Source organism: Apteryx mantelli, chromosome 5, assembly GCF_036417845.1.
Source record: "Apteryx mantelli isolate bAptMan1 chromosome 5, bAptMan1.hap1, whole genome shotgun sequence".
Lineage (NCBI taxonomy): Eukaryota > Metazoa > Chordata > Aves > Apterygiformes > Apterygidae > Apteryx > Apteryx mantelli.
The window spans coordinates 60218412-60290500 of NC_089982.1; the positions used below are offsets into that span (position 1 = coordinate 60218412).

The window sequence follows — 72089 nt, forward strand, 5'->3', positions numbered from 1 at the left end:
ATTAGCATAGTCAGCAGGATTGCCATGGATAAACTGCTGCATGAGTGTAAGTGTGCACCATCCCAAGCAGGGAAAGAATGGGCCCAGAAATTTTGGAAAGATGAAAATAAAGTGGTAGAGCGAATAGAACAATTTAGGAGCCAGCAAAAGATCGGGAAGGGTAAAGGAAAAGGAATTGTTTGTGTGGTATTGGGGGCTTGCTTGTCTTGCACGCAGAAAGAATATAAAGAGTCCCCTCCCCCGAAAAGGTTGCAGTCGTCAAATATGCCGCTTTAAAATCAGCTAACAAGGTGATGGAAACCTCACTAGCCTTTGAAAAGGAGAGCGGAGAAAAGTTGGGGACACAAGTAAATGGTCTCACAGTTGAAAACCAGAACTTAAAGGCAGAAGTTAGGGAGCTGAAAATGCTGCTAGCCGCAGCAGAAAGGCGAGAGAAACAAATGCAGGCCAAATTAGACTTGCTACTAAACCAAATGCCACCCACAGTCTCAGCTCAGTAAATTCGTAAACCAGTACACTGTGCTGACCCTGAGACCTGGGATGGAGATATCTGGTATGACAACGATGATGATGATGATTCGCTGGAAAGCTCTGATTGCTATACTCCCCCCCCCCCCCCCCAGAACCTGCACCAGTACAACCACTGATTAAAACTGAGATGGCAGATGAGGGAGGAGATAACGTTCATACTACTATACGATCAATCCCTTGGTGTCTGGCAGAATTGGCCAAATTGCAAGAAAGTACTCTAGATGGCCAGAAGAATCTGAGACTGAATATGTATGGAGAGTCTCCCTCACCGGCGGAGATCGTATCTTGCTGAGTGAAGGAGAGGCAGAGGGCTACTGGGGCCCCAGAGTATTTCTAACCACCCCTCTGAGCAACCAGAACTATTCATTAACCACCCAAGCTGCCTATTGGGCCGGTGGCATAGACCCGCAGGAGCGAGGGGACTCCCTCGTTATTAAGGCTACAGGCTTCTCAGACCTTGCTGCATCTGTGCAGAAGGTGACCTGCATACAAGCAAGGTATGAGAGGGAGGCGTTAAGGAGATCCCCCATGCTAGCTCCAGTCGATCCGGCAAGGTTAACCCCCCTTATCTGTGGTCTCCCGGATAGCTTGAAAACTTATGTGGCCAATGCTCAGAAGCGAATTGGCTAATGCCACCACTCAAGGCAATAAGCATAAAGTGAGATGTGGACAGATTTTATGTTGTCAGGAACAGTGGAAGACAAAGGCTGACCCCAGATGAGCATTTAGTAGAACAGGGTGGAATATATCTCTATTAAACAGAAAGGATAAACTCTCTGAGGAAGAGAAGATGAAATAAGTGAATCTGTGATCAAATTCTAAAACTAAGTTATTGTTTAGCAGAGCATCCTAGACCATAATTTCAGTACAGTAAAGACAGATGGTAGGAAAGTTCCAAGACCAAAAAATAGGATTGGTGGCTAGGTCCCGAGGCTGTAAATCATATAATAAGTAGATATACCAAGTTGGCTGAAGGTAAGTGTAAAGTACGACATGATATATTTGGCAATATTGAGCATTAGATGCTCTGCAAGAAGTATAGGCTGCAATAGGAAAGACTTACTACCATCATAGACCAGATAAAGGAGTGGCTAATAAATGTGGAAAAATATTACAGGGTTTTTCAATCCATACTGCTCATGAAGTATGTGCTGGAAGACCAGATATGGTGGCTTAAAAAAAGAGGAAAGGATTTTATTGTTAACTTATCTTTGACATTTGATTGTGAAAGTGAGAAGAGACTGACAAATATATGATGATTAGATCCCAAACTGTAAAAGAACATGAGACATGAAGAAAGGAAAAGTAACACCAGTCGTCTGTGTGTACAGGAAACTCAGGTGGAGTATCACAAGAGGACTCCTTCAAATAGCAAAGAGCCCTGTTATGAAATTTTGGATCCCTCAGTCCTTTATTGGACATCTCAAAACCACTGAGTAATAGGACTACAGTCTAAACTTTTTGATCTATTTGTCTTTGTTAATCTTGCTTCAGTTATTTTTGCTCCTCCCCAGATCTCAACTGATGGATGAAATAATAATAATCTACTTACCTTTAAAAGTACAGTCCTATCATTTGATAATATCCTAGTAAATTTTACTTTGTGATTGCAGTGAAAGGTAAAATTTGACAGAAGTTACCATCAAGCTGTAATGAGAGGCAGCATGATTTTTATAACACTAAAAACAATGATTATAATATCTCAAATATATGAATAATGATGATGACAGTTTAGTATTTTTATGATTATATTTAATATAAAAACAAGAATGACAGTTACTACTGAGTCCTTTAATTATTCAGACTGAGCTATTGATCTTGTGTCCTCTCTATCTGGTTAGACATAAATATAACATTCCGCAGTTCTGGAGGCTTTTTGTTTTTGGAGCACAACATCTCTGTCCTACTGTTATGCTATTCTCACTTGGGATGAAGACAATTTATGCATAATTGAACTTTGAGGGTAAGACAGAGTCCAACCTTTCTTCAGAATGTTGGACTTTGGCCCAAGCCAGGGACAGTACCCCAAAGAGGAATAGCGATACAAAGGTAGTGCTGGGAATTAGAACGGAGAATACTCAAATTTAGTGATGCCTGGTAAGTGTGTCATGCTTGCTCATTTATAATTTAACTGACTTAAGGTCAGAAGGAAATTTCTCCTGCATCTGGCAGACAAGAGTGCATCCAGATTCAATATTATAAACCAAAACAGCAACTTTTAAGTGATAATTTTATGAATGTTCACATTTAAATGAGGACTTTTGATGATTTTCTATGGATCATTATTTGTCTATTGTGAGCAGATTGTGCATGATCATTAATAAAAATAACAACCATAGTCAACCCTTCTGTCTGGACATACAACCTTTCCCTCTTTTGAGAAGTTACAGGAGGTTTTTTTCTCCAGACCAAAATACAACTCTGTCAGCTACCAGAGAGCATTACCTTGCAGCATATTTCTTTTATATACTTTCAAATTTCATGTCAATAAAATACAATGACTTTTGTTATATGTAATGTCTAATCACCTTTTTTTTTTAAATAAACCTTTAGTTTCAATAAGGCTTTCCATTAGAGGAAAATAAATATGAGGCCTCAAAGAGAGCAACAAGGCAGGCAGTATATGTCTCACTGCAGCGTGGCTTTCCTTGAGTGGAGAACTTACTGGATTTCATGATTCTTTTAATTTATTCAAAAGCAATTTTCAAAGTACCACTGATAAGCCAGAAGAAGCTTAAACTGCAAGTTTTGTTCAGAGTCCTTTCCTTCTGATGCAATTATTTCCTGATTCATCACCCCTAAGTAAATTAATGCAAGAAGAAAAATGGGATTAAACAAAAAGATTTATTTCTAATAATTTTTACTTTTCAAATTTTTGTTAGATTACAATGCCCTTTACTATCAATTCTAAATTATTTAAAGTAAGCTGAGCAATCTAAATTCTTCTACTTCCTAAATTATTTAGGACATACATAAATGTTTCGTGTTGAATGCTTTTGTGGTCAAATTATGCATTTCAGGCTAAGTGAATAAAGTTAGCTTTAATGCAATAATACAAATGCAATAGCTAGAAAAAAATTCCTGAAGTGCCTAACATTATGTTTTTTCTCATGAAAAATTCAGTAACAAAATTCGTTTCCTTTTTGTTAATAAAACCCAAAACTCTCATGAATTTGTTGTTATTTTTTCACATGACAATGAAATCAAAAATAGTAAGTTTTCTTCCGATACACGTTTACTTACAGCAGAACTACTCATGTTTCAAGACCTTTTCATTCATAATAATGGGATTCTTTTCATTCATAATAATGGATAATTTTCATTCATAATAATTGATTCTGTGACTAGCTGCTGTCCTGCTGACAAGTCTCATGTGCTACCAGAGCAGATCTTGGCACCTGCACACTGCTAGAGGCCCCTGGGGCTGCGAGGACCCCCTTCCATGCCAAGAGCGAAGAGCAATGTCACATCAGCACCATGTCACATCCAATGTCAGGCCCATTTCACACGTAGCTCACACATGCTGCACACATGGAGCCCCCACCGCTCTGCACCATCACATCCACTGTGGCCATATGCACATCAGCAGTCTGGGAAACTGCATCTCCTTTTATCCCTGCCCCACCTGGAACATATTGCAGGCTGTGACCCCTCGGTCTCAGTTTAACATGAAGCCTCCATGCATCAAGGACAGCACAAATGTTCCCCGGGTGTGAGTGCACCCTCACTCATACCTGTGATTATGAGTTCCTGGGTGTGGCAAATGAATTTATGAACTGAGCAAACATCTTGGAGGGATTAAAAAAGCAATACATTTTATTTTTAAAAGGCATTTATAGTACACATTATATAGAGTTAATTGGGCAACTCCATATTTCAAAGTGCTTTGGTAGTAAAGGGAATACATGCTAGACCCAATTAAACAACCATTTAAATCACTAGAATGATTCTCATTGAGTTGAGGACTGTGTTTGGGAGCAGTAGATTTTAGAATTAGGAACTGGAGGTCAGTAAGCTTTACATCTGTTGTTAAAAGGCCAAACTTGTCTATGCAGGACTGCCTACAGAAACTCTCTTCATTCCAAATAAATATAAAATATTTTATTATTGTAGGCTGCTGACAGGTAGGACATTCTATCTGTTTTTATATATCTTCAGAAATAGTACACCAAGGAAATAACCAGAAACTGAATTGAAATCAACTCCCAGAGGCACTATTTCATATTAAAAAAATGGCTGGATTTCTCCTACAGCAAAAGAATGCCCATTGGTGTGTTAAAAAAGCAAACTATAGGTTTTTTTCAGATAGTGAAACCAAAAATGTTCATTAAGTAATATAATCAGAACTTGTGGAGGAAAACCTGCTACAGCAGCCTTGAAGCCAAACTTCAGGCCAGTAGGGAGAAAAGAAAGCTCAAAAGTCGTTCCTAATCATCTTCCAGTCACTGAAAATTTGTGTGTGTGACTTTGTAGAGTAAATGTTTATCTCAGATGGATCTGTTCTCACCTGAGTGAGCGTGTGTAGATGGTGAACGGGCAAAGGACTTCCACAGAGATATCATGCCAAGGATGAATTCAGTTGTTAGTTCTCACAGCATCAGCATTTGATTTTGATTTAGAAAATAGTCCTCATATACTTCTTTCTCTGCCTCACAGTGGGGCAGATGTTCCCTTTGTGGAAATTAGCCAGAAGAGGCTATCCGTACCATACAGAGTTCAGCATTTTCTGTTTTCTTTTGTTTTGTTTTCCCCTCTGTTCTAAATAACCTTTTTATTTCTCTTTTAGTTTTGTTAGTCAGGCAGAGTTAGTTCACAAGTTTTCTCCTTTCAAAAGTGTCAGGAAGTCAGCAAAGCATCTGTATACTGCATGTCAATTATATACTGCAGCATCATGTTTGTCTAGCCAGCTAGCTAGTGTGATATATACAAACTGTAGAGCAGTTGTCACAGGGCCTTTGTTGCTTATACCTGAAATTATAGCTTTATTTGCCAGTCAGTAGGGGTCTTTGCCACAAGGTGCCTGATTTTCGCCTTGAAGTTCCAAATTATATTAGTGCATTTGAGTGTACTACACCTCTAACGGTCCTGATGTGGAAGCCAAAGTTTGCTACAACGTTTTTCAGTTTCTATTTTTTCAGTTCTTCTTCATGAAAATAGCCAGTAGCCAGAGCTTATTAAAAAAAAAAGAAAAAGAAAAATAAATGAAAAAATAATTTCATAGAATACCAGAGAACAAGTGGCATAATGGCATGTCCTGGGACCTGAAACCTGGTAAAGCCAGGCCACCTGATGGCTATAGCATGTCAATATGGAGAATATGTAGCCCACTGGTATGCATGCTACTAGCTACAGGACTGAGAACTCCAAACCATTCTCTGTTTCAGAGTCAGAGAGATTACTTTGCAAAGCAGCCAGGATAAGGATTGCCTTGCTCTCTGTTACTCATCTCACATATGCTAATATGCTTCTAGGCTGGTGAGCTAAGGAGCCAGACTCAAAACTGTAGCAAGGATGGTATGCCATATAGTAAAAATAACCTTGTCTTGCACAAGCTATTATCTCCTTTTATTTTTAATGCAGGCTACCAGGAGAATATAGGTGGAGAGAAAAGGCTGGTAATTCACTTGATAGAAAAACAAGAACTTTTCCAGTATCGGAAATCTGTTGTAGGTTTCTTGCTCCTTTTGTGAGCATTACATGTTTTACTATTATCCTCTAGTCTTCTTAAAATAACCTCTGAAAAAAGTTATTATGCAAACCTGATCTTCTGGTTTTATCATTTCTTCTTCTAAAAAGAAAACTAGGGAGCTGTTGCCTCATCCACTTGTAGGAGTCAGGTGCCTCCATTATAAGGATAGTGCCTAGGTTAGGACCGTTCTCTAGGTTTTCTGCATGGTCACTAGGGATTATACAGGGAAGAAACTTTACTTAGGGTCTCTGTATCACTCTCAGGGGAGGACTGTTTCTCCTCATTGACCTTATAACAACCGTGCAAACGTAAAACTTCTTAGATTTATAAACTAATTGCTCAAAGTTAGCCCCTGTGAATATTGTTTAGCGAACAACCAACCGATGCACAACAGAAAAACAAGATCTTAGAAAGGGTTTTTCAAAAGGATGTTAGAGTGAGATGCGTGATGGGCACAGTTTGGCAGGAATGAGAGAGGAGAGAATAACTAGGCAGATTGCCTGGGGCGTGGGAAAACCAGCTTCAAATACTTGTTCCAAATCTATGAAGACTTTCAGTTTCTCTGAAAAAGTTTAACATATTTTGGGCAGTTATAATAATTTGGCCATATGGTGCTTCTCTGGAAGAATGGTGATAATGACCATCTCATCATGCAAAATGTCTTCTCAGGGATGAAGACTGTGGGATTGCAGTACCACAGATAAATTGGCATTTTCTTCAATAGTAATTACCCTCAAGGGTGAGTTTGTTTATGCAATGTTATATGCACCATTCACTACTGTGAATGTGCTCACCCCTGGATCCCTTGCTTGTTAACAACTCAAAAAAAGTAAGTTTTCATGCATTAAAGACACTTAGTTTCTAAACGTTCAGTATTTTCCTTTAGGCTACATTTCATTCCCTGTCGTACCAATCTGGATGTAAATACTGGCCAGTAATGGAGGCCACGTCTCCATGGTGGTATTAAATACAAGAAGGGAACTGTATTTTCTTTTCCCTGTTCAGTAAAATGTTAAGCACGTATGTAATTCACAGTATAATACCTGGGGTGCTGCTAAGGATTGTGGTTAGCCTCTGTAGAAAATGTACTCTCTCTTGTTATGCAAAAGGTCCAGGCACTCCCTGCGCGCTTCACAGCGCTGCAGGAGCTGTAGGAGCTTACAGCACGTTCAAGGCTGTTAAACCCCTCAGATAACTCATAGAATATGCATGAATCCTTTAGATTCAAATGTTCAAGAAGACAAGCTAGCCCAATTTCTCCAACCCTTCAGCACCAGCTAGCACTTCTGGATATAGCAAGTGGAGTGGATGTGGGGAAAACGCTGTTTTATTTTGCTTTGTATTGACTCAAGTGAGGGAAATAAGACATTAAGAGATGTAAATGGTATTAGAAAGGGCTTTTTTTTCCAGTCACACTTTGTGCGTCTGTAGATATCCTACTTTATACCACAGCTACGCTGTGCCCAAAACACTGCTGAGGAAAGCTGAGTTTTCCATTTCAGACAAATCAGGCAAGCTGGTATGAGGAAGAGGGAAGGGAAATGGGGTCCCCCACCAGAGTAAATATCCTCTAATACTGCAGACTGCCCTAACCCAACCCCCAAGAGCACAGCTTTATAGCTAGTTAAACAGGGGATGAGGCAAAGAACAAGAAGTGACATGGCTTAAGGTTTGCTAAACTAGTTTGAGCTGGATGAAAAGCCTACCATGGAAGCCTTTTCTAGCCAATACCAATTACAACACTGTGCTAGACCTCTGTATTGATTGTGCCAGTATACACAGACAGCAGGAACAAGATGAAGAGATGCAGTGCTAATGTAAGAAGAAGATGGCAAGTAGCACCCCATTAAAGCAGTACTCTGTGGAAGTGCATGCGCTTCCAAACTAGAATGTATCCCATGTGGAGAGCCCAAAGTCAGTGCATTCAGACTAACCACTGGCTAATCCTCTTGTGCTTTTGTTGGGGAAACCCACAAAACCTCCAATGATCAAACCAGCAGAAGTTTACTATAAAAGGATTTTTATTGACTGAATTGGATGAACAGATTAATTTTAAAAAATCATATTACAAATTGCTGCAGTACCATAAAATGAGGCTGCACATGTGGAGACGCCATTCTTAGCCTGCACAGCTCCTGCAGCGCTGTAAGCCATTCTCATTGCAAGCGGTACACTTGAGGGCCTTGAATGAGTCTGTAAAACAGTTCCGAAACACGGACATCTTGCTCCCATGGCACACTGAGCACGGAAGGAAACCAAAGCCCCCGCAAGAGAGGCACTCATGGGGATGCTGGACTCTCTGCTCAAAGAAGAAAGTGAGAAAGACAAATATGTCACTTCATCAACCACCATAAGCTCCGGGACAATGAGGGCTCCAGAAAAACTGAGAATACACATTCTGGTACCCATTTTGAGAAATATCCACCACCCCATCCCAAGGTCTAGCACCATGCAACACCAGTAAATTTGCCTTTTCAGACACACATGCAGTGATCAGACAAGCTCACTGCTGGTTCAATCATCTAGCACAATATATCTTAGTAGCCTGAGTTCATATTTTCCAAAATAACTAGCTAAGTAATATCCTGTGTACAATACTCTAATGTCATCTTAGGTCTAGATCAGCTCTGCTAGGTATTTTAACTGATCAGTTCTAAACTTCAGGCAGTTTCTGTTGACATTATGTTTTCTCTGGTATATGTTGAAATATAATGACTTTTATAGTTTGCATGCTCATACTTGAATTACATGTTATTCCTATTAGAGCCGATCAAAAGAGTGATTCATAGCTTCTGACAAGGAGTGCTTGAGGAAAAGAGTGGTGTATTCAAATTTATGGGTATAGAACAGTGAAGCTGAACTGTAAAAGAGAAAGATCATCAATATTCAACCGTTATTGGAGGAGAAAATTGCTGCAAGCAAGGTTTGGGCTTCCTTAATTGTCCTAATTCCTGAGTAAAACAATAATTTTACTTTATTTTGTATTGGATTAAAGATAATGGAGAATAAAGGAAGAGATTTCAAAGACATTTTAAGTTGCACTTGCTGAAAATGTTGCTAGTTTATTTAATGATTGCCTTAAAGTTCTGTGTCAGAGAAATTAAAGGTACAACACATTGGGTACTTACCACAGCACAGATATGTGGCTTTATTATTGAGTAAAGACTTTATAGATTTATTTACAAAGGAAGAAAAGTAATCCATATAATCTCTGCTAGTGTTACTCTGAGGAATTATGCATCATTAAAAAAATTAGTTATAAAGTATTACTACTAGATTATACTAAAACATGTACAGAAAACATAGCCCTTATTGTAGCTTCATCAAAAAACTGAAGAGAGTGCAGCAAAACTGTTAAAAACTGTTAAACTATTAACAACTCAGATCAACATGCAAGACTACTAAAAAAATACATGGCAGAATATGAGGAGGAGAAGATTCTTAGCTGAAGTAAGTCATTTTGGCTTCCTTGAGGTCCATATCAGTTTGATATAGTAGAAAATCTGTCTCATGGAGCCTTAATCTGCAAATAATGCATTTATTTTCAAAATGGGTGTGACATACAGTGCAATGCAGATTTCTCCAAAATATACAGTGTGCCCCAGCAGGGCTAGTGAGTTGTTGCAGTGTCCAGTGGGGGCAATCCAGGGCATTGTTTATGAGTGCTGATGAAGGGGAAGAGGAAGGCTGAAGCACTCTTTGTGTTGGGCGATACACGAGTCTTGTTGCTGCTGCCATGCTGGAGAATCCTTCTGCTCTGAATCTTTTCTGTCACGTAGAAGTATCTTCCTACTGTTTCACTTGTCTATACTACTCATACAACATTGTTTGGGCCGGTGCACAGCAGCAGTAGTGCAAATTTCTCTAAGATGGAAAATTTTAGTCTTAATAACTCTGCAAAACCCTTGCACAAGCTTTTCTGCCTAAAGGATCTGCAATATGTTTGATGGGTCCATTAGTTTATCCTTATGCTTGAGCAGAAGAGATAGCATGACTAATAGACTATTCAATATATACATCTGTCAAACAAAATCAAAGTCGTGGGAATTTTTTATGTGGGACAAGAAAGCTAGAAATGCAGTAGTATGTTAGTATCAGAAAATCCTTTTTCTCCTCCCCCATTTTTTTTTCGCCCTGTAGCTCATAAACCATTCCTCTTCACCTGGCAAACAACTCCTATTATTAACTTTTCCAGGGAAGGTGTTTACAAGAATTTAATGTAAAATTATTATTTTTTTAATCTCAGGAGTGCCCACATCTGTCACAATTTACTGTGGTAGTTTACTTCATTGGATACTGTAGTAATTAATCTCAAAATTTTAAGAGAATAATATTTTTAATCATTAAATTCATTATTGTTTGTTAGGTTTGTAAATAACTACCTTTACATGCAGTTAAGAGAGCTAACAAAAAACAAATACCAAGTTATTTTAACTTAGTTCCTTGAAAAATGACCATTTCCTTCTTGAACAAATGACAGTTTGTGTAAGCATGCTCTGTATCTTCAGTAACGAAGAAACATGACTGCCCCTCGTAGCCGTAGCAAAGCCATTTTTTAATAAAAAACAACAAACCATGGCATGTGTTTGAAGCAGTGGTGGTATTCAGTTAGCAGTTATTACAGTCTGCTGTAACCTGGCCTTGTTTGTCTTTTAGAAGTACTTTCTGTCCCAAGATTAGGACAGACATTGGGCTAGGTACTGATATTACAGGACTCCTCAAAGGTAGACTTTGGGGATAATTCATTCCAAACCAATGAAAAATGTTAAGGAGGTTTATTACCCATCCAGTCTGGTCTCAGTCAGGCAACAATAATGCTGCATGCATTAGTCATATTTATAAATTTGTTTAACTGTTTCTGGTTATGCATTAAATATAAGACCCAGCATGTTCTTCTATAATTTATACAGAAATATATACACTGAGTTATGAGGCAAGGGAGGCTTTGATGAGTTAAGGAACAGGCCAGACAAATGCAGAAGGTAGAACCTGCTCTGCAAAGGGACATATCTCCAAAAAGATGATACAGTCCACAGTTTACTGGGTGGTGTCAAACCTACCTCCTGAATAAGACAGAGGTGCATAACCCTTGGGCTCAGTCTGACTGGAACTTTAGGAGCACTCCAGGAAAGAGAATGGCTATAAAAAACCAGCATGCTTCACAGAAAGAGGTGTTCTCTGATGAATGTGACGTAAAATGCATGGTATACAAAGAGTTACTGAAAGCATATTAGGAAAGCATCTGCTGCAGGCTGGCTAAGTGCAGGGAAAGAGAAACCTTTTAGATTTAATCTTAGGGCTAAATCAACTAGATGTAGCTTTCTTTTATTCCTTCTTCAGTGTCTTTCACAAATATCATCTCCGTGTTATCTACTTTTAATGTTGAAGTTACATGCTTCTTAAGTTTGTATGCTATCTTAATTTGGTTAGGGGTGATTTCAAGATAGACAGATAATAGCACAACACTCCTTTTCTAAGGACACAGTTATCCATATAACACAGACATTATGACAAACATCCTCCCAAAATGTTCTTTGTTGCAGGGTATCCAAAGGAAAACACAAAATGCCTTGGGCAGCCAGTATCACAAGATCAGTGGAAAAGCGATGACCAGTAAAGATCCTAGCTTATAGCAAAGTAAAGGGTAGCAGGCCTGCACTTCAGGTATCCCCAGGGAGAGTGCATCAACTGTTCATAACAAAAGACAAACCTGCCTCAGAAAATTTGAAATGACAAGATGAACTATGAGCCAGAGAAAGGCATAATTTGCAACCTGTAATTTGAAATTTGTGTAATTTGACACTTGTAGCATTTGCCCATATTTTCTAGATGTCCAGCTTTAGGTCAAACCAGAATGCAGGAGATTAGCAAATTCCAGGCACATTCACTGCAGTACACAGAGAAGTGGTGGAGCATCCACACAGCAGGCCTGACTTTTCCAGGGCATGGTGAAGAATAAATCCTAAAGATGAAGTCAAAAGTTATGGGAAAGAGAAAACTACTTGCCTCTCCTGCTGTGGCAAAATCAAGAGAAAATAGAGATGCACATTTGGTTTTGATGTTATGGCCACCCACATCTTCTAAAATTTAATGGGCTGTGATACTACGTTATCAATCATTCAAAGAGCAAAAGCAAAAAGGCATTTCAGATCATCAGTTTATAACAGAGGGAAAGGAACTGGTTAAAATAAAGTTCTCAATTGCAAATATTCAATATATGTTCCTTATGTTTGCAGAAATACAGTTACCTCAATTTTGGTTAAGAGATCCTGCAGTTCCCCAGATTCATTCATTAGCAAAATTTTCTCAGCACCCTATTAGTAAGAAGAAGAAAAAGGTCAGCCAGCTTAGCATGAAAAAACAGAGATGATTAGAAGATCTGGTCTTGAAAATCTAAGCAGTCTGAGGACAAATTTGATTCAAATTAAGTATTTTATAATTAGGTCAACCTTAGAAAAGCTAGAAGGGAAGAAGAATCTAAACCTAGTTCTGACAGAACTGTCCAAGGTTAGTTATCAATAGTCATATTGCATTTCCTTTTTGTAACAGGTCACACAGCTTAGAAATTGTGATTGCATTCACTTTATTTTACAGGGTATGTTTTCTGACAGAATAAAAAATATATCTAGTTACCATGTCAAAAATTATTATTATACAAATATGCAACACATCAGAGAATGCAGCAAAATGAGAGGAGGAAATTGTATTTCAAATATTCTGGCAATTCAGCATTGAATTAAGACATAATATGCTTAATGTATAACAGAAAGAGAATAAGGGTAATGGAAATACTGTAACAACATTAAAGTCAGACACAACAGTGAATAATAATAATTTAGTCTGAGTACATTAGGCCTCTGAGGGGTTCTGTGATCTGAACCAAGGCAGTAATGAAGTAGTTTTTCTTTTTTCCTTCTGAAAGTAAATGTTCAGAGATTATTGCAGACAAAATGAAAGTGTCAAACATGATATAAAACTTTTTTCTTGTAATTATTGAGGGCCAGTCTTATGCTTCAGTTACATAACTGTATGTACTGAATACAAAATATTACAAGCACTTCTGATCAGTGGATCACAGGAAAGCTACAGCAGGCAAGGAGACTGAGGTGCACTCAGGGTGAGAGCACTGCTCTCTCCATTAATGTGAGGTGCAGGCTGCTGAGGAGCATGTGGATCACATACAGCTCAGCAACACTTCAGCTAGTGTTGGACTATTCATGGTGCCTTGCTGGCTGCAGGGTCCTTCCCAGCCTGCACCATTATCCTTCCAATCTTCCTTTTTAAGCTTGGAAAGCCACAGCCACAGTCCCACTGCTTTGCTGAGAAGGAAGTCAGGCCATAAGCAGGCAGAGATTCACTGCACGCACCACTGACTAGTTATCAGGAGGCTGCTGAGTGAGGTGCAAAGCAGGAGCAGGTGAGAGGCCAGTGGCCATACCAATACATGAGCACGGTGCACCCAAGAACCACTCCTGTGTCTAGCCTGAAAGCTGACAAAGGGCAGCAGAAGCATTGCAAAGGATTTCACGTGACACCCTAGCAAGGTTACTTTCCCTGCACAAAGTCTTTTTACTCTGGCTTTGTACAAAGAAAAGCACTTTGACTCAGTGTTCAATGATACACTAAACGGCTCCTTTGCTGACTTCTTTACCATGTTCATTGTCTCTTATTCAGAGGCAGTTTATACTTACAGTATTGCATGTCATTTAAAAAGCAAAATATTAATATTTTAGTGGATGTGAGTGGCACTTTTGCAGTGACTGCTACTCTATTATGCTACATTCAAAAGATTTAAAAAGAGAAGTATCTACAAAATAATTAGTAGTGGTTAATTAGTGGCTAATTAGTCGCAGAAGAAGATGGGAGACTCGGATCTGCTAGCCTTACTTGTGCTGAGTCTTCCTCCATTGAAAGCTATTATAAACGGCAGACGCAGAACATACCAGCTTCTACATATGCATTACAGCCCTCTGTGCCCCCAGCAGAGCAGCGTTTAGCAGTCTAGCAGCCTCTTCACACTTGCCCTCTAATCCCTCTTTGTTTCCACACAGAATGGACGATAGGAGTGATTGGCACAACAAAGCAAGGGTTGGCTAAGAAGGCCCACAGAGTATTAGCTCAGGGCTCCTACGCACTACGGTGGCGGAAGACAAAGCTTGCACTGGCCGTGCCATGCAGAGACGTTAAGGATTTGCAGCTTCATTGATGTAATTACAGCACTGCAAATTCCCTAATCTAGACAAGCCCTGATTTGCCCTCATTTAGGAAAGGTAACAGTTGGCAACAGTTGGCAAAAAAACCCAAAACATTCCTGTGACTTCTGCTCCATGTTACAATGATACTGTATTATAAAGCTGAATGGCTTTTACAGCAGTATAATTAAAAGTTTGACAGGTTTTCCATTATAGATTCAGATTTTGAGGGATTTATATTTCAAATGGCATTCAGTTAGCATTATGACATAGCTGTGTTATTTCCAAAATGGAAAGTCTCGTTACTACAGCTTTAAAATAAAAAACAAACTTCCAAATGGCTAGCAACATTTTTAAGTGTTTCGATATGTCTTTTACAATCAGTGTCTGCCTCAAGTGAAATTTTAATGAAAAGTATTTTACAGAGTTTAACCTACCCTTTGGATCTGTGAGTCTTAATACACAGTGGGTGTAATTCATAGTGCTATTACAGAAAGCAGCTGTTACTTAACTCTGATAGCTGCTTTCTGACCAGAAAGTGACGCCTTTCTTTTTATTCTTATTGTGTTCAGTCGAATGGGATGAAAAACACTTAAAGAGTCCATCCCTCCTAAGACTAATATAAGGAGCACTACTGGCAGTAGTACTGCCATAATGTTTGGAGAAGCAACAGAGATAGTGCCCCAGATGCATAGGTCCAGCAGTAAGTGGAGTGAGCTTTCAGTGGAGTGAGCTTTCAGCTTTCTATTAACCAGGCAAAGCTTCCAGACCCCAACTTTTAAGCACTTATCTTTTAACTTAAATAGTTCTCTACTGTTGTGGAGGAACCCAGGGGCTGTAATCAGGTCTTTGACCTTCTTTTTGACAAACAAAATCCGAGGTCCACTAAGTTCCCTACTGCCTCTGTCACAGCATTAAACCAGTTTGTTGATCACCCATCGTGTATGTCACCAGTTACCATTTTCTTGATATAATTCTTCATCAAGGAATATGCCTAGATATATGCCCTTGTGCTTGGCTGTATTAGAAAGCCTGTTGATTTCAGGAGACTGTCCCTCTTCCACATCCTTCCTTATATACAGACAAAAATGAGTACAAGACTGCAACCTTGAGTGAGGATGGGCAGTGAAGCAACTGTGACCACTGTGCGAGAGAAGTGGGTTTATGAAAGTAAGGAACACATGAACTCAAGTGGACACATTTGCTGTGCAGATGACTTCCCTTATCTCATTAAAAACAAACTTTTGCTAAATTAATGGGAGAGGCTCCAGCCTCTTTCTAAAGCAAAAGCATGCAACCGCATGCCTTACTGTTACTATACGTGCCATTTTTTTCACTGTGGTTTACCAAGGAAACAGACAGCATATAGGTTCTGTCCTTGCCCAGAGCTCATATACTCCTCAGCCTGCAACATTACACCTCTCACAATGATGTGACCCCTGGCAGCAGACAGGCATAGAATTTGATTAAATGACGGAAATCTTCCCATAAACTGAGAAAGCTGTGAATGCATTACAGTACAAGGGCCAGAAATGTTAGATTTGATATGCAAAGACCTAAAACACCAGATTTCTTTATAAGAGAACATACCATTAAACCTTGCTCTCCCAGAGATGCTAAAATGTAAAATGGAGAAAACAAGTGGAAAAACAGAAAGTGACTTGCATGCAATAATTACACAATCTTACTGTCCATAGAGCCATTCATATCCACCCCATTAAATGAAAGCCAGGAGAACATGCTCACTCTGACAAAATATGGAGGCATTTGAGGGCAACTAATCTTGTGTGGCCACTGGAAAGAAGCAACAGAAGAAACTTTTACTATTTCTATAACAGAACAATATGTTACAAGGGTATTTTCTAAAAATCAATTACAAAAATAGCCTCATCATTCTCAGGAAGTAATCATAACAAATAAGTCAAAATATTTTACTGCAAATCTCATGCCACTGTAGATTCATTAGAGCTGGGAAAATTAAGTAGGAAATTGTTTCTTTGGGAAAAAGAAATAAAAATTATTAAATCTATGTATTTGAATATGATTCAATTAGTTTTGTACATCAGATGAATACTGGAATTTAATCACATATTTAATGTGAAAAAATAGAGCAAATTAAATTATTTTTAAATTATTATTCAGTGAGCTATCATGAATACTAAGGATGACTCTATTTTGCCTTTTTATGTGCATCACTTTCGCCATCTCCCAGCAGACTGGGACTTTGCATAACATAAGTCTCTAATGAACATGAGTACCTTTGTAAAAGAGTAAATGAATGCTTCAGTTCTTTTCTGTATTGCTTTCTCTGGAAATCATTTTTTATTCTGCTTCAGTGTCCCAGCAGATGGCATAATTCCATTTCAAATGAGACAGCCTCAGGTGAAAAGGGGGGATTAGATCAGCTGGTAAAGAGCATGCAGCAGAAAGAACCTGGAATTTCCTAGCAGACTTTTCTAGACAGTGTATGTCAAGAAATACAATGATTCAATCCTGAAAAAAATAGATTAAAATACCTGCTATACTGCAGTATGCAGCATTTGACAGGGAGTAACTACGATTTTTCTGTTGCTTCTGCTCAAGTAGCCAGTTTGCTTCATTTCCCCTATGTAGGCAATGATAAATTCCATAGCATTGTGAAGATTTATCCACACAACTTACAGTATTCTAACAACCTTGCCAGTGCTTCTGAATGGCTCAGATAACATGTACTCTATCAGATGCACATACACTGTGTTCTGGTGCTTTATTGCTACATTTATCTCATTAAAAATAATCTTGTCCCCCTTCAAAACTGTTCATATTTTAATTGCTTTTTTTCTCCTCCCTAAGACTCATTGAAAGGTGCCTGGCTCGATATAGATTCTTCTTTGTATTGCTACATGCAACCTCCATAAGGGAGGGATTTGCTGGGAAATAAATATTTGAAACAAAAAGAAAAAGAGAAAGAACATTGTGTGGTTAATTTACTGACACGCCAGGCTTCTGGATTTCTGTGTTGCATTTGCATATCAGAAGACAGTCCTCTTAAAGGCTTTATAGAAATATCCACTGCTACGGAGATAGAATTCTGTAATTAGTACCCAAGGAAACACACCCTAATGAAACACAACCCCACATGGGACACAGACAACTTAATACATGTTGGGTCACTGATGCACTGTCTTTTTAAGGTGCCACATCCATGAGGCATTGAAATATCTGGAGAGGGATTAGTTCATTGCCACATCCTGGAAGGTTAGTTAGACATTTGTAACCTTCTTGACATGCAAAGTGCCCCCCCTCCCCAATTTGTTGCACTTCCATCCAACACTAGTCTCTCTTATGAAGTCATATTAAAGCAATAAAATAAAAACTGCAGTAAAATACCGCTTTTTGCCTCATTTACCAAATGGAGTCTGTGGACACGTGCCCCTTGCCAGTGCAATGCAGAGTTCATCATTGGCCTCTCCCTTCCCCATCCCTCTCGAGAGCCGCCGCGGGGCTCCCTGTGTTCGGCCCCGGTGGGCCCCCTTGGCTTACCTCTGCTCACATAAAACTCAGCTTTCCCATCCTGGTCCATGCCAACTAAAGCACATTACCGAGGGATCCTACGAGTAGCCATAGCAACAGATGCAAAGCAGCAGTGACCCCCAGTAGGGCGATAATTAGCAGAAAGCAACACAGAGCAGAGACCCTGCTGTGAGCACAGGTAAGGGGCACCCGCAGCCGCAGAGCAAAGGGGTGCCACTGTCCTCGCTGTCCATGATGGCCGCCGTGAGCAGAGCAGGCCTCTCCTGAAATGCTCCCTGCCCACAAAGCAGTTTCTCAACAAATAATACTGCTGGTATGTGGAATAATTTTAATCCCACCCTGGGGCCAAAGTTTCCCCCATTTAACCACATTGTGCTTCATCAATTTAATCAAAACAAATATCTTTTACCTCCCCACCTCCACCCCCAAGTCTGATATTGTCCTGCTTTTTACCAGACAAAAAGTTTTTTCTTGTGTTAAATAATGTGAATAGAGTTGCCATGCTGTAATAAATGTCTGTAAACCAGAATATTCCATCACAATACCAAATTCTTTCTTCATTTTCTTACCTACTGGTGTCAGCAGGTAGTTTGACAGCTGGATTTGTCTCTCCTACAGACAACTGGCTTCCTAATTCATCCCCTTTCTTTCGTTTCTATACCTATCCAAAATATCTCATACAATACTGAAATGGCTTTAATAAGACTTTATTGCTTGTTACACTATTGCTCCTCTGTCAAGAGAAAAGTTTCACATAGTCTTCTAAAACATGGAGAAGTAAGTGGTGAATTAATGGGCTATCCATCATACCAAAATGACTGTAATCAGGCTTCAACTAGGGCTGAGCAAATAATTTATTCAATACATTTCAGTACTTTAACTGATTTCTTCTGACAAATTCATCACACAAAGACTGAGATTTTCTTGAACTTGGTCGTAACTCACTTTTTTTTATTTTTACCATCACAATTAGGTGAGCAACTCTTAGTCTGAAACTTGCTGAATTTTAAGCTGCTTTCAAATGAAGTATATTTCTGCTCCTGACTGACTAGGTAATTCTGTGACTCAGGTTTTTGATAAAAACATTCTCTAGTATGAATCAAAATTTCACTATCTGCTAATATTGTAAACATAACTGCTCTTGCAGCTGTTGCTCCTCTGGTGAGCATACCTGCCAGGAAGCTCATTTGCTAGACTGCTCAGAGAAACCTGCTTCAAATAGAGCACAGCCAGATTTAAATGTGTGCTAGGAAGGGAAAAGGAAGGAAAGAGAGAAAGGGTCAGTGTTTGTGCAGGCCCAATATCAATTATGTGCTGTTTGTTGATTACATCCCATTTAATTGTTTATATCTGTAATAAAAATGGAATTGTTAAGCAACACAAACAAAATAGTCCTGCTGTGTTTAAATATAGTTTGCCTTCATAAATCACAGTCTCGCTGTTGGTGCTAATTACAAGTTCTTTACCAACTGACACATATAACAAATACCTTTTCTGAGCTCTCAAGTGATTTTGTTTGTGTCATTTTTCAGAATCTTTTTCTTTTAAACTCTGATTTTTCAGTCTCTGAGAAATAAGTTTCTACAGTGCAGGCTGGTCATAATGAAAAGATGGTCTCAAATATCGATTGGCTTTTAGCCCCAGAGTACCAGAATCCAAATGTGGATTACAATTTTCCACTTGGAGTTTATGTCTCGCAACAGAGCAGGGTTATGCTTTTTTTCTCTCTCTTTTAGGACTAATTTTTTCTAAAATTAAGTATTAACCACTTCTGTACCCAAAACAATGTTCAACTGATTACTTATGCCTGGTATAGACCACACCATATAAAATTCCATGCATGGTCAAAGTCTCAAGACCCAAGCTGTTCGACACTTTCATATTCAAATGCAGATACTATTAAATGACAGTTTTAACAATAACTGTATACATCTTCCTGAGTCAGTCATACATATAGGTTCTCATGAATGTGAAGAAAAAATCCATTTATCTAGATTTTCATGGCTTGAACTAAAAAGATAAACTATTTTTAAGAAACAGAGGATAGCTTAGCCTGTATTACTGCTTCTTATCCCCCTCCCAATAGCCTTCTTCCAGTCTGTCTGTTGCATTCACCTGTTGTGTCTTTGGATCAAGCATGTCAGTGTGGATGTGGGCAGCACCCACCAGAAAAGGAGTCTCTGTCTTTGATTGTTCTCATCATTCCATCATTGCCAACAATTTTCTTAAAAACTTGCCTCTCATTCGTACAGATTTTCATCTGATCTTACAGGGTATAGAATAAAATATATGCTTGTGCTTTACTTACCCCAAGATAATGGCCGTCAATAAACACTACAGGGAGGGAGGGAACTTCACATACCCTCCTGCATCTTTCATCTAGTTCTTTTCCATAATCGCTGTTCAGAGCAATGTTTTTTTCTTCAAATTTAACTCTGTGATTTTGAAAGATCTTTCTAACCAGTTCACATCTTTCAAAAGTGGTTCTCACCACACGAAGGCTGGTAGTATAAATTATTATGCGACCAAATTCTGGCACTGTTGATACCTGGAAAACAAAATCATTTTAGTTTCCATTGCAGCATATAAGGTGTTAACAGTTCATCTATTTTCATGGCTGCCTTAATAGCTTCCAAGTATTGAACAATTTCATTTAAAATTTTATTTAAGCAAGAAAATGCATCTTGAAAACACAATACAAAATTGTACTTTTCTCAAACATAAACGTGCAAGGGAAGGAGGTTCTTGTAACCACCAACTTACGGCAAATTAAACTGTTTATCTGAGTAAGGTGCACCTTCACATTTTTTGGAAAGCTTTGGAGACGGTCAGTCAAGCCCAACACTTTCAAGTAATGAATATTTTAGATCATTTTGGACTTTGGAATGTGGATAAGTCATCACCCTTTAGCTGAGCTATCGGAAGCATCTGTACACAGATTCACCCTGCCTTCCCCGAATTGTGAGATACAAAGCTTTGGCTTAATCCCCTTTCACTGACAAAAGCACAAACTTATAAACTGCAAAAGTGATTTGAACATAGGACTCTGATGACCCCACTGTTTTTAGAGTTGTCTGAATCTGTAATAGTAGTGATCTGTGTTTGTTTGTTTTTTCTCAACATAATAAAGAACTGATTCCTACATCTTGTGACATTTTGATTTCACATGACTTACCAGAACTGTAGTTAACTCTACCACTGTCCCTCATAAAAAAGGACTTGCTTTGAATAGGAAACAGGAGGCTGCAAGGGACCAAAGGACAGAGAGATGCTTTATCTAACATACAAGAATCTACATTTCTTGATGGACAAACAACACTTCCTAGAGAATCAGGGTAGTACAAAAATACCCAGACTAGGCTTAAACTTGCTAGCTCAGATGTTGTTAGCAGCATCCTTGAAGTGAGTTAAAACAGCCTATGTTAAGCTCCACTGTACCCATGAACCAACAGTAACTTAGAATATTTTAGGTCTCCCCATGCTGAATTAGATTCTGATTGCAGAGTGGACAGACATATCCCTAATCTTCAGCAGGGACCCAAGTCAAATTATTCTAACATCCAACCACACCTTTTAAAAGTACATTTTGTGTGTGTTAAGTACCTGATTCAAAGCCCATTGCAGTTACTGGAGGCAGTGCCATTGGCTGTAATAAGTTCTATACTGCAATTCAGGTTTGAATTTTTACCCCTCTTCTTCATAGGTAAAACTTTATACCTCATCTTTCCTCTCTGGGATGGAAACAATTAGGAAATGGCAAACTAACAGAGATTAGTTTTTCCAAGAGAGAGGGGTACATTTTAAAAAAGCCTGAGAATCATTGTTCTAACCAAAGATATTATGTTGAGATAAATAGCTAAAACCCTAGCTTTTTTTTAAGGGTAGTAAGACATTTCTAAGACTTTTGAATTATCCATTAGATTCAGCAAATGAAATTTCATGATCTCAGCAATATTTGAGAAATAAAACCATACGGTAGAAACGTAAGGTAGAAACATAAGAACTTTAGAACTTAGAAACATAAGGTAGAAAATAAGCAAAGATACCTATAACACAATGTAGCAATTTGTGGAAAGTGAATCTTGATGTATGAATAAATAATTTTTGAACTATGGCATGTAATAATTGTAAAGACAAAATTGTAAAATTAGATACACACCACTGCATATTTTTCTCAATAATGAAGTCACGATTTATCTAAGTAAATGCAACAAAAAAAGTCACTGCAGAAAACGTATTTTACTTAGAAAGGTTCTTAGAAGTGAAAGAAGAGTTCTCAGGAAAAACATTTGAGTTTTATAGATCACTGAAAGTGTAATTGCTAACATATGGAATTTATCAGTTTTCCACCTCACATGCTGGGAAGAAAGCATGTTGCAAGGGGTCAGTATTTATTTCTCTTTGAACAGATTTCAGGGCTTCTATTCTAGGAAAAATGTTATAAAAAGTAAGCTACTTCTCTCTGACCTTTTTTCTAGACTTAAAATCTGTTACACCTCTACTGCAGCAACTGACTCTACCCCAGCATACTATTCACACATTTCAAGTGAGAGGATTAGCTTGTCCTTTACTTAAAAGACAATTGTCCTTTACTTAAAAGACAAGTACTCTCCATAAATACTGTCAAATATTATAGTAACGATGCACAGATTGCTGAGAGGAAGGGAAATTGATCCTTTTCAGAAGAACCCAAAAGGAGTTCTTAAGAAAATATTCATTCAAAAATAATTTCACATATTCATTGTTTTCTCCTCTTTCGAGTGAAAATACATTTTGAAGTGAAAAACTATACAACAGGTTGGAAATTCTTGTTCCTTCATAGCTCTAATCTCTAGTGCTATTTGTTCCCAGACACCAGGGGCTGGCTGGATAGATACAGACAGTCATTATCTCAGGAAGCATCAGGACTGCAGTGTCTCTACAGCATACAAATAAGCAGTTGAAGACATGGAAAAATGGAAAGTTGTAAAGTGATCTGGAAAGATATCAAGTGATAGGCATGTACACAGAGTCCCTTTTATGTTTATTCCTTTATTTTTTCTTAATGTGGTAGTGAAAAAAAAATCCTTATTTGCGCTGCAAAGAAGTATCTAGGGCATTGGCTAAATAATTTTTTAGGGAAATTTTAGTAAACACCTATTTTTCTGTGCTACATATACGCACAACTTGTCTTTGGCAGGATTTTATCATACCAGGGAAAATCTGTCCTGTCATCTGTCCTGAACCACACTAGTAACTAAAAACAAAAGTGAACACAAGTAGAGAGGTTTACATGTTTTTTCTGGATGAGAATCTTTGCTAATTCCTATTTTGCTACCCAGTTTGGTGGCTTTTCATATTTAATGACTAGATTATACTCTTGAAGTAAATCAACAGAATTATGTTATAGCATATCTCACCATACTTTTCCTTCCTAGATTGGAACTGTAGCAAAATTATAATAAAATACAAGCAATGTAAACAAATGAATGGAAGGTATTTTAGAAAATGAACTTTAATGGTTTAGTGTAACAAACTTTAAATTTGAATCATCTTTATAGGACTCATAAATGCACATAAAATTTGAGCTGAGGTTAAACAGAAGGTAATTTGTGGGTCAATAGGCATGACAAAATTTTGCTAAGCTTTTGGAAGTTAGGCAGAACAACAAACCAAAAGATTTGGAGCAACTTATATTGACAGCTTTCTCAAATTTCCTATAAGTGTGCTTCTTGCTGAAACCTGAAGCTAATTGAAAATCATTTGGTTTGAGGTGGCAACTTTTGTGTCAGATTCAGTAAGTCCTACATACATAGCCCATAAGTATGTGTCAAGGAAGGGATTTATGATTTCAGAGAGAAATAAAGTTACTGTAGTAACAATCCTCTACATCATTTACAGTTCTTAGTTTAAAAGCACCATACCACCATCTGACAAAGAAGGGTCCAAAGGAAGTATCTGTTTTCCTGCCTAAACCTGAATAGCCTGCATTTTGCTTGGGAGCTTCAAGTGGGCAGCAACAGCAGCAGCATGCCTTGCCTGACTTCATGACACAAATGCCTGTCTCAGTGATTCAGGAACAGCAGCCCTATTTTTTTTTTTTTTTTTTTTTTTTGATCTGGAGAGAAAAAGTAATTGTTGCACCTGTTTGACCTTGTTCACTGCTGAGCATGAGAAAGCCAAAAGACCTTTCACGTTTAGCACCTGACTCCGTCTTTTCACTGACGTCCTTACCAGGTAGGCCAGGGCTTCTGTGAAGTCACGCTTTGGGAGCAGAGACACAGTTGGCAGAGGTAGGCCAGGGTGCTGGGGGGCAGCGGGGGAATCCTGTCCCTCTGCCATCCCACCTGCATCCATCTGACACGGTTGCAGCTAAATGCATCAACTGAGCAAGTTTTCTTCAAACAGCATCATCCTATGAGGTTGGATATGCGAGTTTAGCATCAAGAACAGAGGAAGTAATTGGTGATGAAAAAGAAACATAAGAAAGGCTTTCTTAAATGAAAATAAGCAGATGGGAGCAGAAAGGAGGGTTGCAGGGGGCTGAGAAAGGAGTGAACGGAGAGAAATAACTGAAAAGAGAGAATAAACTTAAAACAAATGTCAGTATACAGACAAAGAACAGTACAAATTAAATGTAATATTTAAAATGTGAAAAATATGACAGAAAAAGACAGACAGTGAAAAAAAGTCACTAAAATGTGACCTTCTGAACCTTTTTTTTTTACAAAAAGAAAGCCTAGTAGCCAGGCTAAATGTATAACATAAAATACATTATGAAATATATGAATCCCCATATCATTTCAGTATTTTGGAGTAAATTTTTTGAAAACAAGATGTACTGGTGGAGCTGCACAAATATCATGAAATATTTTGGAATCATACTGCTAAAACATGCATTTAAGAATTTATCTTTTCTGTATAACAGCTGCCATGACACTAATAACAAATTTCTGAATATCTTTGAAAATGATGTATAACATTCTCATATGCTCATGGAAAAATTCAGGTGTTTCCATGGTACTTCTAAAGGCCATTAAAGTATGTATGCCATAAAACTCCCATGGAAGTCTCTGGGTTCAGACTTTCTCTACTGTGTCTTGATCTCTGGCTTCTAGATCCAGTAGCAACTGAAGTAGCAATAAAAAGAGTCCATGTTTCTCTGCTAGTCAGATAGCTATCCCTGACCATTTCCTTCAGTTTGAGTGGATATCACTTAGACTCCTATCTGAGAGGGGAATTTATAAAATGAATTACTAAATAATAATACTGTATTACTTCTTCAGTATATTTGTCATGAATTGCTTTCCCAAGGTTATAGATTTTATTTAATAGCTTTTACAATATTTTTACGCCTGCCCTGCTGACATGAGTTTTCAGCCTAATTTTTATTTGGTTGCAAATGAAAACTATCACAGCAACACTACGAAAGCAGTCTAGGGATTTTTTTTTAATTCTTCCTCTGGAGAGCAGGTGTGGATATTCTTTGTTTTAACCTCACTGATATGAAAAGAATATCTATTTACATTTATACTCATGTATAATTTATATCATGGTGGTATCATCTGCAAATTTACACTTGGTTCTTTTAAAGTACTCATTTTCCTGTGTTTGTTTCCAATAGCAAATGCAACAAAAATCAGTTTTATACTTTGCATTACATGAGCAACTGTACTCTAGCAAAGGCAGGATATTTTTTCTGCTTATTTTAATGTGCTGGTATAATACTTTGGCAAAAGCTAAAATCTTAATGCCAGCCTTTAGCAAACACAAGATTTTTAGAGGTTTCTACTATGTGAAGGATGAACATTCAACTAATGCTGTCTATGTGGTAGTGAATTGCTTCTTTGACCTGAATCAATGGCTGATATGCCCTTCTCTGTTTCAGAATATCATCTTTCAACATCTCAGTGTTCTACTGAAATAAGCACCCCTTTGCTTTGTAATTAGATACTGTCAGACTGGCAGAAGTATCTGTTATCCATTGAATCAGCTGAGGAAGGAATTTACAGCACATTACAAATCCTGCACAAGAGATGCTTCAGAGAGTAAATACAGCATGCATGACCTAAAGAAAATGTTGAGCAAGAAAAAATGTGTACATAAATGTGTGTATATATGCACACACATATCTATTTATATAAATGTTTACAAACTTTGTATCGTGCTAATGGAGTTGTGAACTTGTCCCTTCTGTCTGTCATTGCTGATTGCCTATTTGAAATTAAAGATTTAATGGCATCTTTCAGAAAGAATAGATTTCCTGGCCAGGAGACCTCTTCCAACAAACAGGTATTATCTGCCAAGTTAAAATATTTTTCCTTGGCAGGTAGGATCTGTTTACTCATACAGAGTAGCAAAGAGTAGTTAGCCACAGTGTGTGCTCTCAGTACAAAATCACATTCTGTGCCATTTCACTATTTGTAGTCTAAACCCTTCATAGGCACTTTCTCACCAAGGCACACTGGGCACTTCATTTTAAATTTAAGCACTCTCTTAAGTGCCTTACTATGTTAAGGCTGTAGTCTGTACTGTCTTCAAGGATTTGATGCTATATCAACATTTTGGAAAATTCAGAACTAGAAGCTTATTAAATCCAGAAAGCTGTGTGCTCTAGCAAACCCCAGTAGAACAAAGACTAAATTTCCACAATAGTGCAAGTCATATATTCATGTCAAAGCGTGTGATGACCTTATCTGAAATACCTTACTTTGAAAACATAACACTTTTTCTTATCTTGTTTTGGTACTTACAGGGACCATAACTCTAGGACTTAGAGTCTGTGACCTCATATCATTAGTGACAATGCAATGATATCACCAGTTATCGTCCTCATAACCATCAGCAAACTAGGAAATTCTAACAGTTCCTTTTTGCAAATAGGAAATGTGGGCACCAAGAAGCCAAGACCTAAGTCCTGAAAGAGTTTCATGTAATTTCAGTGAAAGCTGCACACCTAAATTAGGTAGCCAGAGACTCTGGGACAGTCTGAAATATAGATCCTGGCTTTGCTGTCCCCAAGAAGTGGTCAGGTCACTGTTTTCCTCAGATTTTAAAATAGCACAAGTACTTGTCTTCCTTCTGTCTGTCTGCTTTCTGTCACTTTCCTCCCTCACAGATGGCAGCTCTGGAAATATATCCATTTCTAAAAGCAGTATAGGAGACCAGGCCCCTTTGCCTGATTGTGTGTTCCAGCACAGGAGATGAAACATCTCGGGTTTTTTCCTTTCAGTCTGATAGACCTAGATAACTCTGAGGAGCTGTTCACAGCTACAGAGAACAGCTGGGATGCAGCTGACATGAGTCCTGGGATCTCCAGCTCCTGGGCAACTGTCATCTCTCTTTTCTATACACCCACCACATACTGCTGCTTGTAATATAGCACAGTTTTACCTGCATAAGGTTGGCATCCTCAAAATTGTTCATCAGCTGCAGTGCAAAATAGGTATAGGACTTCACTCTACCTAAGACACAAGTATATTTTATTTATGTATGTCTGTAATTTATTTTTACTTCTAAGGCTATTTATCAATTTTGGGGGTGTCAGATGAAAATAGGAAAGGTAATAATAGTATTACATGTGATATTTATATTGTTTCTTTCATCCTAAAGAATCCCAAGTGCTTTTATGCAAAAAATATATTTTGATAACATTATTATCATTGGTGTTCAAGTCATTTGACTGAATACACAGAAGACAAGAGGTGGCTTTTCAAACCTCTAACCCCATGTAAATGTGTATTGCAACCCCTTCTGTTCCTCAGATAACACAATATAACATCATGCCTTTCTTCTGCCAGTGTAGATTTTCCCACATACCTTCTAGCACAGACTGCTGTTCAGGACATGTCAAAGAGTTTTTTTTTCAAACCAGAAAAGATAATTACAATACCATGGCAGTAGAGGATGGGGCATGACCCTGCTTCTCCCTGCTTTTTATAACACTTCAGTTATCAGCAGGTTCAAAAAGTACAAAGACTACAACTGAGCTCACCTCCTAATATCCTTATTACCATTCATCGTGTATACATTCATATAGCCAAGCTGCAGTCTGTTCTCAGGTGGCCTGAGTTCAGATCAGAGCATAGGTTATATCTCCCTAGGGTTCATGGTCTCTGCTAGACTTTATAAGATCAAACTACCTACCATCAGTGTCACACTGACACTGGGGAAAAAAAAGCAGTTCCTGTTTAACAAAGCACAGCAATGCTTATGGGTATCTAAAATGTCAAACACTACATCCAATTGAAAGGGGGAGAATGTACTAAGGCAGGTAGAATGTATATACCCAGGCTGGAAATTAGCAAGGGCATAATTTATTACGATGATCAAATTATTAGAAAAAGATCAGTATCTGTCCATGCCTAGTTAGATTTTATTTATCAAGCTTTGGAAGGACTATCAGTATTTTCTTACTAGTGTATTATTTCTTTTCTGCATATGATAGGAACAAATGAAACCTTTGAAAATCAAAAGCAAAAGATATTCACATGTCTAGTTCTTATCTAGTCTGTAATTTTCCCAGGAAGAAACAACAAGGTGACATAATGCTTGTTTCTCCCTTTGGCTTGCTTGTTCATTATTTCTTCTTCTTCATACACACCTATTCAACAACTCCAAAAAATTATTACCAGAGAGAAGGAGAGAAGGTTTCTGGGAAGACTCTCGAAAATGTTAAATGGGTTTGTAACAAAAAAAGTAACATTTGTTTGTTGCACACCAGCACCTCCCACAAAGACAGGAGTTGAAGAACCAAGAACAATTGAAAATAATTCTGTCCTCAGCGATTTATAGGAGGCACTAGAAGCTGTTTGAAAAAAGTAGTTCTTTGCTAACAGTATACAACAATCTCATCTAATATGATGCAGTGCTTTGAACTATTCCTGTATTCAGCAAAAGAGATCTGAAGCTAGACAAGCTGTACCTAGACTGGTCTGTAACATGGCTGAGGCTACATTTAGCTAGTCTACCATATGAGATACAGGTTAAGACAGGTAATATCTGAGCTGTTTACTAACTGAGTGTTGCTATCTTCCGTATCTTATAGTCCTCATCTAACTAGTAAATCTCATCTTTCTTTCCAAAGGAAAGATAATGACTTAAAAGAAATGGTAGGGTATTTTTTATCTCTGAAGGATCTTATGTTGGATCCTCAGCACAGTAATGTATTTTATAGCTGATAAAATGTAAGCATTTAGAGGGTCAAACCAAATTGCAGCAAAGTATTACCTGTCATATGCATTTTTTGGATCTGCCAATTGCAACTTTTCCTGGAGACTAGTAGAAGAAATTATTACAGGAAAGTGTAATAATGGCCAAAGTATTGCCCTGGAAACAACAGATGTTGGGAAATTGCCAAAATGCAGTTGCCCTTTTTTCAATTTCAGTGCAAGGTTCTCAAACACAATCCAGGTAAGTTGTGAAAAACCTTCAAATAATACATCAAATACTGTTTATGTATCTATTAATGTAATGTTGTTACTTTTTCCTTAAAATGCAATCAAAATCTTTCTCAGCTAATCCAGTGATGGTCACAGGAACCAAATCCTGGATATTTCTTACTTAATTGACTTTACTCCATTCCTTTTCACTATTTAAAAACCTTTCACTATGGTAGTGATCTCTGTGATTCAGTTTGCTGGCATCTTTTTCCCTGATCATCACTCTTACAAAGACATGAAGAAAAAATCAGTGTTAGGATGTACAAGGCAAATAACAATAAAATACTAGAGCCAGACAAATGGTCCCACAAGTAATCTCTATACAGATGGCCTGTATAGACTTTGGACTGCTTGTAGCTTTGAAACTCTCACTGCCGGTACACAGAAAACCTTTATGACTGCATCTATATTGGAAAAATCTGACACATAAGTCAGGGCAGTGCAGTTCCATTAGCAGTGGTACAAAGAGAATTTGGTTTCAGAAAATTTTCATCAACCAGTGCTATCACCATACAATAATAATGTGCTTTTATTTTAGCACAGCCCAGATTCAGTTCTTCACTATTTACAGCAGGGAACTCCCAGTGCAATTTTAAGGCAGCAGTCAGGAATATCCAAACCAAATTTCAGTGAGGCACAGGAATAATCTCCCCTTCATTTGCAAAATGTGCCATGGGATTTTGTACCAAAATAGGTAGTTGAGACATGACAAGCTATCTTTCAGCCTTATTATGGTCCCATCTAAAAAATATGTCTCTGGAGTGAAATGTTTCCTGGATTAAGTAGCAGTTAAAATGAGGATTTGGGTGTTGTCCCATTGCTTTAGTTTCTTTGAGTATATAGGTCATTATAAGCCATGGAAAGCATTATTCTAGGATGCTTATTTTATATTAATTAGTTTGACTAATGATATAGATACATTTGGGGTATTTTAGCTGGTCCAAGTCAATAAACAGGATTCATCCCTGTATGACTTAACTGGATGGACAGAATCCTCTGCTTTCATAATCCTGTTTCAGAGAGAATGAAACTGCAGTATTTCCTAGAATACATTGTGCAAAGGAACAACATTTGTCACTAAGAAGGCTGATTAAAAGCAAAGTTAATAGAATGATTTTCTAGCTCTTAGGCCATCATTTTCTTGAGCACACATCAGTGAAGATTCACTTGGGTTAAATCCATGAGAGTTTCTCAGTGTGTTTATTTTAACAAATACAGTATTTGCTTGTTGGGTGAGCAAAGTGGCCTCAGACCACAAGGGAGGTACATGTGCTTTTTCTGATAATGATCTTCATCTTCACTTAGAGCTTGATTGCTTCTCAGTCTTTGATGGCAGGGCTAGAGCATAATCCAGTCTTGTTTTTTATCTGTTAGTTGATAATTGTAATGTCATCTCTGAAATGAATTGATCAGGGAAGAGGAGGGTAAAGGAAGTTAAAAATTGCTCTGATACTGCTCATCAAATTGTCTGTTCATCTGTTTTAAACTTCCCTTACTCTTCCCTTGCCTGATCAATTAATTTCAGAGCAACAAAACTTCTGCCTTCCTGTACAGGAGGAACGGTGCTGGGATTCTTTTGTTTATGCACACAGTATTATGAAAAATGTCTCTTCTGAGTCAAAGAGCAGCATTAAACTATAAGAGTTTTTCTTTCCAGCAAAACAAATAGGAAACAATAGTTTTTAATGGGGGAAAATTCTGTTTTATTCTGATACATAAATTTTACTATCCATAACAGTTTTATAGTGTATTTAATACTAATATGCATAATACCTGCCTTATCCTGTACAGAGTACTTCATGCAAACCTGAGCATCTGTCTTAACAATGACTTCCTTGGCACTGAGGAATTCAATATTTCCTCTGTATATCTATTCCATGTTGAAAGTCTCACTGTAGTATGCTGTAACCCTAGCATACAACCAGGAAAACCATTGTTTTCTATAGATGCAGTGACAGTAGGAGAGTTATAAGCTAATTTTACTATCATTTGATTATCTGCTATGTTTGATAAATGGCTCTGAGTTGAACAATCTGAGTGACGTTATAAACAAGTTCTTTTTTTTGATGTAATCGCTGAATCAGGAAATTGAAACCTATCCTTCTGCAAAATTGTGTTATAGAGTTATAGGAGGTATAAGCTCTCTGACTACCTTCCTGTGTCTTTGACTGCATATAACAAATACTACTTAGAACTGCTTATAAAATCTGAATAGCATTTCTTAAGACATAGCCTGTACCACTCAGATACAGATGAAGAGATAAAAAATTTTCAGAAAAATTCAAAGGCAAAAACTCCTTTGTGTTCAGGTCTGAAATCCTAGTGGAAAATTATTTGTTCTTCTGGCTACACCAAAGTCAGGAAGAAAAATTTACCACAGAAGTGGCTAAAATATAGATTTTTTTAAGTTAAATGGTAATCCAAAGAATAAATGAAAGTTTTATTCTTAATGTTGGTCACCAACTGGTGTTGTTGCAATAGAGTGTAAAGAACAACTTATTTCCTCCCATTCAACTGACTTCACCATACCTTCTGTATTTAACCTATAATGGAAAACTCATGTTTACCTATTCCTCTGCCTTTCTCTTTATCTCAGAGAACTGATCAGACTGCAGCCTAAGCTTCCCTTCCCCTCCAGCAAGCCTGACTGTTCTTCATCTCTCTTCCAGGTTAAAGTTGTCTTTCAGGACTTTAACACCCAGTTTTCATCAGGCGTCCAGCAGAGTTTTATACTTCCTCCAGGACTGCCAGCATGCAGAAGCCTACCTTCTCTTGCTCTTCCCTCTCTCCTTTCTGCTTTATTTTCTCAAGCCAGAGCACTCCACCTCCACACTTGACATGTCTGGCAGCTATTGTGGGACTGATTTAAGTGCAGCCCTTATCTTCATGTGAGATTTATGTAAGGTCAAAGTTGCAAGCCTCTGCTGCAGGCAGGTTGCAAGAATGGCTGCAATTTCAGCCCCTCCGAGCTAGAGGCCTCCATGGTGCCAGCCACTCTGGTTCAGAAGTAGCCTCTGTTTCCATGCTACCTTTTAGTTGGACGGAGCATGTTATGAATCAGCCAAAATGCAACAGAGGCCCACAAGAGAACTCAGACCACTTAGCAGATAGATCTCCCAAAATCTAAGCTAGGAACAATTGCAGCAAACAGAGTTTCCAGGTTTCTGCATGTAAGCCTTTTACTCGCTAAGTGTCAGACATATTTGATTCTTTCATATAAAGATTGGTGCCCTGCATTGCTGTGGAACACATACATATTTGCCCTCCTAAAACCAAAAAAGTAGTGGTTATTTTAGAAAGTAAACTAGAATATAGATAGTTTAAGATAATAAACAATCTATATGTATTTCTGTCTTATTTAAGACCTGCTGTGCTGGTAGTGAATTTTTAAGCATCCCAGAAAGAGTATTTTCCTCCCTTAGACAGAAGTCTTTTCAATTGTGACAGTTCAGCTGTGGATGTCCAAGACTCTGCCATAAGCAGCCAGGAAGAGACTGAGCCAAAACCTTCAAAGCCTTATACTGGTTACAGTTTATTGCTGAAATGTGACAAATTCAAAGCATCAGTTCCCTCTCTGCCGGGTTATTGATGAATTCTTTGAATCCAAGCCAATATGTTTACTTAATCCTCTTACCAAGCATGTAGTCAATACAGGATATTTAAAACTATTGCAGAGCACCTCCACAGTCATTACACCAGCTTTGCAGGCTCCTGACCTTCTGACAACCACAGCTGTTCCATCTTCCTCCTAGACATCTCTGTCAATCCTGATAGCAGGTAGCTTTCTTCAGCATCCCTTGGATAAACTTAGTTTTTCCCCACAAGCATTTGATTTATCTGCTGAATTCTCTTACAATTTCAGTGTTCCTACTTTCTTCATCTTCACCCTCTCCAATATGTTCAGTCACAGACCTTGCATAACTATCACCTGAGCTTTTCTGCAACCTAATTACTTTGTCTCACTATCTACAACCTGGCCAGTCTCATTTGCTATGCCATGATCTTGGTTTCCACTTTAGTTCCTCCAGCTCTTGGTTAGCTTCGTATTTTCAGAAATCTCTATAGAACAACTTCCCAAGGATGCTGCATAATTTCATCCTACCAGCTTTATCCAGAGAGGTTTCTCTAAAGACTTTCCAGTTACCTTTATCATCATCTTAGAGAAGAGAAGGGTCTTTGCTTTCCTCACCAACAACTTCTTGAGTTATACTCATCTTCTCCCAGTGTCCACTCACCATAGTTTTCTGTCTGACCTCCAGCACTGCTTGATATAAGGTGAATTCCTTGCAAAATCATCATAAACAAATTATTTTGCAAAGTAATGGTGTAATTTGAACATGTGCAAATAATTTGCATAAAATTTCACAACCAACCCACAAAAAATATAGTATTTATGAAGCACTGTGACATAGTAGTGGTCACACAGAACCCCCCCACTTCTGCAAGCTGAATATTATTTCTGGCAGACTGTGCTTGTATTGTGGCGGGCCAGGATACATGTCTAATGTCTACAACAAGGTGTAGCATTATTTTGCTGCTGCACAAATTGTGTGACCATTAGGAGGCATTTAAATTTAGTTCTAAATTTTGTGCTGAACTTTCATTGTATTTTAAACTCGTTTGGCTACAGATCTATGCAAAACTAAAGTGACATAGCTTTCAAATGACCCCACAGTAGGTGTTTATGATTATATTAAATTAATGTGAAAGGAAAAGAGCAGAATTTCTATTTTTGCTGCTGCAGCTGTTTATCTGGAGACAGTTTTCTGAAGAATCTGTTTTCAGAACAGCAGCATAACAGTTTATGCAGTGTGCCTTTGACACAACAAAGATGTAGACATTTTTAAATCTCTGGAAAATCGGTAAGTCAAACAAAATATGGAAATAGAAATGGTAGATTCACAATTTATCATTCCTACCAATTTTCTGCCTCTGACTACTAGCAGAGAACATGAAGCTAGAGAACTGGCAAATGGGAAGGTCACTTTTACTTCTCCAGAGCACTTTGCAAACAGTAACTAGTTAATGTAAGAGAGAAAAAGTCTACTATATGTCACCTAAAGAATTGTTGCCCTCAGGAAATTAAAAATGTATGGCTTGAGCTGCATAGCATCTGCCTGCCTAAAGCTAGGTCTGTAAATAGTGTGGAAGACCAAAGTACTGAAACAAAGGATCACAGATGGGTCGTGAAAAGAATGTTAATATTAATTATACAGTTCTAAACAGCATACAGATCTTGGAAATCTAAGAATAAGTCTTTATTTTTAGAAGAAGATTTACCCTAGATTACATCATTTAATTTCCTATTGCTTAACAGTTATGAGTTATTACTTGGTGATAAAAGTTATATGTAGGAGTATGGAAAAGGATTATTATTCAACCTTTCTTCAGTGTTTATTTCACCATTATCTCCTTATTGTTAGCAACAGGGAGAAATAGATTGGGTAAAATGAGAATGAAGCTTCAATAAAATGGCACTTAAATACAAGTATAAAAAGTTAAACAATGTTTTTTAAACTTGAGAAATCAAGTTCCATTTTATTTAAGCTCCATTTTTTCAGTTATTCTGGGCCTTTCTATTTTTTGGGTTCTAGTCAAAACAAGAAGAAGAAGAAGGGTTGGAAACAAAAGAAAAGAACATATTTTTATTGATTTTCTAGGTCAACTTGAAAGAGTTCTGACTAGCACTTAGTATTTCATCATTTATCCAAACTGAACTTTTAAACATATCTAGACTTGCCTAAATTTGGTTGTATGTATGAAACACTACAATAAATTACTATTATTTTCATTGCATGCCACATTACTGTCAAATCCCATTTTAAGATACTCCTGGGCTTGCATGAAATGCGCTTACTTGCCGCAAGTGGGAATGTTTTGTCCTGATACTTACTCAGACTGTGGTAGTAATTCTGCCTTTTACCTACATACCACTTCCCATGATGTTACCCTGAATTTTTTGTAAAAAACAGTAAATTTACAGCACTCTTAGTTTTAGGGCCCAGTTCCTCTCTTCTCTTGTCATAAAATAGCTTTTCCTTTTGTTTGTTTATTTATTGAACAGTGGTTCAACATGTTTACATCTTGAGCTGTCCATCGAGGTAGGATCATTGGCAGCTTGTGTCTTATTTGAGAAGATTCTGTAATTAAGGGTGGCTTTAACCAGAAGTGAAGTAGAGCGGGATTTGCTGAGGGTAGACAGATAGAAATGAAACTGTTTGACTTCTCAGATCATGTGGAAAAATTAGCAAACAGCGTGACTGTGACTGAGTCCTGGTCTGAGCACACTGGTCCCATCTGTCTGTAATCACTGCTGACTGTTCCACTCAATAAAACATTTCATACTGAAGGGAGACAGAGTTGTGTTGATCAGCAGCAAATGGCTATCATGAAAATTACTATATCTACTCTGGCCCATTTCTTTTCAGCTTGGCAGCAGCTTTGGAAAAACCTGTTTATTGTCTTCTGGCAGGCATCTCTAGTTAAAAAAAAGGTCGCTACCCCTTCCTATTTTGGAAGATTGATTTTTGCTTCAAGAAGTCTTTCTCTTTTCTCCTGTCTTTTACCAGTTTGTCACTTATCCTCTCTAAAATATTCCCTTCTAGCAGTGTATCCTTACACTGCTAGAAAGATGTATAGATGCTAATAATAACATAATAATACATACATGGACCTCTGACTCAATCATTTTACATTTGAGCATAGCCAAGTGTAGTTTACTCAGTGATCCCCTTTACAGTTCCCAAATGTCAATTACAATTCATTTAATTAAAAGGCATTACTGGTCTATGAAAATGAGCTCTAGTTTGTTCAGTTTCCAACAAATGTGACTCATCACATTGCTGACTGGAGAATAAAATGGTTAGCTGGTGAGATCTAGCTCCTGATATAATGGGACTCTTTCTTCTTCATTAACCTATGCTTTGTGTGCTGAATGGATCTCTTTTCCTAAGACTTATCCTTTGATATCCTAGAAAAACATAGGAAATAGCACAGTAATCCATGACTTCAGTCTTATTTGCCAGACATTTGAAACAGCTCTTAGCAGTTAGACTTAGCTCAGTTGAAAATCTACTGCATTTTCATTGGCAGCTGTTTCAGCCTTTCGTTGTGTATTAATTACACCCTTGTGTCAGCCCATGTTGCACAACAGAACTACTTCTGCTTGTTCAGAGAACCACTAAAGAATGCAGTGTCATTAATGGCATAAGGTGCCACTCTGAATTGCAATCAGTAGCAGATAAATTTAAATATTACAAACCATTCTTCACAATTTACTTTCCTAAGCAACAGAATCAGAGGAAAGAGTTAACTGAAGTCTGGCTTTGACTTGGGATGCACCCTGGATCTTGTATGTTTGGCAGATATTGAGCTTTCTGTCAAAGGTCATTTCATGTTTTACAGTACTCCTATGGAAGGAGATGCGCAGAGATCCTGAAACTCACAAGAAGTGTTGAACAAAACTGGAAAAGCAACACCACACCAGTGTGCTTAGTTTTCATTTCTAAACATCTGGCATTTACATGTGCTTTCTCTTTCCTGCTGCTCTACAATTTAAATTATACCTGAAAATGTTACTCAACTAGGCCAAGTTAAAATAGGCTATTTTGTAAAAGCTGAAGTTGTCATTTGTACTGCACAGTTAAGGGAAATGAAAACAATTTTTCATGTGTGCACAAAGCATTCTATAGCATAGGATCACAAAGCACTCTGCAACTGGTAATAGCTTTTGCAAGAGTCTTTGAATGAGACAAAGAGCAAAGCTGAGCTCTGCTTAGACTGACAAAGTGCTGATGAAGTGCTGACTCGGTCCTTACTCTGCAATGAGCCTGCTGTGCCTTACCACTCAACATATGGAAGTGACGAAAAGGAATCTCTCCAAGTTATAGCACTGCTGCATTATTAGCACTACATGAAAAAGGACCTTTTTTTCCTGCTAAATTACTTAACATTATTGGAACTATGCTCTCAGCTATCTCCTCATTACTTAGTAATACCTAGATCTTGGGTATTGCCTTTCATTTTCAAACTTTGAGTAGTTAATTACTAGTTATATGCTCAATCTTCATTTTTTTAAACTAAAGATCGGTCTATATTGCACACATACAGTGCTTCACTCCTTTTTTCATACAACAGATACCAAAACTAAAGGCAGAGAGCTTGAGGTTTATTTGCAGACATAAAGGATGCTACTCCTAGATAGCAAACATAAACTGGCTTTGCTCCAAAATAGCGTATACTTTGGCTGTTAGCCTCAATGTACAAATGGGGACAGATGACTCATCCACCATTTCTGTGTGAGCAAAATAGAATCCATCTCAGTGGAGCAGAGTTATAAACCATGTTGCTGGAAATAAATCTAAGGTGCAGGCTTGTTTGGGCTTTTTTAACCAAATAGATAAAAGTTTGAAAATCAGTGTGGCAGGCTGTATATGTTCTATCAACTCCTAGACCAGTTAGTCAGAATAGCAGCCCATGTAGTTAACCTGCATATATCACATCTGCAGTTAGAGTAATTTTTTAAAAAGATCAATGTGAGCAGCTTTGTGTTCTAGTCTGATTCAGGGTTTGGCCCAGAGATCTATATCTTTAAAATTAAACAAAAATTGTTATTCTTATAATCAAACTTTTCATATATATTACGGCTAGAACCTATATCGTGTCATAGAGTTAAACATGTTCTGGTGGCTGAAGAATATGACTGCAAATGCATATACTGAAATGATTCAAATTGGCTATCCATTTTCCTTCTTGGAGAAACATTTCCATGTCACCTTGGCATAGATGTGATTCAATCCCCCTGCAGAAAAAAATTTCAATAATAAAGTTTATTCTAACATCATATTGTGTCTGCAAACAACCCTGAAATAGCTCCATTATCTATACTGATTGCATTTCTGCCGATTACATAACCTTTCACCAAAATCAGAATTGAGACAGGATGAAACATAGGTCAGAAAGTTCACTAGACATCTTACCTTTTTTGACAATTCTTGCCCTTATCTTTTCTGCCCTCAAAAGAGAATTGCTAGAGCAGCCAAGGATAAAACTACCTCTTCAAGGCTGCTCCCAGGTAGTGGCAGCAACTGAAAGACTGTATAAGTGCAGGTGGAGTAACTGTATTAAGTTGCAAATATTGACCTGTAAAAGTGCCCTTCCACCCCACAGTCTCTCACGTGAAGATCCATGTGAACATCATCCATCAAGCAGACAAGTTTTCAAAAGGGCTGACCACCTAGCAGATCCAAAACCCATAGCTGCCATGGTAAAACTCTGTGGGTAGATTTAAATGGACAGAACCTATTTCCTGAGAAAGTCATTTAGAAACTGCCTTCTCTTTTAAATCCTCATTAGAGCTTGAGTTCGGAGTTGGAGAGAATGAGTCGGCAGTTCTTTTTTTGGATCATGGTGTGATTTGTAAGAACAACTGGACTTCTCTATTGAATGTTTGGGAATCTGATTGAAAGCATCAGCCAACACCTGGAAAGGGAAGTTCTTAAGATACAGATTAAGACCTGCAATGGGTGGAAGGAAGTCTAGCAATAATGTTTAAAGCTCTAATTTCTCACTGGTTCTGTCTGGTCTGCCTCCTGGGACATTCTCCACTTGAATGGCAGTGAAATGCTTCATAGCTGCCTGTGCAATGGGTAGGGAGAGTCCTTTGCATTTAAAGATGTAGTACTGAGATGTAGTACTGTAGTAGTGTAGAAAGATGTAGTACTGAGATCAGGAGCAGTTGGTTAGGAAAATAACACATTTTCTTTTAAAGACTGTAATTTCAGCTGCAGTTTTAGAAACTGAATGCTTTCTATGCTACAAAAGTTGTATGGAAAAATAGCTTTTTGTAAAATGATAGTGTTTGGCTGTTGTCAGTTCTTATTATTTTTAAAACCTGTTTGCCTATTAGTAATCAGTAGTGTTCCAAACAAGGTTAACAGGGATCAATCCCGAAGAAAAATTTCTTTGCCTTTGCACTAGCATTGACTGATTTGTCAATGCAGCAGATTGCATGTTGTTACAAACTTGTGCAAATATTGGCCAGTAAGTTTTCCTGCATCTCTTTGTGAGGAGGGGAGAACGAAGGAGGTGGTATTTCTGTGGTATAGAAGACATACTCCTGTGACATTATTGATGGATGGTGTCTCTAGATATAGTTCCAAAGCGAGGTTGTACTAAGGCTGTTAAAATGCTTTCCACAATTCATACTAGCTATACAGATGGCTTTTCTGTAATCTTTCTTGTCATGTGTGAAATGAGTCTATACCTCACTGACTCCAGCTGCTCTTCCATGACCATTTCTGTTGATTTGGATAATGGAGGCTGTAAAGAGTTGTGTTGTGGCAGCCTTTCCAGACTCTTGTGTCTAGCAAAAAGCACAGGACTGCCTCTTTGGATGGGAAGCTATATTTTTCCCACTCCTGCTTCAAAATCAACGGGCTGCGGATGCTGTCCTAATTACTATTTATGTTGCAAGTTTTGGTAAAATACAGTGAGATTTGACTTGCATGCTCTGTATTACTTAGTACTGGATGTTGCAAGCATGAGGAAGGTTTTCATCCATGAAAGTCATACCCTTATTTCTCTGGCTGCAAATTATATTCTAAAGCATATTTTACTGCACTTAAGCTACAAACCTATGATCCTGCAGGACATTGCAGTCACAGGTTAAAGTTCCAGCCAAAAAAGAATTGTATCTTTGACCATTTCTCTCTTTCAAGGTGTTAATCATGTACTTTGTGCTGGTGTAGTGTGTAATAAACTGTCAACAGTAGCAGACAAATGTCAGAACAGGCTGCTGACAGACCAGAACAGTCTAGCAAGTGTTATCTGCAAATAAAGCATGACTTCATTTCTTCTCTTTCAAGGAAGGAAATAGTCCCTAATGACACCTACATACCAATCAAATTGGCAGCAGGTGACTTCTGAAACACATTTTGTGATCAACTGCTAAAATACAGTTTTTCTGGGTCATTGTAACACAGTACCTGTATGGCATGAGCACATTCTTTATTGTCTAGCTAGTATTTGTAGACACTAGTGCAAGTGCACTGAAACAGTTCTGAGATCTGTAAACTAAATTGTAATGAATTGTAATGTAATTAACTTGCTAACAGGTATTTTTGCTAATGCCTTTTACAGTATGAAATCGAAAGCATTAGTGTGTGCCTAGAGAACCATACTGCTAAGGCAAAGAATATTCCTCACTCTCTTGCACTTACATTTTTTTTAAATAATGCAGCTGTGTTCTGTCCCCATTATTACCACATTTTAACAATTGCACAACTGCACAACTGTGCAGTTAGGTGACAAGTGTGAAGCCTGGTGTAGCCAAACATTTACTTCCATGTTTACAAATGTAACTAAAAAATACTTATGCCTAAGACACTTGGATGCAATGAAGACCCTTAAATATTTGCTGCAAGGTAATTTATTTCCACACATCCAGTAGCTGTGAATAAACCCCACTGCCACTTATTAAGAGGATAGGATGGTTCATATTTGTAGGAAATCATATTTCATTTTTCAGTTTTAAGTGTTGCAAAAACTTTGTGTCAAAGGAATGCAGATATTCAGGAGCAAAAGGTCACAGGAGAGGAGCTAGTAGTCAGTCTGTTGTACTGTATCACAGATAGGGGAATATCTCAACCTTTTTTAGTTTCCTAGTTTTAAGAATACTTCAAAAGACACTTTCTCATAATTGTTCTGTTGAGTTGTTTGGTTGAGCTCCACAGCTAGGAAAAAAGTAAAGAAGAGTTATTTTTGCTAATTAATGATTAAGACTAATCAGCTCATCTTCTTCATGTCTGCCAATTCATGAGCCCAATTCAGAAAAAATAGGTTTCCTACTACCAGAAAATGTAGGAAAAAATTGCTGTACTGGTGTCCTAAGATTTTTTTACTTTTGACAAGCTAAGTTTTATGTAATGTTATTCTTTTTCAGTCATCAGTAAAGCCAATCTGAAGACAGATGATGTATTCTCCATGTTCACTCAAAGGCTGAGCACTTTCTTGAGCAATTCCACAAAGGGACATTACGTAGGAATACCAGAACAGTGTATGGGCTCAGAGCCAGTGACTGTCTAGTGTTCCATGTCATATACCAGACAGCTATAGTCTATAATACCATCCTATATGGTATTTCCTCCTAATATTCTCTCAGCTTATGACTATTTTCAGCTGAGAGAATTTCTTGAGGCCAATATGGTTTAGGAATCCTGCTTAGTACTACCAGGAGGTATCTTTTTCCATTTGGCATTCACATTCATTGCCTGAGAGCAAGCACATTGGTTCTTTCTTTCAAAAAGAAAGCAAATGTATTTTAAGATTTAAAGAGATGGGGTGAAACAAGGCAGTGGAATGTGGCTTTTTGCAACCACTCAAGTCATGGCCACTGGGACTCAGTCTCCTCTCTACCTCTTCTCCTGGAAGATGTCCCTAACCAGGAAGACGCAGGCTACAAACTTTTCTGGGATGTGAGATTGTTTCATACCTCCATGTTGAAGCAATGCCATTACACAGTAATGCTTAACAGAGAGAGAAAAAGAAATGAAAGTCAAGCATGACTCTGAAACATAGCATCTGGGAGGACAAGCTGAAAATCAGCAAGCCTATGTTCCACTCCTGCTCCCGTAACTTATTCATGTTATCTTATGACTATCTAATTCAAAGTACAACTCCCACCACTGCCTCCTGCAGACACATTTTGTAATAAAGCAGCATCTGCTTATGTACATTTTGTGTAGGATCTGATCCATTAGGCATGCTCAGAGGACACCTACTGCATCAAGCCCTGCAGGTGAGACAGACAAAGGAACGCCTATTTTGTGGATCCCATAGGACATGAGTAGGAGGCAACTGTCATGTCCTATCAATACTAAGATGCTGAGGCACATGGCCAAGGCAGATCATGAGCAGATCATTAGTCAAATTTTCATTAATAAAAGGGGTTTTATATCTTTGAGACAAGGTGACAATCAAAGAGGGATTTTGAGGGTCACAGTTTTGGAGCTTGATGTCTAAGTTCCTCTTCAGAAGCCTATAGGTTTTTCTGAATCTAGACCCAAAGCTTTAATTCACTTTAGTACTAACTATATATATTCTGTATATACATACTACAGTACTAGCATAGCTTCTTTGTTCTGCCCTTTGGTATTAAGGCCAGGGAATGAGGCTTATTAATAAATCACCCCATTTGGGTCAATAGCCACATGCTGTAGACTTCACAGAGGGAGCGGTTTAATCCCATCCCTCCCTCACAGCCTGGGGCAACAGCTCCAGTCTTTTGACAGGCTGCACAATCTGCTTGGGCCACAGGCAGCTAGACCTTAGCAGGGGTGAACCTGAGGCAATTCTGGTCAGTACTAAGCAGTTGCTAGAAATTGCTTTCCATCAAAGAGAGAAGGTGAAAATTAAGTGTAAAATGATCTTTTACTCACCACTGCTTCCATCCTGCACCTACCAGAGCTTGGTTATATTTGAGACCAGTGTGTTTCACAGACCTGTGGTGGGAGGGGTGTGGGAAATTCAGTCTCTGTCTCCGGGGAGGATGGTGTGCACAAAGAAGCCTGCTAAGGTTCAGACCTGCGCTGCTCACATCACTAATGCTTGACCTCTCCTGAAAAATGTGTAAAAGCTAGTTCTCAGGTGTCTTGCGTTTTATGGTCATTTCTACCTGTGCTAAATGGATAAAAATTCTGCAACCAGCAGCATTAATTAAGTTTCAAACAGTTTTCACTCATCTGCAGGTGTAGGTGTGACTACACAAGATTAAAGAAGGAATCAAAGTGCGTTCTTGTTATATCCTCTGAGGCAGAAACATATGTAAACACAGAACAAAAATGTTTATTGTTCTAGGCCTTCCCTCTGCTTTATCCTTATACGGTGCGCCTGAGTGTCTCAAAACACTGTCCTCACTTATGGATCCTCTATTAGGATCAAGACACATCTGAGCAAGGATAATTTAGAGACCTGGCTGGATAGACAGACGCATGCTGATCAAATTGTCAACATAACAGCTGAGCAATTTTTTTCCTCAGTAATTGATTCAAGCATGAAGCAGTAGTAATGTAGCTATGGTTTTGTTGCTGAGTTTCCTAATACTAAGTATTTGAAAAGTCAAGACATTACTTATCTCCATTTAAAAAAAAAGGAGATAGCTAAGTATGTTTGATCTAAGAGCTTATATATCACTTTTGGCTGTTTAGATTGTTTAAAGTCTTTAACTGATCTTTAACAGTATGTGTCTCAAGTCCAAAAGCAGCAAACCCTAAAATATCATGAACAGTCTAATAATAAACTTGTTTGAGCTCAGTGCTTTATAGATGATTTATAGGAGAACATGGGAAAAATAAATACTAATATCCTAAGTACTGACCAACCCCAGGCTACAGTTAAAAGCACACAGATCTGAACATCTTCCTTTTTGAATCAGTGTGGCTATTCAGCAACCAGCTCTAGAAACTAGCTATTTTAACTATCATTTAATCAACTGTATCAACTGTATCACTGTCCTGTACACTGTGGTTATAGATAGAAACACTGAGGAAGGCACAAACGAAGTGGCGAACGGACATTCTCTACCCTGCCTATTGCAGAGGTGATCCAGTTGTCCTTCTAACACTTAACTTTCTGTAGCAAACAGATATTTACTTTTCATAATCTCTTGATCCTCCATGCCATTACACTTTTTCCTGTTCTTCAGTGGATTTCAGTGCTACAGTGTTCAACAATTACTTTTTCAGATTCACTAACACTAGGAATATACACTAAAGCTTGTCTCTCAAAGATACCTACAGCTCACTGGGGTTTATCTCCATCCATAAAAGTGGCATTACTACACCAAATGTTATGGCTTTAGGTTATGAGCAGGTTTCCCTGACATCCCTACTGGTAGGTGCAGGCAATCCAGCATGTCTTTTCCTTCTGCCAAGCTACACCCATCTGTGAGTCCCTGTTCGGTGTGTATGGATGAGAATATGAAGGGAAAGCTCAGGAGGCCCCTTTGAACTCAATCCAGTCATCGCAGAGGTCTTTGAATTCAGAGTCCAATGATGTTTGAGTATCAGGAGCACTGTCAGCACTGAGCATCCAGGAAAAAAATTGGAGAATAACATCATAACTTTTCTAACAAAAGCGAAGTACTCTTTCTTTCCTGTTCTCCCCAGAGTTTCGGGGGTTATACATCCTAGAAGTGGTGGGAGATATATATATGTGTCACCCAGCCTAAAAACTTCAATTGCTTGTGATGTAGCACCAAGAACTTTCCGTGTCAGCACTTTGCAGTATCTGCCCTCTTGGGAAGACAATTCCTTTTCTCGCTCTCTTTGCTTTTATTTTCTCTAAGATTTGGTATTAACCAGCCCTTTTAGTTTTGTAGCATCTGCAGATCTGAGTGCCTTGCCATGTATTCATTTTTCCAGGTCACAAGCAAGTAAAAAAAGATGGTAGTGAATCTGAACACCCCAGAAGCACTCCTCTTAATAAATTTCCATCTGATTTTTAACTGTTTCCCACCTCTCTCTAAATGTTAATAAGCTAATTCTTTATCTGGCTGAATACTGACTTGTACTTTGCAACCTTAAATGTTAGCTCTACCTGAGATACTGTGTTGGAAAATATCATAAAGACCAAATACATTATGTCTGTCTCTTCACCCATATCACTTCCGATGCAATGTTCACAAACACATTAATCAGGTTTGTTAACCGTGCCTGCCCTTTTATAGTAGACATCAGCAGGCCTTGCCTGAGAATGAGATCTGTAGTTAATTTAGCAGAAAGTGATCTTTCAGAGCACACTGGAAGGCCAACAGAGTGTGTAGAGGAAATCTCTGCTGAAACAGTGGAAATGAGGAGAGACTTGCATAAAACCTTTGGCTAAGCTCCATTACATTGCACTTTGGGATGGAAATCAGATCTGGCATGAAATGAACATTGTACTAATTAGTGATATACTGAACGATCCAAGGATTTTTGTTCTGTATTGCATGGAAGCCACCACAGTGACAACCTGTTCACAAAACATGGTTAGGAAGAGAATTACATTTATTTAATGGGAATGCGAGTCATTTCACCTCTAACATTTTAGGGAAAAATATAGGAAGTATCCCAAACCCATACACATTTTACCAGTGTTCAGGTCTAGGTAAGTATTAGATAAAAGTTAATAAATCGTGTTCTTGTTTCGCTGTGTGTTGGGCCGGTGTATTCTGAGCGGCGTAGGAGTGAGCCGGTGCTGCGGCTCACGGCTGCCTCGCCTGTGCGCAGGGGGTCTGCGGGGTGCCCGCGGGGGCCGGCATGCCTGGCCCCGCGGCCCAGCCTCGCAAGTGCCACGGAGGGGCTCCGGCTCCGAGGGGGATCCCCACCTCCCGCACCCCCCGCGGCGCACACCGGCCCCGCTGCCCGCACGCCTCAGCTCACCTGGGCAGGGGGTGGTCGGCGTTGCCACAGCAACGCCCTCCCCCACTGAGGTGGTCGCTATGGCAACACTCCCGCCTGAGGCACAGCTGCCCAGAGGGAAGGGCTGGCAGAGTTGCCATGGAAACCATGTGCCCCTGAGGCATAAATAGAGGTGGTTCTGGTCCTGCCTTTCTACCCCAAAATGAAGCCCGTCCTGACCCCGGTGTGGCTCCCCTAGACAGCGCTGCCCCATCCCAGCGCCAGCCCCGCCACTGAGCCACCCCGGGCCGCGCTCCCCTCTCCCCACCACCGCCACCAGCTGCAGAGGCCTCCAGCGACAACAGCCATTAACTGCACGTGGCTGAATTGCTGTGAACCCTTTTATTTTCACAGCCACAACAGTTCGCGGGACAGCTATTGGGCAAACTGAGGTGCTGGATCTAGTGTCTCAAGGCAGGGCTGAAGTCGGACATTACTGGTTGTGCTGCTGAGGGAGCTGCTCTACGTCTGGTTGGGGGGAGATGTAGCAGGGGGTTTCGTGTGGCGGTAGATACGCCTTCTCAGGCCAGGCATGTATTATACATACGACAGAAGAAAATCCTTTTCCTCTAGAAATACCTTCTGTATTACATACTTCACACTAGTCACATTCAAAAAAAGTCCTGAAGATATGAGATTTGTCTGATGAGGTTGCTCTTGGAAGGAACTGTCTGAACCATTTCTGCAGAAAGGCTGTGGTTAGCAAATGTAGAAGAATTATTCAAAAGCCCAAATATTCCATGGAACATGAAAATACTTACAAGCCTTTTTAACATGAGTGTACTAGAAGTTTTTCCGAATACAAAACATCAAAGGTCTTGATCGCATAACTTAACAGAGTCAGTGAATCCCTGCTTATCCCTAGAATATCTGATCAAACTGACTAATTTTAAAGAATCTCTCCTCTACCACAGGGAATATTTGGGGATTTTGAATAATAAGGTAGTAAAGGAGGTTGCAGATGCAGCCATCAGTCTAAAGAAATAGAATATTGCCACTGCAGTAAATCTCAAAAAAATCTAGTTTCAGCATCACAGGATACTCACATATACTCAATATTTCACTTCTCACAGATACATTTTAGTTAGTAAGTAATCTATTAAATACTAAATAATAAGTATTCATATTCGAGAATTTATCAGTGCTGTGAGTTTAGGACTCAGCCCAGAGTTCATGTGCATGAGATTTCAAATAGCTGTTTTGGGATACAGATTCTGAGAAGTGCGTAACTGGGAAATCTGCTGCTGCATCACCAATGAGGCAGAGACAGGCTTTCCCCTACAGGCTGAGGGACTCCACGTGCTCCTTACCTGCTGTTATATAGCTATTTTTGCTTAGCCAAGAGAAGAGGAACATGCAACTGCAGATGGCCTCATACAATTGAGGAATGTGCCTGAATCAAAGGCTTCTGAGGTGTATCTTTTTAATAGAGATACATTTCTATCTTGTCCACGAACTGCTGTTGTTCTTTAAGAGGCATTACTATGCAATTAATTGCCTGGAATGTACTTACAGAACACTAGAAATCATCCTATAATCTTTTAAAGATCATTACTCCCATTGTAGTTGGAAGGAGTATGATCATGTTTTCCAACAGGATAAAGCAGTTCCCAAATAGTCTCAAAGACAACCTTTGTGCTTTGCTCTTCTGTGTGTATACCATATAGCATAGAAATGGGCTTGCACTATGATGTAAAAAATATGCATAAAATCATTCTCCTTCATTGTACTTTATCTCTGGGGAAACAGAAACCTGTTTGTGTAAAAACCTCAAATCGTGATGTTCTCTGTATTATTGAATATATCCTTCTGATCCAGTAGATGCTTACAGTAAGAGTATACAGTTATTTCTGGAAATCAGTTGTCTAGAAACTGCTTGAGCAGAAGCTGCTCAGTTCCCATAAATTTGCTAAATCCCTTTTCAAAATTTGTCTATTCTTTTGGCTTTTACAATATCCTGTAGCAGTGAGTTCTTAAATTTGTGTTGTGTAGAAACTTTGTTATTCTTGTTTTCACCTAATGATTTAATTCTTCCAGTTTCTTCTATTGTAAAATGTTGTAAATAGGAGTTCCTTATCACCTTCTCAAGCTATTCATTGTTTTATAGATTTTAGTTATGGGCTTCTATGGTAGATCTTGCTACATACCATTTTTCTGAAGCTATGAGGTAGATATGGCTCCTCTTAAGCCTTCCTTTCTTCCTTCAAAACACTTCATGGAAATAGTGCTCGTCCTAGCTGTAACTATGAATAAAAGTAACTTCACTGCAATCAAAGTACGATGCTGTCAGAACTATGAGACATGAATTCAGTCCATGACCCTTTCCTGAAGAGCTTCTGACCTAAAATTGGGATAAGAAACCAAGGATGACTTTAGCAAGATACAGGGCTGCTAATTAAGGTGCATATATCTTCAGATGGCTCCACTTATTTAGTTGATTCAAATTTCTCAACTTAGTCTCACTAATGAGGCTGGCAAAGTGAAATGGTGTACTCCATGTTCCAATATGGAACAACAGAAGGAATCTAGGTTGGAGGAGAACAAAAATGTGCCTCAGTTAACACTTCCAGACTCATATCTAATCAGAAAAAGTCCCTAGTCCGTTAGTTACAAATTTTATCAAAGTAGGAAACTTAAGGACAAAATCTTCAGAGAGTAGCTTGAAATAAAGTGAATGTTTAGCTACCTGAGTGCTATAAGATGCACTGGCTGCAAATAACAAAGCTCTCATATTGCAGTAGGTGCATGGTCTTTGAAATATCCATCTTCCACAGGAACATCAGTATTGACAAGAAGACTGCTATAATTTAGGTACAACATAGGGGATAAATATTCATCTTCAGAAGTAAGAAAATGTTAATCTATAGCCATTTATAAATTTATTATAAAAATACTTAGCTTCAAAGTAAAAAAAAGATCTTTTAGGAGATTTTGTTTCAATACACATCAACAATTATTTCTAATATTAAATTCCACCCACTTTAAAACTGTAGAAATTCTTTCAAAACAATGCACTGAAAACATTTATAAATTAATTTAAGTGATCACAATAATTCTGGGTTATAACAACCTCTAGAAAGAGTTTGGTAGCATATCCGTTGCTATCTTGTTTGAATATTAATCATTTAAAGACTTAAATAGCATATATAGACAGAATTATATATATGAAATAATATATTTTTTAGAACTTTTATGTTGATTTTTCAGATAGCTGTGTTTATCTGCCTAAGGGATCAATGTGGCATATACTGTTTCAAATACAAATATTCAGCTCCTTCTACAAAATGAATGGAAAACAGACATTAATAAAAGAGTTCTCCGACTAAGATTTCATTCTTCTGAAACTTTTATGTGGGAAAACTGTCATTGCTGCCATCCCGCATCTAATTTGATCTGCTGTGTAGATTAAACACATTGGAATTTACAATTATACATATTTACATGTAGGGGACAGTAGATAACATCGTAAACTCATTAAAACTGATATAATAGGAGTGGAAACATCCCTGTAGTTCCACAGTAAAGGTCTCCAATAAAACAATAACTAATTCCCCAGGTATGTTTCTTTCCTGGTTCTACAATGGGAAGCACAGCATACCTATTTCTAGTCAGTAAACTTTAGGTCAATTTTGAAAGAAAAATTTCACAGGCAATTTGCAGTGTGGAGCCAGGCTACATCAGAAAGAGTAATGAGCCTCTCCTGTGCAAGAAGAGCAAGCACACAGTAATATAAAGGAAACAAAACTGAATCTGAAGTTTGAGAGCTCCAAAATAAATGAGAGCGATTTGGACAAAGAAAAAGAATAACGTGGGACACAGGTTAAAAGGGACAGACAAAGGGCTTACTACATCACTTACCTGAAATACTTTTGACAAATTGTCAAAAAGGGCTTGGCCAGCACTGACTTTGTGCTTGACTCCTCTGACTGTGCCATTTTTGCTGAGAATGTTCACCCGCTTTGTACCAAAACCCTTTTCTTTAGTGGCTCTCACTAAAATGAGCAAGTCATCCTGCTCGTTTTCATTTTCATCACACTCAGAGCCTACATGTCCATTCTGCTGTCCTTCCACTTCACTTAACCGGCTGGTTTGGTCAGTCTCTGAACTGCTGGCGTATTCAGAATCCAGAGAGTCTCCAGCTTCTCCATCGGCGTAAACCTCCTTTAGCACTCTCCCGCTGTGAGAGGAAGCAACTCGGAATCGAACTTTCCTCGACAGCCTCTCACTTTCAGTCTTCATCTCGCTTTTAAACATTGTCTCGTCCATTGATATAAGCAGTTTGCATTGTTCCAGCGTGGTGCCCATTTTCTTTGCCAGTTTGTCACACTTACAACAATATCAGCGCTGTTTTCTGTTGACAAGAGTTCTCATATTAAACTAAAGAGGATTCCTAAGAACCTATACTACGGTTCTGCAGTTAATAATGAATGCGTTTGTGCTATGGTTACCTTTAAACTAGAACTTGTAAAATGATATCAGCAATTAAATATTAAAGAGCCTTTGTGTAGTTTTTAGCACTAAGGAAGAAAGGAAGAAAAGAAGAAATTATATTCATTGATTAAAATCAAAATTCAAACCCCTACCTAATAAAACCAATAATAAAAATTAAATGAGTTTACATGAAGACAATTTTGTTTGCTGAGAAAGGCAAAAAGGAAGACAGAAATTTCCACAAGATTCGCAGTGTCAGAACTGTACATGAACGTTGCATCTGAGGTGAAAATTGTGAGCTCAAGCGCTGAAGAGGAGTTGATGATGGGCACATTTCTTTCAGTACAACACTTCAGGTGCCTCCTGGTCGGATCTCATTCATGGGCTTTTGACCAAAGTTTGCTCTCTGTATAAAGCTTACAGAGAGTAGGAGGAGAGCTATGGCTCAGTGCTTTGTGATGCTGGCCTTTTCACACATGCAAGCAGACTGGTAGAGCAGTGGAGAAGCAATTACTCATGATTTGTTGCAGAGAGTAACACACTGATATTAAATAAAACTGAGCCATAACTAGTATCATGCAGTAACCACGGCCTCTGATCTGTTTTGTTAATTATTCAAGGGACTGGCCCAGGGGAATCTGAACAAAGGAATAAGAGAAAGCTAATTAATTGGAGCAACAAGGGTCAAGCAAAGAAAAGTAGGATAAGGTGCATTCAATATCAGGGAAAGCAAGTTCTCCTACTGCAACAAATCATAAATAGGAATTGGTATAGTGTTAGGCACCCTGCACTAGCTCTAAAATGAACAAACACATATTTAAGTTTCTGCATATGTCCACTCAGTAGCATGCAGCAGCACCTTAGACCCTCAAACTAGTTCCGAATCTGTGTGCTGAGCCTTATTCACAGTGCTATTTCTACATTTTCTCCAAGTGAGGCAAAATATGTAGCAGTCCTTAGAGCAGTACTGAGAACTCCATCCCTTTCCCACCTTCCTGGAAAAAATAATCTCTACAGCTTCATTTAATCTCTGGACTCATGAATACTGAACTGCTTCCTGAAGCCTATGACACCCAGACAGGGTTATGCATGAAATGAATCCCTACATTCTCAGCCATCCCAAAATGGTAATGTCTGTGGTCATAAGCAGCTGCAGAGCTTCAAGCATCTAAGGAGGCTTTCTGGCCAGGATTTTGAAAATGCAAAGCCAAATCCTTCAGCAATTAGGTGGGGGTTATTGTGGCTTGTTCTTTTGAACAAGAGGCACAAAAACTCTGCCTATGCTGCTCTTCAGCCTAAGTGCTATTCTTCTGACTTAACTCTAAAATTACTTATTTTCCATCTACTAATTGAAAACACAAATAATTAATGGCATTTTATAACATTAGTGGTGGCCACACTTCTTTCTAAAAGTAGGTGATTCATTACATTATCAACTATTATTATTCAAATAGAAAAAAATAACTAAAAACAATAAATTACAAGAGTTCAAATGCATTACTATTCATCTTTTGGAGAAGAAAAGTGCTTTGTATCAAAGTCTGTACTAATATCAAATACAGCTAACAGACACCTTTTAAAATTCATTTTCTTTGCGGGCTGAGTCACACTGATTGTAATATAGCTGCTGCCAACGGGAGCTCTGACAACAAATAGAGTCATTATTACTAAACACTGACTTAGAATTAAGAACATTTTGTTGCAGAATTAATATTTCAAAATATCTGCTATGGAATTACCCAAACAGGGCTGGAAGGAACCTAAGGAAATCACTTAGCCTGTTGCCTACCCAAGGGTTAACTATATCACAGTGAATATTTGAGTGCTCTCCTCTTAGAAAGCTTCAGTAATGAACTTCCTTTTAATATTCTTTTTTGAATTCAATAATAAAACCCAAGTGCTTTGCAGTGAATTGCCACAGATTAAGAATCTGAGTTTCTATATAATAAATATTTTACACAACACTTTAATAATATTTTTACTTTCTCCGGTTGATGCCACATATTCTTTTACATAGTCACTAGTTTACTCCCATTGCAATCAGTGGCAAAGCTTGTATTGTATGCAGTGCATAGGATTTGCTGCTACATGAGTAATTAAAAGAGTTAATGTAGCATTGAATAAATTCAGAATTAATCATTATTACATTTTAAAAACCCTGCAGACACTGTTAATTCTTGTTCTCTGTCAGAAAGAGATTAAGCCATCATTTAGTTTCATCATAATGCTATTTTTCTTTGGAAGATAATTTTGGTGAATGCATCTGGTTATGAAAAATGAGAAACTATATGTACAGTTTTCTCTGCAGGAAAAATAGTTAAGCATAGTGTAGAATGCCCATTAACAGAGGCATTCAAACACATCAGCCTTCATCTTAATATTCCAGTAATATACCTTCTCTGAGCAAACATGTGACTTTTGGGGATAAGTGCACATAGCCAGCAGGAAACAGATTACAGACTCTAAGTTAATTTTATTCATGACATAAGGCATTTGAGAGCAGATTTAAGGAACTGAAATGCACATATTTGTGCCATATGCTTGGCGCATATTCTCAGCACAGGTAGAAAGTGACTTAACTTGACTAAGTATCTCTGTCCATCCTGTATAATTAAATATGCTCATTCTTGTAATAAATGTTGATGTCAACTCTACTTACCCAGTTTAATTCTGCACACCGCCATCTTCCTATTTGTGTTCCTCGTTTTCTAGTTTCTCTACACAAAATTCTTTTTATTCAAAGGGTTGTTTTTTCTAATGAGCAATTGCCATTAAAAGTAATATGGCAGAGTTTTGCAGTAATGAGATATTTCTCACCCAGAATTGTGTCTCTTTCTGAACCATTTGGCTATTGCTTGGGTTGGGTTGGGCTGGGTTGGGTTGATTTTAGTGTTCCACCATTGATTAATTCAGGGGGCAGGTGTAGGTTCCTCTAAGCACCAAGTCCAAGCACACGGAGAAGAAAGTGTCACTATAGAGATTTCTCCTGAACAGAGAAAAAATAACTTTGAAAAAACAACTGGAGAGAAGATATTACGTCTATTGCCTCTTCTTTGACTCTATCCCATCTCACAAGAAACTGGACAAGTCCATTAACTTGATGTTACTGCTAAATAACATGGTCTCTGGTAAAATCCTCACATTTTCCCCTGTTCAAATTTATCACTAAATTGAAAGGAACAGGCAAGATGATGCTTCTGTTAGTTATTGACTCTCTCCTTCTTGCCACAAAGTCAAGATAACAGTACTAGATGAAAACCACGGGACAGATGCTGTACACTGCAACCTGAAAGACAAACATCTGCTCTGACTTAGACATCTGAGAATTGTCCACAGTCTATGCAGAGAGAAAGATTCCTCCAGAAGGTAATTCATCACATCTTTCTTCCATGTTAGTAGAAAAGTCTAGCTAATTAGTTTAGTCTAAATATTTACCTTTTAAATGATTGCAATTCAATGAGGTGAGCCAAATTCTTTAATACTTTTACGGAAAAAGCCTTGAACCCTCCAGAAGCTAAAGGACGAATGAGGTTACATGAAATGATACCCTTATAACTGTATCAGGAAGGAAAAAGAGAGCAGAAGGAAACTCTAGTCTCATTTATAACCCTGATGCAGTATGTTAAATATTTTGGTGAGATCTAGCTTTCATAGTTCATCAGAACTCTATACACTTCAATTTCAGCAGCTTATACCAGTAGAGAATCTGTCCCAGGCACTCCATCTCTGGAAGTTTAGAGTACTACTGGGTTCACTTTGGGAAAGGACCAAAAATCAGTAAGATTGAACTACAGCAAAATGCTTAAAGAGAATCTAGACAAGTGTATCAAGCAACAAAGATTTTTTGCATTTTACTGAAGAAATGTAAACTGTACTATCTGAAACTATTGTAAAAATGGACTTCATGACATTCCCACTGACTGAAGAATAAAAAGCCAAGGTAATAAAGAACTGCTAGCATGGGTAGTATTAAAATAGCAGTAAAATGAAAATTAAACTATGAAAATGAGACTGTTGGAAGAAAATGGATGTCCAAAGAAGAAATAAACTAGGCTGAAATCAACAAATGCCTTCTTCATTTCTGAACATGTGATAATTTTAATAGGGTAGTTTACCATATGACAAAGCGTTATACTATCTGTTTTGATGTACACTGTAAGTGGGGCCATTTTGCCTTATGCATTTGCAGGTTACTAAGTATATATAGCAAATCTGTAGGCTGATTTGGTACCATTCACACTGGTGTCATTCATCATTAGACAGATGGCATGAATTCACAGTGACATGTCTTGTGATACTAACTTTTCTTTACACTACAAAGTCTGTCTGCAACTGCCTCTAACTTCATTATACTACTAGTAATCGTAAGCATATTGTTATAATCTGCAATAGTTAATCCAAAACTAGCAGAACTGAGTATCAGGCCCCAGATTTTCAAGAGCCCTAGATTTTGAAACTGTAGTTGGGAAGCAGATGTTCTGATTTGTAAAACCACATGTGAAAATCTGAGCTTGTTTATTCTGTTACAAGTAAGTAAAGTGAATAACATGAACAAGAAACAGTAAACTATGCTTCAGAGACATTAGAGAAGTAGGTAATTTGGATAGTGAATGATAAATATGTTTCCAGCTAAGGGAGATTTAGTGTATTTCCCATTGGCTCAGACGAGGAATATTCCCATTTGCTAACCTGACAAAACATCTGTCTACATTCCTGCAGGTCCAGAATAATATTTTAGCTGTACTTTCCTGTCCAGAAGGACAGACACAGCATATTCAGGTATCTGTCAGGGAGCTCTTGCTTCTGGCAATTGTTAGGCAGGCATAGCAGCTGTTAAATAGAAATATGCAAATCAGAACAGACTGAGCATACTGTTGCTATTATAATGTCTGATTATTAATATGAAGAGTGCTTTGCACTGCCATTTCATTTTATTTTGTAGTTTTCATTTGTAGGTTTCATTTAACTTTTGTTAAATAATTGTTAGACAAAATGGCAGGGCTTCTGTCTGTAGTTCTGCTTACATTAGTGAGCTGAGTATGTGCTTTCTTTGAATCATATAATTAAGGAGCTAACTGAAAGTGGAAATTAACACATGTATCTACGCCATGCACACAAGCACACAAGAAAATAAGAGAGCATATGGGACTTTTCTGCTACCCTTTCTGCAGGAAGAGCATCAAAGCCTTCATTCCCAAACTCTTTAAGGAAAAATGCTTACATTGTATCTGGAAAGGTATCCAACAGCTATCTTTAACTTGACATCTGCAGCCATTTCAGCATAGTTCTTTCATTCCCGCTTTTTCCACAATAGATTTCTATAGGAACAAGACTACTGGGCTAATTTCAGAAGCTGTGGTTCATAAAGAACAATTGCTCCTTATGAGGTAATTCAGCTTCTACTGAAAATTTACTTTGTTTACTTACTCTGCAAGGAGTAATTAAAAAGACAGTGTCTTAAATGTCTTAAATATTGGAGATATACTGGCTTTCTTTCTTCAAGAGAGCCTGTCAAATACTTGTAGCCTACTGACTACAATAGTAAGAACAGTGGTTGATCATATGGCTGATATCGGGCAGAATCATTTATTTCCTCTCTCACACAGCAAGGCCAGAAAGTGACTGCAGCTCCTGTTTTTCCAGTGTGGTCATCATAGGGTGCATGCAAATGTCAGTTGTCTCTCCAGAAGCTTTAGCCTGTGTATATATTTTTTGTATATGTTTTTTCCATCAAAATTTTTGATAACCACAAATTTTAGAGTCTTGAGTAGGACTGAATTTATATGCTGATCTTCATTAAGATCCTGGGTATATTTTTCCTCTGTTCTAGTCTAACAGGTAAAAACACAGAGGGCTTGACCTAATGCCCCAGAAAAATATTTCTGTTGTAACCGTGGGAGTAGCAGATATGCTTCTTCTTCCAGGAAGGTGGAGAATATTATAGCAGCAATTTGTAGAGGAAAAAACAAATTGTGTTATAGTAAAGGTTTTATGTATCAGGAAATAAAATCTCTTTCCAGCTCAACAGAGATCAAAAGCGTGTCATAAGAGGTAATTGCTCTGCCAGACCACTCTCTAGTATAACATACTGGCTAGATATTAAGCTAGACATTAAGTTCTGTCCACCCAAGTGGCACCAGGGTGAACCTTCCAGTTTGCAGGGCCGCATACGCAGTCCAGAGGTGTCCTATTCCACATAGGAGTAAGAACTGAGAGTGCACCTGTCCTCCAGTCCTTCTCCCAGCTAAGTAGGACAGGCAAGTCCCAGGGAAGGAGGTTCCACTAAAACCCTGCAGCTCTAGGTTTGGATGCCAGAACCTATCACAGAACAGATTTCAGTCACAACCATCAAACTAAAAAGTTATTAGACTATGTAGCAACCCTAAAAACATATGACAAAAAAGTTGTTTTCTGTCTCTGATGATCTGATAATGGCTTTGCTTGAGCCCATCTCAAGTTGTCTTTGCTGCCATTAATATTGGAAACTGTCAGTAAAAGCTAAATTTAAAAGGATACACTAGAGATTAGAAGATGTTAATGATAGAGCAGAATATTTGTACACATTTTTTGTGAGTTCTACTCAGGCTTTCTAAGTATGAAAATGTGCTCCCATCTCTTTCGTTGTAGTTTATATCTCTGTTTGAAATCTGGCGTAAGATCTGACAGTCCTTCTCCATCAAATGTCACATTCCAAATACTACCAAATTAGGTAAGATTTGGGAGAGGAACCTGCTTCAAGAAGCAGTGATTCACTAGAAAGAATATTCTCTTCTGTGTTCATACTACATTTATCATTGTTTCAATGACAACAAAACATCCAGGCCTTTTAAAATAGATTTAATCTTCGCTTAGAAAGAAAAATGATGCTTAGACTCATGATACGTTTTCAAGGCTAATTTTCAGGGACTGCAAACAGTTCCTCTTCATTGTGAACAAAGGTGAAAAAAAGCAATATGAAAGCTTCACAGAGGCATTTCCATTCTCAGAGCTCCACATGAAACAGCCTTAGCAAATTTTCACCAGAAATACCTGAACACTGTCCTGAGATTCCACAGACCTGTATTTCTCTTAGTGTCCATTACAGATACAGACGATCTTTCCATGTTGGGCTTGTTGCTTGAAAACAAAAATAACACAAGTACAGGCATTAAAAGAATCTGGCATTCAGTCACATTGGAATAAAACAGGTGGAAAGAACTACCAATCTCATGAAATTCATTTTAGTACTGCTTTTCTTCATGTGATTCATTACTGTTTGTTAAGTATCCCAAGTATGCTTTCCAGGATTTCAGTGTTCTCAGATAGCGTCAGTGACAATAAACATGTTGGGTATGGGCTCTCAGTAATATCAGCTAAATAATACATAAAACAAATTCTAGAACACGTCTATCATCTGAACATATATCTATATATGTATATCAGATACAAAGTCCTCATAGCCCTTTTTATAAAATAGTCATGTTAGTCCTAAATGTTGCTTTCAATATTTTGGACAAATTCCAAATGCATTCTGCATCGTTATGTTTTTCCTGCACTCGTAATTGGATATGGTGGTCTTCCCCTTGTGTTGCTGTGTTCTGTTAAACAGCTGCTGAGTCCTACTGCCGAGCTGTCAACATTTCATTAGTGAGTGACCATATTTAAATGCGTCTCATAAATGTTCCTTAGAGACAAGAAAGATTTAATTAAATAGTTTTATTGGAATTACTCTGAAACTCTTAGAAAGAAATGAAAAAGATTTATAAGTACTGACAGTACACTTACATTTTTTAGATTTTATTCTTAGTTTATGAAAATGTTTTTTATGTCAGTCTATATACAACCTGGGGCTTTGGATTGATATTTGTTTTGGGACTTAATATGTAGTGGAAAGTATGATAGAGGCATGTAAGATCTGTGTTTCCTGTCAGATACAGGGTTTTGGTAGACATTTGCATGCTCAACAGCAGAATTTCCATACAGTCTGCAAGCATTAACTTGTACATGCTTCCAGAGAAGAATAAATCTAGCCAGAAAAGGAGCACTTATATGTTGTTAGCATTGATTTCCCCAGAGATAACGCCCTAAAACAAATATTGCCAGTCCAAAGCCCTAGGTTAGATATAGACAGACTGAATTCTGTGATACATTTTTGAGCCCAAAACATGACTACTAATGATTTAGGATCTTTTCTGCATCTCTATGGCTTTGACAGTAGAAACTCATATTCAGTGTTTTCCTTCTATCAGCTTTTTTGCCTTAGAAAACCACATTGCTATTGTGATACTTTCCTCATTGTAGGCACTATACACTATAGAGATAATAACATATAATAATGCAACTTAGCTCTCATTTCACATGTGGGAATAGGAGTGATGAAAATAAGATAAAGGGCTTTCATTTAGTTACATTATTACTAGCTAATGTTAGCACTAGCACTCTTTCTGTGTGTTCCTTTTATTTAAAACTTGATAGTTCCTTATATGTTTTGCTCTCCATGTCTCCAGATTATTGCTGAGAAAAGAAAAAATCCAAAACCTTTTGAAGCTGGGTTTTTTTCCAACTGTTTGTGTACTTACTTAATGTACGTAATAGCAGACTGACTCCTGTAAAGCGAGGATGGTTACCAATCTGCATACACTGTGATTTCCCATTTGGCTTCTAACTGATAAGAAATCTCATCCAATGCCTGGATTGCTGTGGTATTTGCAATTGAAGATACAGTTGATATCTGTCTTGGTGAAGGAAATATTTATGTATTAATGTATTAAATGTACATTTGATTTACTACTTTACCAAAGCAGTAAATGTATTAAACCCTAGATGGAGAAAAGGACAGTATGACAGCATAACAGAAACAAATGAGCTTTATCTTGTGTGCTCCTGAGGAGATTTTGAATATACACAAATTCCCAGAGTTAATCCTTTATAAGACCTGGAGGCAAAACCATTCATGGGCACAGAAGAGATGAAACTGGTTTGATTTTTCTAAGTGACAGGAACTAATAACAGAATCTAGAGCTGAACAGAGACAGACTGCAAGAAGGAATCGCAGGGGATCAAGGCTGTTGTGTTTAATGGCTGAGCTGGTTGCAAGGGGGCGAATCATTAAAACATACCAGCTCTGTGGGTCTCAGTCCCGGAATTGCGATGGCTGCTGCTACAGGCATTTTTCGTCTCATTCAGTTTGGTCTAGGCAAACCCTTAGACCCTTAGTATGAACAGAGAAATAATATCTGCAAAAGCTTATCTGGACTGCCTGGTGAAACCATGCTTGTGCTGAATGATTCCTGGCCTTCTACTGAGAGAAGTTCAGAGCTTAGTCAGTGTAGGTGAGAGTCTGGATGGTGATTCTCAGGTCAGTGTAGGTGTTTCAGGAAGGTGCTGGACCCAGTCTCTGTGTAAGGCTGGCACAATACACTTTGCAGGCAAGTGTAGAGAGGGGCCACCACAAACAGAAGCAAAGCTTCCCTTTGCTGTTTGCTAACAAAAAAGCAGGTACTTTTGATCTATGGAGGAGGTCAAAGCTTGGGAGGACAGAGGATGCTTGCTTCATTTAGCACTGATTGCTTTGAAATCATTTGCTAACAAATGATACAATGCCGTCCAGTTTTTTTCCCATAGTACAGTGCATTGATGTTGTCATAAATCCAGTTATTCATGACTCTAATTTGCACTCTCTTCCTTGAGACACTCAGTTATTATTATTAAAAAAAAAAAAAAGCAAAGATGCTAGACATTGTGTCCAAAAGGATATGCACATATTGTAGCACTGGGGTAAGTAAAAAAATAAGATGACTTCTTCTTTAGCTACCTTTAATCTCTTTAGAACCTGGAAACAGTCATTTGTCAGCTGAATACCCAACGCTTTAATATTTGAACAGTGTTTAACATGTTGGTTTGTACATTATAATGCATTGTATGTCTTCAGTGCCATATTCTTTTACCATGTTATTAGTATTCTTTCAGACTTAACTGCATTGCTTAGAAAACCAAAGGCGCCAAAACAAATATAGCCTCCATACACTTTTCTAATCTTATTTTCTTTTATTTTAGCTTGAATTTTGAGTACTTAAACTGAGCTAATTCAATTTGCAGGCTCATTAACCAGACTGCAAATCAAAGGGGAAGACAGTGTGTCTCCACAGGAATCCTCAATGTCAGAACAGTCCTGGGGTTTTAAAACCTCAGCTGCTGCTGCAGCATCAGTCTGCTTTCTCATACCTGAAATCCAAAATGGGATCCAACAGGTAAAGCAAGTGGCAAAGAATCCGAAAGGAAAATTGTAATGCTTTTTTCTCCAGTAAATACACATGTGAATTTGTCTGTAACCCTCCTGGTGAAATCTTTAAAAATAATAACTGACTTGCCAATAGGGGAATTAACATGAATGCAAGGCTTTTATTCTGCATGACAGTTTTTTTTCTTTGTCATCTTAAAGCTGTTTAAAATCAAAAGAAATATTTCTCATTCTCCCTATCTCTCTCTTTCCCTCTCTCTATCTTTAATGGGTGAAGGAGGGCAACAGTATTCAACACTGTGCTTCCAGCAGGCATGTCTAAATATGCTGAGGGTTTGTGTACTGAGTCTCCCTGTCAGAGCTTTCCAGTTTACATAGTCCGCCAGTGCTGTTGACAATCATGCGGTAGGTAGTGCTACCTTTTAGCTACAAGATTCTCCCCACAAATGCTAGATTCCTTATTTTAGAAAATGTTTTTCTGGTCAGAATATCTTTGGGAGGTGCTTTTTGTTTTGATTTGATTTGTTTTGACTTGTTTTACAGTAACTGTTTGCTTACTATTTCCTTTTTTCCTTTGCTCCCTGGACCTGAAGATGCTAGGAATTATATCAGTTCCCAAAGGATGCAACCTTCAGCTGAACACTCATATATAAACAACCACTATTTCTCTGTGGCTTGTATTCCTCAGAGGCTAATTAACATGCACATTTTTATTTTATTAGATTCTTACATTTGAAATATTCATGCACAAATGTGAGATTTCTGATCAAATCTTTGGCGACGTTCAGTGGCACTCCTAACTCTAAACAGGCTAGGCAGGAACTCAGTCCCCCTTCCCCCAGCAACGATGCTGAGCCCAAGATATTGTCTGAGCTGCTGCAAATTTGTTTTAGACATTTACCCTTAGTCTCCAGTTAATGACATACACAGGCACTCTATTTTCTCAAACAAATCCCTTTCACAAGTAGTGGTCTTTATGCCAGACGACTAAAAATGTCACCTCTCTGAATGCAAAAGCTACTTCATTGTCCAGAACTGTTCCTGGAACAGCATAATGATTCCTGATAAAATAGACACCAGGGATGTTCAATACTGCAGTGAATTTTCATGGACATGTACTGTCACTAGAATCCCGTTTTATCTCCAAAGACTTGCATTTATAGAATTCAAAATCTCCCTTCTGCCATTCTGCTGTCAGTTCAGTTTCAGGCCAGATGATTTGTGAGGCTTCTCTCCATTTTCTGCATCTTACGATTTGAGGGGCAGATTCATATCAGCTCTGCAGCAGGCTTTTTGCTGCAGCAGCAGCAAAGACCTGGATGAAAGCTAAACCAGTCAGCCAGATGAGGAATCCTTTTAAATAAGGAAAGCATTTTGGTGGTTTAGCTCTAGCACAGATACCAGATTATTTAAACTTGTCCCAGGGATGACTTGAATGAATCTTAGTCACCAATGATATTTCCTAAATGTTCAAAAATCATGAGTCAGGTCACCTAAAATCTTCAGTCTAGGTAAACACAGTAAGATTTAAAAATGTGTATGCTTTTTTAATCTCTGAATCCTGAACCTGTTATTGCACTATTTTCAAAATTTTCCCTGCAACAATATGGATAGAGATCTCATTTTTAATGGAAGCTGAGATTTTCATGCAGTCCTTTGATTTTAAGAGTTGGACATTTGGTTACAATCACCAGTTATTGTGACACTCACAGCAAAACTACAAGGATGTAATTTTCCTGAATCCTATATTTCAGGATGAAGTGCAATAAGGTGCATACAGCATCTTGCATCTCTTGAACATTCTCAGCTTCAGTAGAGTTGGTTGTGTAAGATATAAGCTGGCAAAATATTTAGTCATTAAGCCACACATCAAAAGTTATTAAAAACTCTGTCATAGCTGTGCAGAAAGTAACCTTTATAATAAAGTGACTTTGTATTATTTGTCAAATGATCAGAAGAAAACCAGTCATTTAAACTAACTTACACTAAAGAACGGTGAAATAATCCTCCTCATAAGGAGGAATTTGATGACAGTCTATCAAAAACAGAATTAACCAATCCATACTAGGTTATATAAAAACATTCTCTCTGAATAACAGAGGCAGGACTCTATTCACACGGGCGATAATGATTTCTGTAGAAAGAAATTAATTCTAGCTAAGTCTTTTTTGCTCTGTCCCTCAGGCAGCTTGGCATTGAAGGGCAATACAGGGTGCAGCAGGGAACTGAGTTATCACTCACACAAGCAGATAGGATAAAATTCAAGTTGGGAACACTAAGAGAATTTTTTTTGGCTTTGGAAACCCAACTACAGCTTTAACACCATATTTACATGGATATGGCTTAACATTTAAAAAAATTAATTTTTAAAAAGTGTTCATATGTAAATTTGTAGAAGAAGGGAGAAATTATCACGAAGTGCCTTTCCATGCTTTTACTAGCTCTCTATTACTATAATTTGTCCATGTAATATAAACTAATTACTTTTCTGAGACCCAAGAATGATGTCAATTTTCATGTAAACAATCCCTATGATTATACAGGAATATTTTTTAAGCAAACACTGTAGTTGAATACAAAAATAATTAGAAATTTGTATGTCTTTGATTATGTATGCTCCTGTTACTTGGGACACCAGGTGATAAGACTTTTAGGTCTGAAAACATTCACTGTGGTATAAAAGCTGGCAAACTGTGGTAATATAGTTCACAACACCAAGATGATTGTACAATATATTTGAAAATACATGTGTACTATAAAATTACTGTTTTATACTGAAAAATACTTGATTGTAACAAACATGAAACTTAAGTCCGAGCTTTGGTTGTCTGTGGCTACAGCTGGGGCAGATGTACCCACATGCACATGCACGCGTATGCACACGCACACAGACTCATATGCACACATACTGTTTTAAATGGCACTTACTAGATATGCTTCCTGGATTTATAGCTTTGTCTAGTCTCTCGAGCACCTGGAGTTTCTGCATGTGTCTTGTTATTTTCCATTTTGGATAAAAAAGAAGATCCTTTCCTCCAGATTGTTGGACAATTGTAACCCTTATTTCATAAGATTGCGCTAGGCAGCATATATAAGATGGCTGGTTTTGAGAGCTGTGATATTTCCTTGGTGTGCAGTAATTGGATTTTGTGTCATCAGTTGGAGTCAGAGTAGTCTCATTTTACCTCAGAGGATTGTTTAAGCTTTCAATAGAAGTATTCAGAAATTCTGGAGATCTTTCTTAAAAAAAACCCCAAAGAATAAGAAATATGTTCATGTCACAACGTCTTTTGCAAGTGTTTTTCAAGTATTTGACAAACTATTTGTATGTATGTTAGTGCTCCTGTTTTAGTATCTTATTTGCTGTCCTTGGACTTCCCTTTCTCTGTCCAAACTCCTCCCAGCTTAAAATATTTTCCTCTAACATTTGGGCACCACTGAATAGAATATAAAGCAGAGAGTGAGAAAGATATTAATTATCATATATTAAACTAAAGGAAATTATTATAAAAATAATTTCATTAAGACCAAACATTTTGTAGTGACTAATTTTCTAAAAGCCTATTAATCCAATTCAAAATTCATAGCAAATAGAGTTGTCAAAGCAGAACCATTTGCATACTGAAAGACCTTTCTGCACTTCTGACTTTAATTTTTGTCTCTTGCTCCAACTGACTGCATGGTCCACTTCCCCCACCTCCCAGTCGCCCCGCTTCGCCTACCTTCTGTGCCTGACATCCTTCTCTGCTCCATTTTTGGCTGAGTTTAATCATTACAGTAATTTTTACAATAAAATAAAATTATTACTTAGAATAATGTCTAGCTTGTAAACTTTCAGTAGTACAGTTTTTTGTGTTCAGTGATGGTTTATTAATTATATACTAAACATACAGAGTTCCTCAGACTGCAGGCAGATAAATTACAACCAAGTCATTTCCTAACATTATCAGACTATCCAATCTGCTGTTTCATGATCAATAGATTGTGTAATGCAAAGAAGTGATTTCATAGCTCTTTGGCTCCTGTAATGAAATAATTTTATTATACCGGAATTATATGCATTATCCTCAAACTAACTCCACAGCTGAATATGTTATCTTGGGAAACACACATATTGCTGAAGTGAACTGACTGACGCTTTAACAATGCTTTCTTTTGCAATCTGTTGACCTGAGACAGCGATCTGTCTCCAGTGTTTCTAAGAAACCAACACTTTAAGGAAAGAAGTATAGCATTTCATTTGATCTGGGTATTTTTATTATTATTATTACCTTTACTGGCTCAGACAAGAACCAAAATTTATGCAGGAAAAAGGAATGAAAAGATCTTTACAAATGTAGCGTGAACTGAGGCAATGAAGGCGATTCCCATTTTTTAAATATTTAAATAAGAAATTAGTTTAATCAGTCTGGAAGGCAGACAGGCATTTTTGCAACTAAGGCCCAACACTGCAAAATAAAAGTTGATATTTATGTCTTTGCCATTTTAAGGATGTTCTCCCTTGGATATTGTTACTTCATGGCCCAACTCACTCTGTCTGAATTGCGGGCTTGAAATATGACTGATGTAAGAGACTGCAAAGTTGATTCATTAAGCAATACATTACTAACAAAGCAATAAATCAACTAACTAATCAATAACTTAATTAACTAATAAACACACCACTACTACTAATTTACAATTATATAATTTTGCGTGCTTTTGCATATAATTATAAGGCTATTAATTATCCCTTTTAAGTCACACACAACTACTGAATGAATCACACACAACTACTATGAAATTACAACTCTAGCAGCCTTTCCTCCCCCTCCCGTTAGTACTAGGGTGCAAGCCCGTCCCTCTTTATTCTCCCCCACACCAAGTCTTTTGGACAGAGACCTCAGGGAAAGTTCAGAGGGCTGTCAAAGAGGGTTCCCTCTGGTGTCCCAGTGGGCTTGGGTCCATGGGTCAGCTTCCCCATCTATTAATGTCCATAGACACCCGCACTCCTGCTGTCAGAAGATTCCAGCCTCTCCTTTGTTCTTTGCCTGATTTTATGTGTTATTCCCCATTTATTCTATTTCTAGACTCACCTTTTTTGCTGGCCTTGCACCTCCCTTTGTCTGTCCAAATTTCTCCCAACTAAACAACCTGCCCCTAATTACATTTTCCTCACTGATCCCAGTTCGCTTACATCCATCTTCCTTACAACCCAAAACAACCCAAAACTCCTCTACTATTAGTCATTTCGCTCTGGTGACATATTATGTACCTTATACTCTCATAGAGACAAATTATTCTGCTTTAATCTCAGTTCCTCTATCTATTCCTCTTGGTTCCTCTATCAGTTAAGCACAAGCAGTTATCTTAGCCGCAGATAAGGTACAGTGCAGATGCAGCACTTGCAGTTGCAGAGGTTTCTTACGTGCTTCTATTTGTAGTTCATCCATTAGGATCTTTGGGCAGATGGGAGAAAATTAAACAATAAAGTCTGGAGAAAGTAAATATGCTAAGGGCAAATAGAAACTTGTGGAGACCTATAAAGGGAAATCACTACATTCTCAGCCTTCATTTTATCAATGTTTTGTTTACTATACAAACACAGGAGAGGCAGAGGTGACAGGGCATTTGCTCAGGAATTATTCAGCACCATCTGGCATCTTGAGGTAATTAGCCTGCACTGTACCTCCCTTGGAAACCATAGCAACTTTACAATAACTTAATTGTGTTCTGTGATGATGGCATAATAAATAATAAGTGCCACTGCTGTAATAGACTAATTAATGCATTCTCAGCTATCCAGCTGCTCTATACAAATGGACTATCTATTATGGATTTCTTGATAAGAAGTATTTACAAAACAGAAAAAGAAAAGGATTCAAAAAGAGTGTGATTTAGCATGACTTCAGTCCTAGTTAAAATCAGGGAGAAGTTGGTACACGATTTAATTGATTAAGGATTGCAGGAATCTAATTAATGCCAGTCAACATGGTTTTATGGCAAATAGATAAGTTTTGTCAAACAAGCCTAATTGCACTCTTTAAGAGCATAAGTTTTGTTGATTAGAATAACAAAGTAGATGTAATCCACACAACTTAGTATGACATGACAAAATATGAGTACAGATCAGTACTACACAATACCAGGAAAGAACATATTTAAAAGATTAAGAAACAGCTAACTGACAAATTTGGGGGGGGGGGGGGGAAGGCCAAACCTGTGAAAAACAGTTTAACTCAGCCAAGTGTAGGTTTATGTATCTAGGAACAATGAACACAAACTGTACACACAAACAAATGAATCAGAAAAGCAGTAAATCTGAAAAATATTCCTGAATAATATTAGATTTAGAAATTCATCTAGATTGTTGGAAAAGTAATATACAAGCTAGTGGATCTGGTATTGATAAATCGAATGTTAGAATACAGTATTTAAATTCTGATGTCAGACACTTGCACGCAGTGCAGGAATGAGTAAAAGAAATGATTCAAGAATGGAGAAAATGCTCTAGAGCAGGCAAATGTGGACATACTGCAGCACTGGCCAAGATATTAGCTAGTGTTTTGCAAGCTAGCACTGGAAAGTCGTACAGTTGCATCAGCATAGCGCAATCAAGCCCAGTTGAGCAGCAAGGGTTATTTGCTTATTGTGTCATCCTGTCCCATATTGCTTCTGGGATTCATGCTAGTACCTCAGTGTAAGGCTGCCATACATCATGAACACACACCAGCTTGCTCAAGGCAGCTCAGGGACCTCTAACCAGACACATCATCGTCTTATTTAGACATGACCATACTCTGCTGAGTTTGCTGGAAAGAAAATGGAGAGGTAACTTCTTAATACTGTATAGCTCCATTCAGACACCACGGGATCCAAGAAACTGAGGCCAAGTGCATCTTTATGTCCTAAAAGCAACTGGATATCTTTCAGGAACATCAAAGTGATTGGGCTCAGTACAGGAGTAGATGGAAGCAACACACTGACCTGACATAGAGAATATCAAAAGAAATGATCACATGGTCCCGTCTATGAAGATGGATCTATGATTTCATATATACATGCAGAATCCCCCCACTCCCAGTCTGTGATTATCATCCAGTTACCCCACCACACCATGGAAAAACAGCAGTGTGACCATCAAGTCCTGGAACAGTACAAAATTTGTAAATTTTGTATTTTCATTAAGCCCAAATTTCATGAAGTCAGATATATTTAAAAATCAGGTATTTGTTAGTAAAACAGCTCCCATGATACCAAGATTCCTTAATAATGTCAAACAGAATTCTGAAATTTATAGGGGCAAAAGTCAAATTTATTGAACAGAACATTATTTAGTGAGAGTTACATGGTGAGCAGAGTCTATACCAGCCCTTTCCTTAAGAATGCCAAGACAAATCTCTCCTTACTGACAACTACATTCATTTTGTGAAACAATAGTACAAAACATCAGGTTTATACTTCTCTTATCCTCATTCCAGGCCTCTTCATCATGTTTGTTTTGACCCAGCTTTTCTTTCCAATACAAATATGACTGAATTGTTTTCCCAGCTCCTTAAGAAGGAATGTACATTTGTGAAACCCAGTGCAAGTAAATGCACTTGCACTCAAAGCGGTCATGCTATAACTTTACTATTACAATACTCAGTCCCATGCTAGCTTGGGCCTAAACAGCTCCCCAAGCCCTCAAGAAAGATCTAGCGTGCTTTTAAAACAGTATAAATAGTGAGTTAGGAACAGTTTTAGGACAAAGATATTAAAGTTACCATCATATACATTGCAGAAAAAAATATTTGCAGTTCAAAAATTTAATGATAAAGTACATTGAGATACTGAAAATTTTCATTTAGCCAAACATAAACACAGGACTTTTAGCAAGAGCAAATAATCACAAGATGATCAGGAATTATGCTTCTATATCTATCATGATTCATATTTGATTCATATGGTAGGTGACATTAACTTGAGTCACAGGCATAAATGCAAATTCTTTTTCCTGTAGGAAGCTAGGAGATGTTTTGACTTGTTATTGGTGCTGTCCCAGATGATCATTTCCAAATATCTGGGGAAAACAATAACCTATAAGGTCTAATTCCACACTGAATTCAACCCCGTTCAAGCTCACTGAAAGAAACAGGAACGTTGGCAAGCAGATCAGAACACTTCCCCTTCTCTTGTAGCTGATCCTCACTTTAAAAATGTTATAACATTTTTGATTTATCATTGGGTTTTGCCACAGAAGTGGCAAAGTCTTTTGAAGTTTTCCAACCCTCTGCTTTTCTATGGCGATGCAATACATACATTCTGCCACATGAGGGTATGCATCCCAGTAACTAAATATACCGAAGTGGTTACTCCATCAGAGACCCTTGTTACACATTCTCCGTAATAGAAGGAACTCAGCGTGACTGAAAGCTTGAAATAATGTATGAAGGCAGCAATATTTCACTCCCACTATCACTGCATTACCAGAACACACAACAACATCATAGCATTTGCAGCTCTTGAGTAAAACAACTTTTTGTGATTTACAAGATGAGCATGCTTATTTGACAGGCTGGCACAAAAAATCTATAGCTCTACACCTACTCCTGTGAAAAGCAGATGATAGTGCATTAATTTCAGGCGAGCAAGTCAGTAGAAATTTGTTAAACTGATATCTATATTTTCAAATACTGAAAAAGTTAAAGGGCTGCTATCTTCAGTTTAACCAGTTTCAGCACAGAGTTAAGGAAGAGGCTTCCCTTTACATGGTATAGATCTGTGTAACTGACAGCAGAATTCAACAATATATGTATTTTTCCTGCTTCCCTTATATGAGCATACCCCATTGTTCATTTTCAGATATACAGGGAGTTAAGCATAAAAATAACAGTAACTGTGTCTATGTAATGTGTGGAGTGGGAGGAAAAGGGGGACCTTGAAACAATTTCAGAATTAATAATGGTGTGCTATTCTGAGCACTGCTGTTTTATACTAATTTCACAGAGAGTTCAAAATTGCTTAACCACTTTTTGCGAGATGAGCGGTACTAACTGTACAAAGTGTCTTATGTTTTTTGCAAAATGAGGGAAGGGGCTTGCTCCATTTCCCTTTCTTTTCCCTTCTTTCCCAACTCTCTCCTTTCCTTCCTTCTTCCACACATTTCTGACTTACATTTCTATGTGAGAAGTAACCTTTATCTTCACAAACTCAATAGCATTAAGTTAATAGCAATGTCTCCAGCTATTACCAGAGCAGTCAGCTGTGGCTTTGTTCTTACTAGACATTTCTGGGTATGTGCCAACCACTAAGAGTTTGTTCCAGATGAAACCCAGCCTGAACAATGCAATGGGTCTCAACCCTACTAATAAGCCAAAGTGAGATGCTTCAGCAGCTCGACTTGACAGCCTCATTAGTCACAATACACTGAGTATTTCAGATCATTTACTATTTAGACACTTTTAGATCTTCCTCCATGATCCTAGTAAATCCACAGCATCTAGTTAAATTTATCCTTATTTCCAAGAATAGATAGATAGATAGATGCTGGTTGTCTATAAGCTCATACAGCTCAGACATCTTCCCAGATCACCTGAAAATAGATCTAAAATATCTAAAAGATCAGGTCCAGTTTTTCTGCGAAATCTCTCGCTAAAGACTATGTTGTGCAAAGACCATAAATATAAAATAAAGAGTTAGGCTTTATGTTCCATGGCAGAAATTCACTTGTGTAAGAAGATGTCACATTCCCAGCCTGCTTTCATTCTCTTTCTCATTCTGGTCTAGATAAAACACTGACTAACAAACGCTGTTTTCTTCTTTCCAGCCTGACAGATCAGGTACCCCTGCTCCATCAGGAAATGCTACCTAAAATATAAAAAAGACGTATTCTGGAAGTTTTCTTGTTGGTCACAAAGTAAATATAAGGAACTGTAGCTTTTACCACAAGCAAGAAAGTGACATCTTATTAATAGTTTCTTTTCTAGTTGTAAACATCTCTTTTTCCCTCCTGTTCAGGCTCAAACAAAGTGCCAAAGTGAAACACCTCAAACCTCATTTACACAGCCTTTGCTAATTCAGTGTACTCCCAGTAATCAGAGAGTAAAGGTTTGAATACGTAATGTGAAAAATATCTTTTTAATTAATTACCTAATTAAAACTAATGACCTTGTAATTTCTGTGATATGTGCAGCCATGGGGCACTTTGTTTTCTCTGTACTATGCCTTTCATTTGCTCATCACTGACCTGTCTTCAGGGGCTTCTGCCATGTTATGATGTAGTTAACAGAGATAAAGGCAGCACGTCAGAGAAAACACTCACTCAAGCAAGTTTAACTTTGTCCTGCCATGTTTCTGCAGTTTCTTCTCATCTAAAATAGAAGGCATTCAATCCTAAAATAAGTGGTTGCTCTTTAAAGCTGTCTGGAAACTCTAAGAAACACCTCAGAAAGAGTAAATGTTCAGGGATGGTTAAGACAGAGTTGTTTTAATGGTCTCTTTTGGTTCTACAATGTCTCTTTGGGATCTGCAATAAAAATATCAATGCCAGGAATTTCATGGCTTTCACTCTGAGGAGTCTCATGCTCCATGAGAAGGCCTTGGCATCCCAGCTCCCTTGGAGAACATGCTACCCTTGCTCTCCTCTTCGTGCGTCCCACAAGTTAACATCAGTTAACATTAGTTAATGTTCTCTAAGAAAGCACTAACTTCTAGAAAGGTTTCAGTTTAGCGATTCAGCCATCTGCAGAGGTCTACCTGCAAACAGGACTGCTGCTCATCTGCTTCCATCCCACACCATGCATGTTTTAGTCCCACACCATGCTTGCTGAGGTCCTGCTACAGCCTCACAAGGAATATACTGCATCTTTCACTGCCTATTTGGACAACGGCATGTCCTCACCACATGTTTCTATGGATGGGCTGGTCTGGGCTGGGCACCAGATGTGTTCTCTGCTGGACTGTCTTGATGTACAGCAATGAGAAAATCCTATCACAGTGCATTTCAGGGCTTCTTTCTAATCTTTGTTTTCACTAGACTAAAATCACAAGCAATTTCCATAACCCCATTAGGCAAGGTATTTCAGAATTCACTGACAACCCACATTATACGATTATTGTAATAATGAGGTCTTTCATCAGGAAAGTTTATGAATAATTAATTCTAATTAAGTAGCTGATAGACGCAGTAAATCATTCATCAGTGCTTGAGTCCTGCACATTACAGACTGTAATAATTTTTGTTAGTATAAGTGCTGAGCAAGAAAGTGTAATCAATGAAAATGTTATTAAAGTTTTGTGTCACTGCTAGGAAACAAATTGGAAAATTTCTTCTCTGCCTTCATTTTCCATATTTGCACTTGCAATGTTAGGCAGTAGTTGTCCTTGGCCAATGACTCATTCTGCTGCAGCATTATTTGAAAAATAGGAGAGAAGCAGTAAGTATAACAGCAGAAAGAATAAGGAAAAGAAAAAAAAATATGGGCTGTAGTCAAAATGTTATTGGCTTCCTCTATTAAGAAAAGTAATGAGGTAAATCTTTCTAGAAGGTGCTGAGCCAAAGGTAATAGCCACAGAAAGGTTATATTGGAGAGCTTTATATTTATTCCATAGACTTTCATCACACCTACTGCATATGATTCATACTTTAGGGATTTACAAGGTGGTACATTATACTTAATTCTGGGATCAGATACCCCT

At 38.0% G+C, this 72089-nt stretch overlaps 1 protein-coding gene across 1 annotated transcript; it reads right to left on the minus strand.

The window, feature by feature from the left end:
- Positions 1-8339: 8339 nt before the first annotated feature.
- Positions 8340-50035, minus strand: GRXCR1 (glutaredoxin and cysteine rich domain containing 1). Its single transcript, XM_013949475.1, has 6 exons — positions 49640-50035; positions 30907-30918; positions 26815-26821; positions 20234-20457; positions 12469-12534; positions 8340-8519 (listed from the first exon to the last, which is right to left on the minus strand). The coding sequence occupies exons 1-6, from the start codon at positions 50033-50035 to the stop codon at positions 8340-8342; spliced, it is 885 nt and encodes a 294-aa protein (XP_013804929.1).
- Positions 50036-72089: the final 22054 nt, after the last annotated feature.

What these genes read in the sequence shown, in the direction of transcription:
- GRXCR1 (XM_013949475.1), bottom strand. Translation starts at nt 50,035, where the DNA reads ATGTTTAAAAGCGAGATGAAGACTGAAAGTGAGAGGCTGTCGAGGAAA. An exon ending in TTGACGGCCATTATCTTGGG is followed by an intron (nt 12,535 to 20,233) that starts GTAAGTAAAGCA and finishes TCTTACTAATAG; the next exon opens with GGTGCTGAGAAAATTTTGCT. An exon ending in ATCTCTTAACCAAAATTGAG is followed by an intron (nt 8,520 to 12,468) that starts GTAACTGTATTT and finishes TTCTTTGAGCAG; the next exon opens with AGAGTCCAGCATCCCCATGA.